The sequence below is a fragment of the Prosopis cineraria genome, unplaced genomic scaffold (assembly GCF_029017545.1).
Source record: "Prosopis cineraria cultivar Desert tree isolate PC_DT_omini unplaced genomic scaffold, ASM2901754v1 PC6, whole genome shotgun sequence".
Lineage (NCBI taxonomy): Eukaryota > Viridiplantae > Streptophyta > Magnoliopsida > Fabales > Fabaceae > Prosopis > Prosopis cineraria.
The window spans coordinates 4,787,946-4,859,014 of record NW_026555337.1 but is presented as its reverse complement, the minus strand read 5'-3'; the positions used below and the strand labels follow the sequence as shown (position 1 = coordinate 4,859,014).

At 34.6% G+C, this 71,069-nt stretch overlaps 7 protein-coding genes and 1 long non-coding RNA gene across 17 annotated transcripts; 6 read left to right on the top strand and 2 right to left on the bottom strand.

Moving 5' to 3' along the window:
* The first annotated feature begins 535 nt into the window (after nt 1–535).
* LOC129314272 (arogenate dehydratase/prephenate dehydratase 1, chloroplastic-like) lies at nt 536–6,704 on the top strand. 9 transcript variants are annotated; one of them, XR_008594064.1, is made up of 12 exons: nt 536–1,124; nt 2,284–2,303; nt 2,380–2,472; nt 2,648–2,851; nt 3,236–3,316; nt 3,417–3,512; nt 4,135–4,212; nt 4,295–4,384; nt 4,489–4,556; nt 5,049–5,135; nt 5,904–6,032; nt 6,231–6,704. XR_008594064.1 is itself a non-coding variant. In XM_054957659.1 (11 exons), the coding sequence occupies exons 1-11, from the start codon at nt 914–916 to the stop codon at nt 6,271–6,273; spliced, it is 1,119 nt and encodes a 372-aa protein (XP_054813634.1). In that variant the 5' UTR covers nt 536–913; the 3' UTR covers nt 6,274–6,704. The 9 variants fall into 9 exon arrangements, 4 of the variants coding, with proteins under 4 accessions (XP_054813634.1, XP_054813635.1, XP_054813632.1 ...); XR_008594061.1 differs by having other exon boundaries at nt 2,236–2,303; XR_008594062.1 differs by having other exon boundaries at nt 2,236–2,303; nt 5,904–6,038.
* A 27,046-nt stretch (nt 6,705–33,750) lies between these two features.
* On the top strand, nt 33,751–36,328 carry LOC129313666 (uncharacterized). Its single transcript, XR_008594024.1, has 3 exons — nt 33,751–33,940; nt 34,433–34,488; nt 35,407–36,328. It is a non-coding gene; the product is annotated as an uncharacterized LOC129313666 (long non-coding RNA).
* A 782-nt stretch (nt 36,329–37,110) lies between these two features.
* LOC129313809 (aquaporin SIP1-1-like) lies at nt 37,111–38,323 on the bottom strand. The gene has a single exon (XM_054957217.1). The coding sequence runs from the start codon at nt 38,150–38,152 to the stop codon at nt 37,433–37,435; it is 720 nt and encodes a 239-aa protein (XP_054813192.1). The 5' UTR covers nt 38,153–38,323; the 3' UTR covers nt 37,111–37,432.
* A 6,583-nt stretch (nt 38,324–44,906) lies between these two features.
* LOC129313066 (L-ascorbate oxidase homolog) lies at nt 44,907–48,233 on the top strand. Its single transcript, XM_054955903.1, has 8 exons — nt 44,907–45,446; nt 45,535–45,644; nt 45,901–46,171; nt 46,303–46,405; nt 46,513–46,858; nt 46,952–47,317; nt 47,404–47,482; nt 47,593–48,233. Exons 1-8 carry the CDS (start codon nt 45,309–45,311, stop codon nt 47,794–47,796), a joined length of 1,617 nt encoding a protein of 538 aa, XP_054811878.1. The 5' UTR covers nt 44,907–45,308; the 3' UTR covers nt 47,797–48,233.
* A 1,511-nt stretch (nt 48,234–49,744) lies between these two features.
* On the top strand, nt 49,745–56,593 carry LOC129313065 (ATP-dependent helicase rhp16-like). Of its 2 annotated transcripts, none has more exons than XM_054955901.1 (16): nt 49,745–50,080; nt 50,697–50,804; nt 51,037–52,139; nt 52,488–52,610; nt 52,696–52,769; nt 53,176–53,236; nt 53,346–53,492; nt 53,579–53,664; nt 53,898–53,967; nt 54,481–54,606; nt 54,742–54,972; nt 55,564–55,668; nt 55,747–55,899; nt 56,043–56,131; nt 56,255–56,335; nt 56,421–56,593. In XM_054955901.1, the coding sequence occupies exons 1-16, from the start codon at nt 50,035–50,037 to the stop codon at nt 56,491–56,493; spliced, it is 2,676 nt and encodes an 891-aa protein (XP_054811876.1). In that variant the 5' UTR covers nt 49,745–50,034; the 3' UTR covers nt 56,494–56,593. The 2 variants fall into 2 exon arrangements, with proteins under 2 accessions (XP_054811876.1, XP_054811875.1); XM_054955900.1 differs by having other exon boundaries at nt 50,694–50,804.
* Nucleotides 56,594–59,680: 3,087 nt separating this feature from the next.
* Nucleotides 59,681–61,720, top strand: LOC129313556 (uncharacterized). The gene is made up of 2 exons (XM_054956782.1): nt 59,681–60,109; nt 61,094–61,720. The coding sequence occupies exons 1-2, from the start codon at nt 59,827–59,829 to the stop codon at nt 61,474–61,476; spliced, it is 666 nt and encodes a 221-aa protein (XP_054812757.1). The 5' UTR covers nt 59,681–59,826; the 3' UTR covers nt 61,477–61,720.
* Nucleotides 61,721–64,772: 3,052 nt separating this feature from the next.
* LOC129312337 (S-type anion channel SLAH1-like) lies at nt 64,773–66,267 on the top strand. Its single transcript, XM_054954892.1, has 2 exons — nt 64,773–65,689; nt 65,769–66,267. Exons 1-2 carry the CDS (start codon nt 64,826–64,828, stop codon nt 65,994–65,996), a joined length of 1,092 nt encoding a protein of 363 aa, XP_054810867.1. The 5' UTR covers nt 64,773–64,825; the 3' UTR covers nt 65,997–66,267.
* Nucleotides 66,268–69,511: 3,244 nt separating this feature from the next.
* LOC129314331 (mitogen-activated protein kinase kinase kinase 17-like) lies at nt 69,512–70,833 on the bottom strand. The gene has a single exon (XM_054957745.1). It carries the CDS (start codon nt 70,730–70,732, stop codon nt 69,641–69,643), a length of 1,092 nt encoding a protein of 363 aa, XP_054813720.1. The 5' UTR covers nt 70,733–70,833; the 3' UTR covers nt 69,512–69,640.
* Between the last annotated feature and the right edge of the window lie 236 nt (nt 70,834–71,069).

Here is a 71,069-nt window from a genome sequence, read left to right as displayed (position 1 = left end):
TGGCACAATGAGGCCAAATTGAATTTTAGACTTCACTTGATATCCTGTCCACACAAACTTCTATCCAACCTTCTTTTAAGACTGTCTAATAATTCAATAACTTCATTAGTGGTATGAAAATATTATTAATTTATTAATCACTCACTTTTATCAATTTACCTTTTTTAAACACTAATAATTTAAAGTTTGAAATTAAAGATGTTATACCCATTTGAACTCTAGTAGCCACTAGTGTGGTCCAATCATCAGAGCTTTAGGGCAACAGTAGATTTTTTTTTTGGGAAAATTATTCTAAGAACATTTTGATTTTTTCTCTACAAAATATAATTTTAAATAAATTTCTTGATCTTGTAGTGTGATATTAATTTTTTTTTTAGACTAACTTGTAATTATGTGACATCCCAATCCACGAATGAAATTCTCCCTTAAAAATATGACCAGCTCACCCTAAATTGATGAGTGATTTTCTATGATTATTTTATTAACCTCCACCTTTCATTCCATTACAAACAGGAAAACACAAAGCAAGCGAGCTTCAAACAATAAGCAGCCACGTCGACTGGTTCAAAGCAGTGGCCGAGGTAGTAACGATAAACAACGAAATATTGTCGTGAATGTATCATCTTTAGTCATCGGTCATAATATCGATACTCCGCGAACATGACTTTCAGGCAAGTCGTCATTTTTCAGTGTGATTGTGCACCCCTGCTTTGAGCAATTACTTCGCTCCCAGAAATTATTGCCCCTTGGATGGGCGTCAACGATTAACCTGCACAAGTCCCTTTCAATCCAGCAGCAGCCGGAGGAATAGCAAAAGATTTTGTCGGCTAGTTTTTCGGGTTATCGAAATTTCTTGGGGAAAAAACAGTGTTCTGCTTATACTGTCAGTCTCGGCTAAATCCCTTTGCTCTCCATGGCTGTGAAATCTTATCTGGTACCTGGGTCAACGACTTCCCAAGTTGGCTGGCGTGATTTATTGACTAAACATCCTGGAATTGCATTGAATTGGGGGAGTAGACAGAAAAGGGCCCGCAATTGGAGAAATAAGGTTACTGTGCGGATGGCTGATCAGACGAGCCATGATATGTCCAAGGGATTGCAGAAAGATTTAAGCTCGCTTCCAAGTGGGTTATCTTGTCTTTTATTATTTTCTTTTGATGTGTTACATTTTAGTTTATAGTTCCTCTAAAAATGAAGTTAATGGGCATAAATGCCACGACGCATTTGACTTATATAGTGCTGTTACTAGTCCATGGTTCTATGTATCTGAACTAATGATTGAATTGCCATTGTCCGTATATGTAATGGTCTTGAAGTGGACTGGCTACTTTATGTGTGAAGGGTTATTGGAGGGGGACTGAGATTGCTGGATGCTGCAATGATGAAAAAGGGGGAAAAAGAGGTAGTGTTGGGGCCTTTTTTTTTTGGGGGGGGGGGGTTGTTGGCCGGTGCGGTACCAACTGCCAAGATATGTAGTATTAACATTTTCCGTGTTCTTTTTTTAGTCATCAGATATGTACTGATTTTGAGCCTGAATGATTGTTTATGGATACTCTTCATCGTGGAAAGGAACTCTTGACCCTCTCTCGTGGAGTACTGTGAAAAAGAAATCGCTTAAGCATGTGAAAGCATGATATGAAAGTAGGCACTTAATTAAAAACTACTCAGCGAAAGAGTTTATAATTCTTTTCCCTTCCTATTCTATGCACTGTTTTTTCGAAGTGCAAAGCAGGCTGATGAGTTGCAGGAAGAAGGCTTGGCAACCAGGGAACAGACCACTGACCACTATTATTGATGTTAGATTTAGAGAGTTTGTTCTTCCTTACAGAATTAGCAATAAATGAGCACGGAATTTTGCCATTTTGCTGAGATAATTATGGAACTTATTGGTCGAATATTACTTCTAAATATTGTCAAATATAGATTAAGAATAACATCTCCGAAATTGAGTGGGTGCCTCGCATACCTGTACTCTTGCTATACTCATTCCCCATGAAATGATTTTCTTGTTTCTCGTTATGATCACTTCCTTGAATTCTGAGAAACATTGTTCTAAATTTTTTTGGGCGTCTTGAAAAGAAGTCCATCAACTCATGTTTTTTTAGCAGTCTCGTACTGTTTTGTTGTCCTCATATCGAATTATCAATTTTTGGTATGTGCTTCATTATGTATTCTGTCACGAGTTTTAATTTCAGATTTCGTGCTTTGCTCATATTTTTTTGACACTTGCTGCAGAACCATTGTCCGTATCTAATATTTTGTCTGCTTCTGATAATGGTGCAGAAATTCGAATATCATTCAAGGTATGATATTTGTGACGATAGCTACTGTATTTAATGGGCTGCTTGTAATTCCTTATTGCTTGGATTACTGAACTAGGGGGTACCAGGTTCCTACAGCGAGGACGCAGCAATAAAAGCATACCCTAATTGTGAGACAGTTCCATGCGGTGATTTTGAAGCTGCTTTTAAGGTTTTGATTTAAGTTCAATCTTTAACTCTCTCGAACTCCAGTAAAAGAAACTGGATAAATTTAAATATTCTTTGTCAGCCAACACACTCTCTTTTCGTTAAAGCAAATAACTTTAAACTTGTGTTATCATCCTGACCCTTTACACCCAACCATTTTAAATAGAAAAATTGTTTAGCAGGCTGTTGAGTTATGGTTGGCCGACAAAGTTATCATTCCCATTGAAAATACTTCAGGAGGAAGCCTTCATCGAAACTATGATTTACTTCTTCGCCATAGGCTTCACATTGTTGGTGAGGTGCAGCTGGCAATTAATTTCTGCCTTCTAGCTCTACCTGGTGTCAGAGCAGAGTTCTTAGAACGTGTTCTAAGCCATCCCCAGGTGCTTATTGTTGTTCTTTTTCTGCTTTTTCTGATATGTGGTTGTGTCAAATTGTTTTTTCACCTGCGGGAAAAAATCTTCATTAACTCTCACTGCATCTAAATCTGTGCAAAAGAGCAAATATTGGTATTATAATTTGGAAAATATGAAGTTGAATTTATTTTTTAAAAGAAATTTAAAGTTCCAAAATGGTCAAAGTTTTTTCCTGAAAGCTTAGAAATTGCTGTAAGTTGTATAACAGAAGGTATGATGTGTGCTTCTCTCAAATTTGACCATTCAACTTAGTCAATAGTGGGGCAGAAGATGTGGACTATTTATTTGTAAGACGCACGAATCTGTACTGGTTGGAAGATAGCTTTGAACAACTGTGATTCTTGTTTGTAGGCACTTGATCTTTGTGATGCCTTCCTTACTAAATTAAATGTTGCTAGAGAAGGTGTTGATGATGCTGCTACTGCTGCTGAGGTAGTTCCTCTATTTATCTCATTTGATTCATGAGTTTCTGAACATCTCAGTGACAAATGCTTATTTTTTTTCCCTCTTCTCAATGCTCTTTTGACATCAGTATGTAGCTTCAAATGGCCTGTACAAAGCTGGCGCGATTGCAAGTCGTCGAGCTGCAGAAATTTATGGGCTTAATGTACTTGCAGAAAGAATCCAAGTAAAATCCCTTACCAGAAGCAAAATATCTTTAATTGACATATTTTCATTATCGTTTGCTTGATTGCCAGAAATTATCCATTTGTTTTTTAGTCAATGCATCTATTATTTTGATGCTTGATGCTGATAATAAACTCTCAAATTAGAGGACCAATATGAATGCTCGACTTTGTTAATGTGCACTGGTTGGAATGATGATATATCTTGTATAGACCTGTCCCATGCTCATATGCTGTTAATATTGAAGAAGCAAGAGAAATATATCTTGTATATCCATGATTATGGTTTTTAAATGAGATTACTCACCTTTTGTACAGACTTATAAGCATTTTTGGTTAGGCAATTCTTAAGATATCTCTTTAAATTGGTTAAAACCTGTCAACTTTTGTGCGCAATCAAGCAGCTGTAATGCATTTGCTGTGTGTTAACCTCTCAACGACACCAGTTAAAGAATTGTTCTACAAGATAAATAGTTAACCAGTACCAAGAAACCGTATTCTGTTAGAATGGAAATAGCGTATGAGGAATATCCTTATTATCCATTGACACATATTTTTATACTACACAAAGAAAATTAAGGCAAATAAGAAATGCTCATCTGTCTATTTCTGCATCTTGAACAGGATGATCCTGAAATTATCAGTCGTTATCTAATTCTTGCCAGGGATCCAATAATTTCAAGAGCTGATAAGCCATTCAAGGTAAATATTCCTTTAACCTGTAGCCGTGATTTTTATTTTCTTACAAAATTTTGTGGAATCAAACATCATCTATTAATTTCAGACAAGTATAGTGTTTAGTTTGGACGAGGGTCCTGGGGTATTGTTTAAGGCATTGGCAGTGTTTGCATTGAGGGACATCAATTTGAGTAAGGTAATCTTTCAAAAAAAAAAAAAAAAAACATTCCTTCTCAGAGCCTACCTCATTACATTACATGCTTTTACAAGGTTTAATGAATATATGACTTATGAACTCAGATTGAAAGTCGACCACAAAGAAATCGACCATTAAGAGTGGTTGATGACTCCAACACTGGAACTGCTAAGTGAGTAATATTTGAGTTACTGTATCTCTCTCTTGTGCGCCCGCCCGCACACATGTATTTTGCATATTAATTACCTGGTTTGAGATTTTTTCCATGTAAAGTGACATTAATCTGCAATGTGTGTGGATCTTTAAATGGACTTCGTATGCCAAATATCTTTTTTTGTTTTGTGGTGCCCAATGCAAATAGTGCAAGGTTTTTATTTCTATCTGTCCCCCATGCTATTTTTGAGGACGAGCCCTTGAAAGCTGATAAAGACTTGGTAATATGAAATACTGAGTTTTACATTGAGTAGGATGGGATATTCAATGAGATATTTAACTAGGTTGGTTTTCCCATTTCAAATAGCTAATTTTTGGGATAGGATTTCTCATCCTACTTGACTACCCATCAACTCTTGCGTTTATTACTATGACTACTACTACTATTAAAAAGTTATTTTGATGTTGCTAATTCAAACATTTTGATAACATATGATGCTTTCTGATTCAGGTATTTCGACTATCTTTTCTATATTGATTTTGAAGCTTCTATGGCTGAGCCCCGGGCACAAACTGCTCTAGGTCATCTGCAGGTTTGGTAGTTAATATTCTCTTTTTCTGACCAAAATTGACTTTAAGCTATGCATTTTGCTTTTAATCTCTAATTATATTTGACTTTCCTTATAGAAAAGCTGAGTGAGAAATACTGATAAATTCCTGTTCAAATGTTTTGAGCATAAAATTTATACAACAACAACAACAAGTCTTATTTCATTAGGTGGAGTCGGCTACATGAATTATATGACACTATTGTGCTCTATGACTTATTAAGGTTTTAGAAATATTGTTACTTGAAGCTTAAATTATGAATTCTTCTGTTCTATGAGGTGAATCAAAACAAAGATTATATCTACAAATTTGGACCATTTTCATGCATAAAGATTTCAATGAATTGAAAAAAAATTCTTGAGGTGAAGTTATAATTGATGATTGAAAGTTTTGTTTCTTTAAATTTGGTAAAATTATTGAATCAAACATTCAAGCTGTCTTTGGCAAATCTTTTGTTCCATTTGTTTTCCATCCGAGGCATCCTTGTTTTCCATTCAAGCTGCTGCGTAAATCTATGAGTGAACTTCTTCAAAACTTCACTCTTCTTTGAACATAACACAATCACTTGTAATATTTGCCATTCATATTCTTCATTTCTTCTCTGTTCTTTTGAAGCAGCAGATCTAGAGTAACCCTCTCAGTCCGTAAATTGGAGCATGCTAAAACTAACTAAAGGAAATGGACAGCCTTCTTGATACATGTCAGAATTAATGTTTGAGCCTAAATCTCCTTGCTAACTACTTATATTCCTCCTCAGTAAATCACGCCTAGTGGCTGAGAGTTTTGGATGCTTTTCTATATTAAACATTTGAGTTCGACCTGGCCATCATTGCTCCACCGTTACTTTGTTTGGCAACCTTCAAATTCTGTTTTCATCTGTCTACGAGTAAGGGTACAATCTCTGTCTATAGTGATGTTTTACTTTCTTAGGCAGCTTGTATTGTCTGATACCGTGTATTATTCATACAAATAATAGGGTCCACAAAAAAGCCCCCCGAAAAAAAAAAAGTCATATAAATAATTGCCGATCCTTCTATTTGCTTGTCATGACCACTTTGTCATATTTTCAAAATCATTCTTGCAGGAATTCGCCACATTTATTCGAGTTTTGGGCTGCTATCCTATGAGTGCAACCATATAGATACATCTTGTTGAAGAACTTCATGTTGATGCCTTCATGCTTAAGCCTGAGTGAAAGAGGATCTTGGGAGGAAACTTGGCGGCCAGATTGTAAGATGGCAACGGTTGATCGTTCTTAAACATATCATGAGATGCCACTGAGTCTAGATAAATTTGAAGATGATCTTCTGGAGGATGATCAGAGGTGCAAAAATTAAGCCAAATTACAGTGCCTCCTTGATATGCATCGTTTTCTTCTTGTTTTGTATATAGTGCAGCAACTAAATAGGGGTTTGAATCTCATGCTAGTTCATGCTAAACCAAACCACAAATAAAAAACATAAAATTGGGGGAAAACACATAATACATTGTTTCGTGTGTCCTGTTACTTTACTGAATAAATACATGCTTAGTCAGCGATTTTGATTGATTCCAAAAAGAGACACTTTGTTATGCAAAATATTGTATTTAGAAAAAGAGAGTGAAGTAATAGGGAATGGTTAATTAGTTTTGGTTTCTGGTTGTTATTAAAAAAGAAAAAGAAAAAGTGAGTGAATATATGAATGAAATCATGTTTTTGTCTTTATCAAAAAATAACTAGGTGGCCCGTGTCTATTGTAGAGTTGAGGTTTTTTGTCTTATATTGATAATAACAAGGATATCATAAACATCATATTTTATTATTTGAGTATTAAAAATTATTTTTTACAGTAAATAATGAAAGTAAATTATTTTAAAACTATGCGGACAAAAGATTGGACATAGATACAACTTATAAAAGTCATTATTTAATGTATATGTGTATTATTTTATTATTTATTGACATAACCATTCATTTATATTTTTGAATTTATGTGTATATACACATGAATTGAGGCTGGTTATCCAATATGTTGTTTGTTCTTAAATGAAAGTACTTTTAATCAAAATAAAGGAAAAAGAAATGGAAATTAAAAAGAAGAAAATGAAAGCTAACTATTTGGAGTAACATGAACCAGTGGTTTCTTTTAATCGAACTACATTATTATTTTTAAATAATTATTGATAAACAGAGGAAATCCAATAAACATGGAGGAGAAGTATAAGACGCAGTATTGTCTAAATCTAAACAAATGTCTTACTTTTATAATTTTCATGTCGTGATTATATCTTTCTGTGAACTATATTTATTCCGGTGTGATACACGATAATATTTCAATATTTAAAAGGCAAAAATAAAATAATTTTTTTAAATATATTTTATTTTAGCCACCGTTAGATTTGTTATTTGTTTAAAATGAATTTAAATAATAATTTATTTTATTTCAAACTAAATCTTGCCTATGCAAATTAAATAATAAATAATAGCTTATTTTATTTTAAATGTTCTTGTGGATGAAATTGCTAGCTTTCCATACTCGTGCTCTTTTTTTTTAAAAAAAATAATAATACGTGATAAACTTTGAAATTACATTAAAAAAGAATTACTATTAAATTTTTCCTTGTATAATTAATTGAAGAAAAAAATTTGCTTCCCAATAAATATTCTTATATTGTTGCTCACGGAAATTAATTATATTCCCTTCAATGGCCTTCCAATGAAGAAAAGGGTGACCGTGTGAGGACATTTTTATCACTTTTCAGCATTTTTATTTTGATTGTTTCAAAAAATCAACTAAACTTTTCTTTTATTACCATGTTCTAAATAGGACTAAGAGTCATTTTAACCTCTTAATTATATGTGAAAGGCTACTGAGAATTTTAAACTTAATTATGGGTCAATTATATCCATCAACATAAAAAATTCCCTCTCTCATTATCTTAATGTTAAAAACACCTAACACCATTCATCATAAATGAGTCCCACCATTTCTTAAATACTACTTCCGTTTTAAATTATATGGCACTTTTAAAAGAGTTTTTTTGCCTCAAAATATAAGATACTTTGAATAAATTAAGATTTCACTAAACGTAATAATTTTAATATTACCCTTTCTCTCTTTATAATTAAATTTCATCTTTCTCTTTTCAATATAGTAAATTATAGCTCTTTTTGGAAGTTTATATTTTTGTTTTAAAAAATAAGATTGTTAAGTGTAATTAATGAGGTTTATTGGTATATAAGATTTTATCTAAAAGTGTCTTATAACTTGAGATGGATGGAATATTTTTTATTATAAAATATGTAACATCCTGAAAATTAACTCCTTGTTTAATTAAGAAAAATGAGGGTAATTAAATAAATTAATATGATATGTGGTTAGTGAATGATTAAAGAGGGTTAAAGGGCCTTTTAGGTTGTGGTTGTAGTCTTAGGATTAGGTCTAAAGCAAAGTTGGGCCTTGAAGAGAAAGAAAACATGGAAGAGGCAGTATTGTACCACACATCATGGCTTATAAAAGGTCACCGTGATGCATGGATCATATTTCAAAGTGGAGTCTCTTTGTACCACATGTCGCAACATATACTGCATATGGCACTACACGTGGTTGATTTTTCAAAATATTAACACAAGTCTAACTTATGAAACAGAAGGGAAAGATAGAGCTTAAAAGAGAAAATGAGGAGCTTGAGTATTGCTTTATTAGGGCACACATTGGTGGGATTTTTAAGAGGATTTAGGATTTCCAATTGTTGAGGAAAGTCTTCCTCAACCTTCCTCTTCCTGTCTACAATTATAAGTTAGGGTTTGTTTTAGGGAAGTAATTTTCAAACTCTCCAAGCTATAGGTCCAAACCTATTAATTTAAATAAAACTAATGAGAGTTGTTTGAGTTATCTAAACCTAGGGTTCATGGTTCTACTCATTTTTAGTAATTAAAGGGTATTAATGGCCGAATAACAATAAATTAGGCGATTGAAGGTTGTTTAGTTTCGTTAATGGTCAGTAGAGAGTTTATTGATGTTAGTTAGAGAAAATGGTAATTAATAAACTTAATGAGTATGATGAAATACAAGAAATTAGGATTTTTGTATTTAAAATGTTGAAAAAGAGTGTTGAGATTGTGTTGATAAGGTTATTAATAATTAATAGTATGATTAATTATAGATTCATTATTGATTGGCATCATTTGAGCTTTGAAAGTATTTTTGTATTGAGAGATAAATATTTGATCTCTCAAAAGTTTGATACAGCCAAAAGAAATTTAGTTGGAGCATTTTCATGTTTGATTAATTTTAGATGTTTATAAACTTGTTTGAAAACATGTAAGTTCATGAAATTATTTTCGATGCAAGTATGGTAATTTGATAACAATTTTGATGTGATATGTATGAGAATGAAACAGTGAATATTAAAGAAAAGCTAAGTATGTATGGTGAACATGATGATAATGATGTGTGATAATGATGTGATATATTCTTATGGAAGTTAGTTTTGTGAAGAGTATGAGAAATATGAAATTATGAAATTGTGTGTACCAAGTAGATTTATGTTGTAAAGAAGCATGATGTGTACAAGCATTGCATGTAACATCCTGGTTTTTAATCTCCTGATTTACTAAGCTTAATTAGGAAAATTGAGTTATAAGGTGTAATAACCCAACAAAAGATGATTAAAAAATAATAATAAATAAAATTACAGAAAAGTATTTTGACTTGGTTTATTTTTATCTTAGAGAAAGTATTAAAAAAATGAAAAAAATGAAAAAAATGATGGTCTAGTAGGATGAGTGCTATACATTAAATTGTCAGGGCCTAAGTTCGAAACTTTTGGAGGCTTAGAGATGAATTGTGTTTTGCTTCAGTTTTGGTAAATATCATACTGCCCCTTAGATTTTTTAAAAGAAACAAGAAAAACTCATGCGCATAGAGGAGATATCATGTTTTCCCCTTCTCATACTTTTTTCGACAAATTCTCTAGAACTAAGTGTGAAGGAGAGGGTGAGCTCGGTCCTTCATTGTTCATTCTCTGCCCTCCCTTCTCCGCCTTCTTTCTCATTCACTGCTGACGACTATGAGAGCACCAAAGCTATCTTCTTCCATCTTTGTCCAAGTAGCTAAAGGGGGTACATTGATATGCTCTAGTTCACTCTTCCCTGCTCTGCATATTCTCCTTCATTCTGGCTTCTTTTGTTTTCTCCTCCTGTCATTAGCGAGTGTGTGTGTGAAGGCGGAGAAGCCCAGCTTGTTGACGCTGCAGACTTCTAATTTTTCCCCTTGTTTTGCGACGCTACCTTGAGGTACGTGAGGATTTCCACATCTTTCTTTTTTTTTCTGATGCTGTATGTATGGGTATGTTTTGGGTGTTTAGAGTTTCCTTCTTTCATTCATCATTTAATTTCTTAAGATGTTAAACCTCACCTCCCTTGCGCTGAATCTGCTTGTGCATGAATAAATGTGGCTATCTTAAAACAATAATAAAACAGAGTGCCTCCCATATTCTTTCTTGGTGTGTGAATGGAGAGACAATTAGGATCCAAGGAAGTTGAAAATAAAATTTCAAAAGCATGACTTTATTTATAATTTTACTATAATTGGTTAGTTGATCCTTAAGGAGGATGAGAGTGGATTTTGAATTTTAGGTGAACTTAAGTTATTTCTTGACGATAAATGGGTTGAAAACTATTCTACATTTAAGTATTAATGTTGGTGATTATTGGGTATGAAATTAGAAACTTAAAAGGCTTTGGTGAATGGGTTGGAAAATGATGCACTCAATATCTTTGGCATAACACCTAGAAGGAAATCATATCCTAATGAAGTAATTAGCCATGGCTGAAATTATATGGAGAAACCTTAGAACTGGGAAAATTTAAACTATTTTGGTTGATTTTGATTATATGAACATTGGAAGGGAATTTATTTAAATTATAGATAGTTTATTAAAAATTTATTTATGAAAAGTTAATGTTGAGATATTCTATTTTAATTTTCTAAATTTGTTTGGGATTGAAGATTTTGGCTTTATAAAGTGTATAATAGAAATAAAAAAAATGTTCCCTTATGCATCAGGGAATTGAGGTGACAATGTTATAAAAGTGGCTAATTAGGAGTAAGTTATATTTGGAAATATCTCAGGTAAGTGAATAGCGTCCCAACTAATATTTCATTAAAATCTGCTTTATTCAAATATTAAATTTTTATGCAAATTCTTTTTACAACAAAAATGTGATTGTTAGATACTTTGTTAATTAAATTTCTTCATTTTTAAGTTTTAAGATGGTGTTGAAAAATAATTCATCATACATATGAATGTTTTACCCCTTATGAGATATCCTTTCAGAATTGATAAAATTTCTTTTTATTAGCATTGAAATTTTTTTATTATTCAACAGATACAAACATGAGCATTAGATATGAAATTTTATTCTAACAATTTTTAATGCTTAAAAGTATTCATGCGAGTTTAATTTTAAAAATGAGAACTGTATTTTGAAAGTGACGATTTTCTCGCATGTTTGAAAATAGTTTTTTTTTAAAAAAGGGACTTTATACAGAACACTGGTTGCTAATAGCAGTTCTGTTAACCCTTGGCATGTCATGGTACACCTAGCTAGCAGGGTGTTTATAGGAGGTGCTAGTTCTGTGCGATGGCCAACGAACGTGGAACGGAGGGATGGTTATTCGTGAGCATCGTACTTATGTTTATTTTGTGGCTTCAAGCCGCGTTTGGTTAGCATTACCCTCGTAGACTGTGTGTCTATGTTTGTTTCGTAGCTCAGGTTACGTTTGATTACTTACCCTCGTGGACTGTGTGTCCAAATTTATTTTTGTGGCATAAGCCACGTTTGGTTATTTACTCTCATGGACTGTGTGTCTACGTTTATTAATTGTTCTGATAAGTCCCTATAATTATAATCTGATTATTTGATGATTTTATATTCCATTAATTTTTACTTAATAACTTATTTATAAGTATTTCTTTCATTTATATGCTTTCTTGAAATCAAGTAATAATAACATTTGCTACGATATCTCAATGGTTTAAGATTTCATTTAAAATTTTATAGAGCCAATTTTTTTCAAAGTTTATTAAATTTTTAGGGAAATTATTATCTCTTTAACTCATATAATTATTTCAAATTTCCTTTTGTTTTATGTTTAATTATTTATTGTTGGGACATTATTCAGTAGAAAATTATTTTTTGCCTCAGATACTTTAATTGATGTTGATCCTCCTGTCGACCCTTGAGGACTTTTAGATGTGGCAGGTGAAAAATTTATTGAGATCCCTCCTTTTGATGTAAATACAACCACTTATGTATTTTATTTTAAAAAGTATGATTAGATGCTCCACATAATCTATAGTTAGATTTTTATGTTAATATATGTTGTTTGTTGGTTGGAAGGAGTTGAACTCCTGATTGACATCATATTTTGTGTGAAATATTGTGTTATAGAATTTTTGAAAAATTTTATTTACAAGAGAGGTTCAGTTGAGATTTCTAAATAAATAAATATATATATATATATATATATTTTGCAGCTTTTATGATAATGATTTTTATTAGGTATGTTATAATTTTTATTAGGTAGGGCTTAAGGGATGTGTGATATGGTTTATATCGCCTTTTATGTAATAGTACGGAGCCACCCCTTGGGCCTCGACTCGGTACTGGACTCTGGCCCATCACTGGACCAAAGCCGACTTTCCCACAGGTGGTACTGTGGTTATTCCTCACCACTGCCTCTCCAGGGTCTTTTGGAACCTCCCCAGACTCGAACCTCCAACCTCTACCACCTTAATGAAGTTGAGGCGAAGTCTGGTACCATTGAGTCAAGTTGACCCAATGGTACCAGACTTCGCCTCAACTTCATTAAGGTGGTAGAGGTTGGAGGTTCGAGTCTGGGGAGGTTCCAAAAGACCCCCGTGAGGGTGGGGTGAGGAATAACCACTGTACCACCAGTGGGAAAGTCGGCAATCATGTGGTGACATGTGTGTTGTCCAGTGCCTGGGAAAAGACCCTGGAGAGGCAGTGGTGACCCAGGAGGGCTGTTACATAAAACGTGGTTCACTGGTACCAGGTTCAGCTTCAACTTTGTTATGTAGGAGAGGTTGGAGGATCGAACCTGGGGAGGCTCTCCGCAAGGGGAATAATCCTGCACACTACTGCGGGGAAGCCTTTGTCTCCTGATGCTCACCGTAAGGGGTGGGGTCGCCCTGTTGTGGGGCCTGGGGGGAGAGTGTCCAGCGCCGCAAAAGACCTCGGGTGGGCGGGGTGAGCGGAGGGCTGTTACATTAAAAGGCGCCTTTTATGTAACAGTACGGAGCCACCCCTTGGGCCTCGACTCGGTACTGGACTCTGGCCCATCACTGGACCAAAGCCGACTTTCCCACAGGTGGTACTGTGGTTATTCCTCACCACTGCCTCTCCAGGGTCTTTTGGAACCTCCCCAGACTCGAACCTCCAACCTCTACCACCTTAATGAAGTTGAGGCGAAGTCTGGTACCATTGAGTCAGAGTTGACTCAATGGTACCAGACTTCGCCTCAACTTCATTAAGGTGGTAGAGGTTGGAGGTTCGAGTCTGGGGAGGTTCCAAAAGACCCTGGAGAGGCAGTGGTGAGGAATAACCACAGTACCACCTGTGGGAAAGTCGGCTTTGGTCCAGTGATGGGCCAGAGTCCAGTACCGAGTCGAGGCCCAAGGGGTGGCTCCGTACTGTTACATGTAACACCCTCAAATTTACAGACCGATTTTTCACAAGTTATTAATTCAACAAATCCTTTTTTTTTTCATTGAACCCTTATCATGGTAGAAAAATTTCTACCACAATACATCCAAGACAATATACCACAGGTCTTAAAATATCTCAAAAAAAAACAATTAGAACCATGAGGGACATACATGATCCTCATAGCATGTTATTCAAATCAGATCATAAATCAAGAGCGACAGACATAATCCTCTTGGTCATATAAATACTTTTAATAAAAAGGATTAGAGTTTACATGCTTCACAAAGAAGATATGTCCTAAGTTGGCACAAGATACATTGTATAATCTAAAATAAGAGGCAACGTAAAAGATGGTGTCTCATACACCACAGTTACACCTCTGGTGCTTTCTCGGCCGGACTCGCTCCTGTAAAAATATTAACCACGGGGAATGAGACTTAAAAGTCTCAGTAACCAGAAATTAATATGTAATGATGCATGCGGATGTAACTAATCATGCGATTGCTAAGTGGGCACACAAAACATTTAACTGAACAATACTTTCAAACAAACCGAACAAGTATTTAATTTGCATGACTGCACCTTATATCCTCCTTTTGCCATGCTCGGACGCCAAATCACCCGGCCAAAGGTGAGTTGGACCAAGCGACACGCCACTCATTGGGTCCAATGAGGGCTTACCACGTGGTAATAATTAACCGAACAGAAATTCCCATTAACACCATACATTAAAATACCCTGACAAGTCATGCATCATTCAAATATCCAAACAGGAATATATCCGAACAATAATATCTCATCATGATAAACAAAAATAAATTTTTAACCCACTTGGCAATAATTTCAAACAAGTATATACAGTATTTATTTTCAATAATTCATAATTTTTCCAAACAACAAAACAACACATAACCATTCACAAACACACTCATCACAACACATTAATAATGGTTACCTTGTGTCTTGAATAACAAGTTCCCCTTCACAACTCCTCTTTCACTACTATCTTTGTCAATATAATCTACATAATTATTTCACAATACTATATATTAATTTTACATTAAAATAAATAACTCTAATTTAAATAGTTAGAAAGTCTTAGATCTATAATCCATATTAACACTAATTTAAGATTTATGCCTTATTTAACTTCCCAATTTTTTTTTTAAAATTCTCGTACCCTAATAAACTATTTTTTTATCCTCAAATCACTTCTAGTATCACAATTTCATCCTTCTACATTCTAAAAATTCATCCAAAAATAAATTAAAAATTTTAAAATTATCCTGAAGCCTCAAATCACATTTCTATAACCTCAAAAATACCTATTCATACTTAAATAAATATTTAATAATCATAGGTTTATCCCTACGTCTCAGATTCCACATAAATTCAACCATATAGATCTAGATTTTAACTCAAAAATTCTTAAACATGAGTTTCAACCTTAAAAAATATTCTATAATATTTATTATATCCCTAAGAATTTTAACCTATATTTTTAATCCATCATATCATCAGATTAACTATCCTATAGAAAAATCCTAATCAAAATATTTACTCTATCCTACAAAATAATCATATCACTAGAAAGCTAATATTATTTAGAAAATAACAATAAAATTAATTTTGTAATTAAATAAATTTTTAAATGCTAATCTAAACAGGAAAGTTAGAACATACCTGAAGAAAAAGAAAATAATCCCCCCTTGTGAGAAAACGCCGAGCAACGTGAGAGGAAGAGAGAAAAATAATATAAAAATGGAATTGTGAGTCCCAAAATTATATTAAAAAAAACTATAGGTTTGAATTTAATTATTCAAACCTTTGGGCTAAAAGTTGCAATTTTCTCTAAATTGCATCTTAACCTCTCATGCTTCCTAATGCACACACCCCCTCCTTTTTACACATGAAGGCACCTCTTCTCTTCCCTCATCTAACCAATGTGGGACTTAGAAACAACAACCTTCCACCCCTTTTTTTTTGTTCCTTCTACCTTCTCTCTCTTTTTTTTCAACACATACGTAAAAAAAATTATTTATGTATTATATCTTAACTAAATATTGCTTATGTGGTTTTAAATTTAAATTTTTAAATTCATAATTAAATACCTAACCATAATATTATTTCTAAATAACCTCAAATAATATAAATTCCTATTTTTATCTTTTTTTTTCTCAAAACCTAAATTCCACAATTTCTTTATTATATAAAAAATCAGGATGTTACAATTCTCCCCTCCTTTTAGAAATTTTGTCCTCAAAATTTAATAGATAAGCATAGAAACTATGTACCTAAGCAAATAAATGTGGATAATCTCGCCTCATACTCTCCTCGGTTTCCCAAGTAGCATCACCTAGGGCTCCACCCTTCCAAATCACCTTCACGAGTCGGATGGTCTTATTGCGTAGTTGTTTGTCCTTAAAGTCCTCAATTCGCTCCGGTTCGGATCTAAAGGTCAAATTCTCCCTCAATTCTACTTCTTCAGGTTCAATAACATGGGAGGGATTCGGGTTGTACTTCTTCAACTGTGATACGTGGAACACATTATGGATACCTGCAATCTGTGGAGGTAATGCAACTCTATATGCAGTAGATCCAATTCGCTCCAAGATCTCATACGGGCCATAAATCTAGGTGTCAATTTCTTTGCCTTAATGGATCTACCAATGCCTGTCACTGGAGAAACCTTCAAAAATACATGATCTCCTACTTCAAACTCTAACGGCCGTCTCCTCTTATCAGCATAGCTCTTCTGTCGGCTCTGAGCGGTTAGCAATTTTTGCTTAATCATTGCAATCTTCTGGGTGGTCTGCTCTACAATTTCTGGACCAATGATACTCCTCTCACTTAATTCTGTCCAACATAAAGGCGATCTACACTTCCTTCCATACAAGGCCTCATAAGGCGCCATCCCAATACTAGAATGATAGCTGTTATTATAAGCAAATTCAGCTAATGGCAAATGATTATCCCAACTACCTGGTAGTTCAATGGCACAAGCTCTCAACATGTCCTCCAAAGTCTGGATCGTCCTCTCTGTTTGTCCATCTGTTTGGGGGTGGTATGCGGTGCTAAAACTCAGTCTGGTACCCATAGCCTTCTGTAGCGCACCCCAAAAGTTTGAAGTGAACCTTGGGTCACGATCTGACACAATTCTAGAGGGTATACCATGAAGTCTAACTATCTCCTTAATGTATATCTCAGCAAATTCTCTAATGTAGAGGTAAACTTGATCGCCAAAAAGTGAGCTGATTTGGTGAGTCGGTCTACTATCACCCAAATAGCATCCTTACTCGAGGGTGTTCTTGGCAGTCCAGTGATGAAATCCATGGAAATATCATCCCATTTCTACTTTGGAATATCTAACGGTTGCAGTGTTCCAGCTGGCTTCTGATGTTCTATCTTTATCTTCTGACACGTTAAACATCTAGAAACAAATTCAGTTACATCTTTCTTCATTCCTGGCCACCACCAACCTCGCTTCAAATCATGGTACATTTTAGTTATACCGGGATGAATTGTATATTTGCTCCTATGAGCTTCTTCTAAAAGGATATTCCTCAATCTTGGATCATTAGGTACACAAACTCTACCTTTATACTTCATCACTGTGTCCTCAGAGATGGTAAAATTTGGGGCCTTACCTACCACTATCTCCTTCCTTATATTCCTTAAGTAGTCATCACTCTGCTGTGAGACTCTGAGATCTTCCCAGAATTTGCTCTCAAAGTCTGCTACCTGGAGTGCGGCCATTTGATGTTCAATCACATCTACTGGAACATCATGAAAACTGTTCCATAAATGATATTCATGAACCATCAAATGTGCAGCATGAATAGTCTTTCTACTTAAGGCATCAGCTACCACGTTAGCCTTACCCGGATGGTAATGTAATTCAAAGTCATAATCCTTTAGAAATTCCATCCATCGTCGCTGCCTCATATTAAGCTCTTTTTGATCAAATAAATACTTCAGGCTCTTATGGTCACTGAAGATTTGAAACTTAGATCCATACAAGTAGTGTCTCCATATCTTCAGAGCAAACACAACTGCAGCTAACTCCAAATCATGAGTAGGGTAATTTTCCTCGTGTAGTCTCAACTGTCTGGAGGAATAGGCAACCACTCGGTCATTTTGCATCAAAACACATCCTAAACCCTTTAAAGAAGCATCAGTGTACAGAGTGTACGGCACCACAGGGTCAGGAATAGTCAATACTGGAGTAGTGGTTAACCTCTTTTTCAATTCTTGAAAGCAGCTTCACATTTGTCAGTCCAAATAAATGGGGCATCCTTCTTAGTCAGCTTAGTTAAGGGCATCGCAATTTGCAAAAATCCCTTAATAAAGCGACGATAATAACCTGCTAAACCTAAAAAGCTTCGTATCTCTGTAACAGATTTTGGCTGTTCCCACTTCATCACTGCATCAATCTTGCTAGGATCCACCGCAACTCCGTCTCTGGACACAACATGGCCCAAAAACTTTACTTCTTGGAGCCAAAATTCACACTTGTTTAATTTGGCATAAAGCTTATGTTCCCTCAAAACTTGCAAGACGATTCTTAAATGTTCACCATGAGCCTCCTCATCCTTTGAATAAATAAGAATGTCATCAATAAACACTACTACAAACTTATCTAAATAGGTCGAAAGATCCTATTCATGTAATCCATGAATACCGCAGGAGCATTCGTAAGTCCAAACGGCATCACCATGAATTCATAATGCCCATATCTCGTCCGAAATGCTGTCTTAGGTATATCCTCTGCTCTCACTCTCAATTGGTGGTACCCTGACCTTAAGTCAATCTTTGAGAAAACTGCGGATCCCACAAGCTGATCCAGCAAATCATCGATTCTCGGAAGTGGATATTTGTTCTTGATGGTTACTTTGTTCAATTGTCTATAATCAATGCACAATCGGAGGCTTCCGTCCTTCTTCTTTACAAAAAGGACTGGAGATCCCCAAGGTGAAACACTCGATCTGATGAATCCCTTCTCAAGTAGCTCTTCAATTTGCTTTTTCAGTTTCGCTAACTCTGAAGGGGACATCCGATAAGGAGCCTTAGAAATTGGCCCTGTACCGGGTACCAATTCAATTGAGAACTCTACCTCGCGCTTTGGGGGTAAACCGGAGACTTCGTCTGGAAATACATCCGCAAATTCTTTGACAATTGGGATATTCTTCACGCCTTCATCAATCTCAGCTTGGATAGAGAAGAAAACCATGTAGGCCTGGCAACCCTTCTTCATACATCTATCAACTTGCGCCGCCGACAAGAAAACATGATCTTGAGTCTCGACTGGGGTCACCGATAAAGAAGATAAAGACACACTCCTCTCTCTACAATCTAGGATAGCACCATTTGCAGCCATCCAATTCATTCCCACAATTACATCCATACCTCTCAGTGGTAGGATAATTAAGTCCATAGTTGTTTTCCTATTTTTAAACTCGACTACTAGGTTAAGGCATGCCTTAGCAGTCCTTACAGATTCTCCCGCAGGAGTAGACACATTCATATCAAAAGGTAAAATACACACAGGCAAATCAAGGTCCTTTACACAAGTTTCAGAAATAAAAGAGTGTGTAGCACCCGAATCAAATAGTGCAATAATATCATGATGAAGGATTTTGATGTTACCTCTAATGGCATCTGGGGAGTTCATGGTGTCCTGAGTAAGAGCAAACACACGGCCAGAGACAGTAGGATGTTGGGAAGGGTTCTTCATATTTGAGCCCTGGTTGTCCCCACAAAACTTTGCAATGTGACCGGGTTTCCCACAAATGTAACAGACCCAACACTGTCCGAAATGACGACGCCCGCATTTAGTGCACTGTGGACAGCTCGCTGTACTCGGGGCAGGTGTAGATACTGTTGGGCTCCTCTGTGACCCGTGATAACTACTATGATAGCTCCTCTGTCCTTGGCCCCTTTGAAATGGACCCTTCTGCCTTCCTTGGTTCCATGAGCTACTCGAACCCTGATGGTTTTTCTTCATAATGCCTCCGGTGGGTCGAGGGTAGGTTGGGGGTCTACTATATGAATAACCCCTCTTCTCTCTCTCGACCTCCTTCTTACTGCGAGCTACTACTTGTAGTTTTATGCACATTTCATCATAATCTCGGATATCTAGATGAGCTAATTGTTCCCTCAATTCTGGTCTAGCCTTCTCCAATAAGCGCTTAGCCTTCCATTCGGAATCATCCCTATACTGCAGGTACGTGGAGTATCTAGATAACTCCTGAAACTTAGCAATGAATGTGTCCTCATCGAGGTTTCCTTGCTTAAAGGCATGGAATTCCGCTTCCTTCTCAGACCTTAACTCTGATGGAAAGTAATGCCTGAATAATTTTTCCTTGAATTCCTCCCAGGTGAGTGTAGAATCATCCCTGGGCCCTGCTGTCTCCCACCAATCTCTTGCTCCTTTCACTAGGAGCACTAATGCTACTTGTACTTTTTGATTGCTGGTGCATGTGACTACTCGAAAGATGGATTCGAGTCTCTTCACCCATTCCTCTACCACGGATGGTTTAAGGTTACCATCAAACGTAGGAGGGTTAAACTTCCTAACAGTTTCCCACACATCAGCAATGGTCGGTGGGGCTCTCTGTTCCTCCTGCCTAATTTCCTTCCTTCTAGACTCATGATCTCTCAGAGTGGCAGGATGTGAGGAACTGCCTTCCCCCACATGACTCTCAACATGAGCCCTATCTCCATTTTCAGTTACCTTTTGCCTCTTTAGCTCCGTCAACTCTTGTTCGTATCCTTGAACCTTGTCTGTTAATGTTTTTACAAGCATTCTCAATTCCGCCAAGTCAGGCTCCTCATTTGACAGTGGCGGTGGTATCTTGTGAGGCCCATGGTTCTAATTGTTTTTTTTTTGAGATATTTTAAGACCTGTGGTATATTGTCTTGGATGTATCGTGGTAGAAATTTTTCTACCATGATAAGGGTTCAATGAAAAAAAAATAAAAAAAATGATTGTTGAATTAATGATTTGTGAAAAATCGGTCTGTAAATTTGAGGGTGTTACACATGCCAGTCACCCTCTATTTTTGGGACGTGACATAAGGTCTCCCTTACTAATCTGTAAAACCCCACAAAATTAAGGTAATCATGGAAATAACTCAAATAAATTATCAAGTTTGTAAAATTTTTATAAATGGGATCTCAAGTTTTCAAAACTTAAAATGCTATAAAATCATTTTAAAAAAATAAAATTAGAGCAAAACATGCATACAGAAGCATGGACATTATAGAAGGTAAGATAAAACCAAATTAGGGTCAAAATAGAAAAAACTAATTATGACACAATTATGCTCCAACATAAAATTTTATGTTGCGGCATAAATAGTAGAATTTGTGATAGCAACAAGCTGTCATGACATATTTTCTAGTTAAACTTCTAACGCGTATTAAATCTCTGTTTGACATTTGATTGAGGTAATCTAGGTATTTACAAAAAGCTTTCTCTGAGCTCTAATTAATGGTACTATTTTCACATTCAAATCATTTTTTAATCAAAAGTTAGATACCAAAATGCAAACGCACTCATTTATGCTTTCAAAACACAACTAGAGTGTCCAAAACTCAATCCAAGTTCCAAAAGTCTACATCAATCCTTAGACCATACTTAATAAACTTAGGACAATTTATGTAACATACCACAACAACTAGATATCACATATTTCACAATTTCAACCGTTAACCCCTTGATTTAAGAAATAACAAGGAGAAGACATTTTGATTTCAAAACTTAGCATAATTTAATACAACTATGTATATAGTCAAATCTATACTACACTAGTATTTTGACCTTGCTGATTTGCTCATATATCTCAACTAAAAAGATACCATATGCACTAAGCCCAAAATACATCTTTTAATACTCAATATTTAATAATGCAAGTAATAACAAAATATGATCATCCTAGTTGAAATTATTAATTAATTACACATACGTAACTAAAATTACGAAAGGCCTACAGTAGAAAATTGAGTTTCCAACCCTCTGATGCTTTTCCTTTATCCTGGTCAAAACTAATACTTATAAAATGTTAAATAGAGGGGTGAGTATAACTACTTAATGACCAAGTTTTACATAATCTATACAATTGCATATTAATTGAAAATTGATGCAATTGGCAATAAACACACATATAAAGCATGTATGACAATGTATAGTCTCGGCTACAGCAATAACAACCATCTGCGGGCTTCAAGCATATAATCACATGATGCACAACCTGAGGTTACAATAATACTAACCATGCACCCTTAAACTGCACTGGACCACAATACTAACAACTATGTGGTCGGGCCTAAATGCATAATCACATGCCAAATTTATACCCTCATGGTTACCTCTGATATGAAACCAATGGCTATTCGGTAGCTATGTCCTTTACGAACTAACCCAACTCTTCACTTGTGAGGGGCTATTAGGCTAGGGTCAACTCACTTACTTGTGTAATCAAGTTTTTTTCAATACTAACAATTATGAGGTGTCATATCCCTAATCTAACCTTCTCATGAATCGATAGAGACTAGTTAGGTTTGAGTTCTTCATTAAACAAGTAGGACAATTCTGAATAAACTATGAGACAAGAGCTACCTTTCGATTCTAACGGTCACTGTCAATACCATGTGAATTTATCAATCTATTCTTCTCTCTAGGCGAGCGCCTGCCAATTATCATGTTATGCACAGGTGATACATATTATGAAAATGTGACCAAAATTACAATCCCATGTCATGTCCATATCAATTTTTTACTCCCAATGAACTCCACAACTAATATATATATATATATATATATTTTGCAATACCACAGTTAAATGGTATCATTGCTTTACACATGTACATCATGAATAAAACTCTTCATTTTTCAAAAGCTATTTCATGTATAATACCACACATTGCCAAAATTACAAAATGGAATCATTACTTCACACATATGTATTATGCACAAAACTCTTCGTTTTTCAAAAGCCATTTCATGTATAATATCACACATTGCCAAAATTGCATTAATAGCTTTCTATACATTAAACAAGTTTCAAATCAACAACTAATGAATTAACATGCAACTATATAAATAAAGGTTTCTCCGATTATCTCAAACTTTTGAAAGGTCAAAGATTATCCTTCAATCATAACTTTCTTTTTGAGTTAAATTCAAGCTCGCTGGTGCATGATGAGATTAGTCTACAATTACATTAAAACCCATCACTAATAATTATTAAAATCACCACTTCTAACATCTAATTTCATACTTTAGTAACTAAATTTTTCAACTACAAGATCAACCTCACATCTAATGAATTTTTTAATTTCTGTTAACTTCATTTAGCTCTCAAAAACTTAAATAATCACTAATATATCATCCAATAATCTAAAATTATCATTAATGTCATAATTTACTAACTTCCAACTCTCAAATTTCAATACTTTAATAATCCAAAGCTCTTAACTATTGAATTTAATCACCACGTTAGGTTCATTAGCTCTAACTAATATTAACACAATCCTTAATCAACATCAATGACAGCCACCTACCTCAAGCATCACCATTTATGGCATTTAAATGCACAAATTCATATATAATTGAGAGCGCACTTTCGTGAATGCATAAAACCTCTATCTCTAGGCTTAAATAACTCAAACAATTTTTATTAACTTTATTTAAGTTAATAGTTTTTACCTAAAGCTCACAAGGTCCAAAAATCATCTTCCAACTATAAACATTAACCAAAAAATGGCATAAAGAGAAAGAGGAATGGTAGGGGAGGCTTACCTTAGTTATTAGAAGCTCTAAATCTTCCCAAAACACCAATAAAATCATGCCCTTATAGAAACGATCATGAGCTCCTTCATTCTCCTTTTTTTCTCTCTCTATTTTTTACACACACAAATGCCCTTTTTAAGTTAGATTTGCGACATTTATGCTGTAACATAATGCATAATTAGCCAAATTTGATTCTCTCTCTTTAATTTGAGCTCAAGTGGCCCAATTCATTTATAAATGTAATATAATGACTAAAACCAAACCTAATAGGCCTATTAGTCACTTCTAACCATCCGCAGAGTCATTTACACTTAAATTTATACCCTTTTTTAGCTTAGTTAATCAAGGGGATAATATTTGATATGTTACAACCTAAAATAATATTTGACAAACTATAGTGGTGTGTGGTTAAGGAGGTCTAATAATCATATTTAATTACGTTTCAACCATAATAGTGGGTTCGGTATCAAGTTAGGCCACTCGGGCATCAAAAGGAGAAAAAAATGAAGGGTTAGTATTGTTGTGCCACACACAAGAACAGGGACTTTTCTGTGCCATACGTTGTGGTGTATAGTTATTTTTTGCAATTTATCAATCACAAATTGAGATAGAAATGTAAAGGAAAAAAAGGAGAAAATGAAGAGACGTGCTAAAATCTTCTAGGGTTCACTCTTGGATGACATTGGGAGTGTTTTGGAAGTTACAAACACCTAAAGTAAGTCTCATGCCTCTTAATCTCTCATTTTCCTCAACATTCTTAATCTCTCATTTTCTTCAACATTATGAAGTTTATGGTTAGGGTTTGATAGTAAAAAATAATTTTTAGTTCATATAGGTTATGGATTTAAATTTATTAACTCAAATAGAGTTAATGAGATTAGATTAGAGTATCTGAGCCTAGGTATAATGAATTTTGGTGTATTGAATGGATAGGCTTCATAAATATTCAAAAATTTATATTAATGTGGGTTATTAGAAGAATATGATGTCATTAATGAGAGTTTAATAACTCATTAATACTAATGGGGACTAAATATATTCAACAAATCTAATGAATAGACTCAAACTCATATAAAGTGGGCATTGGAAAATTTAGAAGTGGAGAAATGAGAGTTGCATGCTTGAGTTTAACAATTTTAATGGAGATTAACTTGATAAATTGTAAATTGAGCCCTTAGATACCTATGTGGCTTGGAAATTCAAGCTTGGAAGAAATAATATTGGGGAGTAAACTTTTAACCTTTCAAATGTTTGAAGTAACCAAAAAACTCTACTTTAGGTAGTTATGTGTTAATTATAATGTGGTGTTAATTATGTGTTTAATATGCAAATTATGACTTGTGAATGAGTGCATTATGTAATGAAACCTTATGTTTATCTAATCACTTTGAGATGTATTAAATATGCTAAAGTGATTGCAAAATGATTTTAAGTTGTAAAAGTGACATTCGAGATGAATTGCATACTTATAATGTGTTTTAGATGAGTAATTGAGATTGAAAGTGATGTGCTTATGTGTTATAAGTGAAAATGAGAAATTATGCTCACCTTAGGTAGCGCTCGGTTATGAACCCAATATGTTAACCCAAATATTGAGTAAATGAAAATGTAAAAATGAGTAAGCATCTTATATGGCATGATCAGTAGGTGAGAGTTTGCCTAAGGATTGGGAGTAGAAAAAAATTTATATGGTATTTAGGCTGCCTTCTGATGTATGGGGGTATAGCCTTGTCCTATAATTTATCAAAAGACTAGAACCTAATTTTCTCTACTAGTTCAATAAGAAAAATAACGTAGGGTATGAGACACCCCAGAGATTTGAGAGTAGGAAAAACCATGTTCTGAGAGTGAGTCATGTGATTTTTAGCTTGGTCACACCTCATAATTGGTGAGTTTAGGTAATCCAGTCACACGGACGGAGCCCTATTTAATGTTATAGCCTATGGTTTTGGTCTAAAAAAAATAAAGAGGGTATAAGGTTGGTTGATTATTACCTATATAAATATATGACGTGTCATATGTTTCTGAGTTGTGGCAAGTCGCGTGTTGTGGCAAGTTATGATTACATGTCTGAGTATTTTGTGATTATGTATTTAATATGTGTGAAATGAAAACATGTTAATTGGATTAATAAGTTATGATATATGATAAAGCATGTTTTAAGTAATTCATTTCATATGCCTGGGTTTTGATTTACAATTGATATATAACTGCATATGAGATGTTTTACTTTAGTTGCTGAGTAACTAGACTCGCCCTTTTTCTTTAACACTTTTTAGGCTTTAGCTCTAGTACCAAAAGGGATAAAGTTACAGAGGCCTAGGAATCTATGTATTCCTTAGTATGCCTCTCGTGTCTATTTATTTTGTGTAATAGTATATCATTGCCAATTCTAGGTTGCATATGGTGCAATTTGCACTATTTTTGTTATTATAAATGTTTGAATTGTATTTTAGGCCCTGAGTATTTGTGTATGGAAAGATATATGTGTTGACAAGACCAAAATATTAGTGCAAGTATACAAATAATGTTTTAAATATGTTATAATGATTTTTTATGCAATGTAATAGAAATTGCCTACCCTTTTGTTTTTGGTGAAAAGGGATTGAGGAGTGATTTTATACTATACTGGTATTTAAGTATATGTGACGTGTTATACTGATGGTCCTAGGTCTAATAGACATAGTTCATGTATTAGGAAAGGCTTTTGGCACTTGTTGTGAGTTTTGGATACCCTTTTTGTGTGAAAGTTGTAAAAAGTGCTAAAAATGTATTTGTGTGTCCAACTTCCTAGTGTGACTTGTTTTGGAAGTGAAATCAATGTCATTAGCTAGTGTATGGAAAGATTTTTTTTCATAGACACCTAGATCACATCATTCATATGTCAGATGAAGAATTGAGATGTATTGGAAGTTTCCCAATTCTATTATCAAATATGTATGGCACATCATGCACGAGCCGGAGTGCATTGCCCTATCGCACAACAAACATGTTATTTTTTAACTAATTTTGATTTCTTTCACTCCTCCAAGATATCCCATACTTTTGTAACTTATTTTTACTATGATATAAATAATTATGATTGATTTAAACTCAATTTGATTAAGAAAACTTAAGATCCCTTAATTTTGAGCTAAAACTTGGTAATCACCTTTATGGGTTAATTTTTTTAATTACCATACATTTCATTAGTTGATTATGATTAGTAAAGTGAGATTTTACATTGCATGTTATGAATTCAATGCCCAAAATCTGCATATTGAGAATATGATGATTGAGTACATATGCTATAGGATAAGTATGGGTTGCATTGCATGATTATATAAGGTGAAAGTTCGCCTAGGGATAAGAGTAGAGATTTTAAATTCATGTGGTATGGCTGCCATTTGGAGATTCATGGCTTGCCCTTTATTTATTGTCCTATTTGTTCTATGAGGGATTATCCTATGATTTATCGAGGGATTCAAACCTAATTGGACTCTACTTGTTATGTGAGGAGGTTAGTTCAAGTGTATGACACTATATAGTATGTGATTTGGGAGAAAATATGATCTAGAAGTAAGTGTAGTAACCTTAGCCAAGTAGCTCATCACAGTTGGAGGGTTTGGGTAGTATATTCACACAAACGAATAGCCTATGATTTTAACTAGAGGTATCAGGAGAGTATAAAAATGGAGATGATCATGCATATTATTAATATGGCTGCATGGGTGTTATTATTGTGGTTCGACATGTTATGATATTTTAACATCACATAGTTGTTATTATTATGACATGTTGTGAATTAGTGTTTTCAGTTACATAATTGTTAGTATTATAATTGTAGACAATTTATGCTTAATGTATTTACATGACATTAAAGTTTTTAAGCTTTTTGCATAGCTATGATTGATTAACATTAACATACATTTGTATAGAGTAGATTGACCTTAGTTATTGAGTAATTATATTCACCTTTCTCTCTTCAATAGTGACAGGACTAGCTTAAGTTAAGACCAAGGAAAAGCACCGAAGGCTTAAGAATATTAGTTCTTAACTATATGCCTTTTAAATTTGGGTAAATGTAAAGTTGATAATTGTCAATTAGGAGTTCATATTTTAAGTATTACTTACACTATGCTTGTTGATATTAATTTGTAAATTTTAGGTCTTTGTGGTTGTGACTCGTAATGTTAGATGTATAGGCAAGGCCAAAATTGTAACATCTTGAAAAATCTAATGCCCTTGATAGTCAAATATTTTTCCATTATTTACTTTTTTATAATCATAATTCAAGTAGCTAATCCATTGACTTTTAGAAGGATGAACTGGGTTGTGCTTTACTGTAGAATCTAGTTTTTATTAATTTTAATATTATTCAACAATAGTGTCAGAAGGCTTAGGAATATAACATCCTTACTATAAAGCCTCCTAACTTTATTTATTTTGTGTAATAGTTAGGATATTACTAACTAAATATTGTATTTTTTTTATTACACTTGCACTATATTTTTATGCATCATTAAATCGTTGTATCTTAGCTCTAATGTTATTGTAAAAGTTGTTAATGGATTCTGATAGGGCTAAAAACTGTTGTAAGTATAGGGAACATTGTTATGATGTGTCAGTGACCTCTTAGAGGTTATAGTGTATCCATAGTCAGTAGACAACTCGGTCCAGTAGGTTTCACAAACATTTCTCGTCATGCTAATAGTCATCACGAAGAAATTTCAAGTGCATTTCAATTCAACATAACAATCTTTACTAGCTTGTATGTTTTAAAAAGTTTTCTCTAATATATAACCATCTCACAGGTAACATAAACATGCTAGAAAAGTTTCATTCATATAACACAATAATTTAGATAAAAGATGTGAGAATCCATCAACCTTATCCAATAATTCAAGTATATACTATTCAAAGAACATCAATGATATTAGACCAAATATTACAGTTACAAAGTATAAACCAATTGAAGGACAATATTAATAGATTAAAATTCCATTTTATTTAATATTAAATTCCTCATTATCTCCTTCTTATTTCCTCAAGCTGAAGCCTCAGGCAAAAGGAGCTTGTGATCAGCCAAATGTTCCATTGCTCCATATCCCCTAAAAAATTATTGAGCTTATCCTAACTTTGGTCAAAGTAATTGAGTAACTCAGGCACATAATAAAGGCACTTCCTACATACACATGGGGACAAATGTGTAGTTACGACCCTACCTTATTTCCTTTGTTTTATCCCACAACATGTAGCCACCTTATGATCAAAACAATTCCAATATATTATAAAGTTAATCACATTTTTGTTTATCACAAAATTATTCAATAATGTTTAATGACCATGAGCTATCATCTAGAGTAGTTATATTGAAGTCTTTACATCAAAATCAAAATTTACACCATGCATTGTATTTACACTATCATCACAATTAAATTATACAGTTAATCAAGGTCAATTAGCATTTATTCAATTTTAAATTTTTCATGGAAGCAATGTAGCATTCCTAAATGTTTCAATATGCAACATAAATTCTCCATTTCTTTTTACTCTTCACTAAACTAAATTTTCTCAAAATGTTATAATAGACACACTTTATTAGATTCAATTCAATATAACTATTATAAAATTTAAAGTTACCTATCAACACATATATACAAAATAACTTAAAAGAAATTACCTAAACTCGAGTTCACTCAAAGAATCTAAGATCTTTCAATATGAAATATTCTAGCTAACTCAAACTTGAAAGCAAAATGAAGGAATCCCTTAGGAATTCCTGACTAATCTACAACAATAATTTAAAAAAATTAGAGTTGTATAAAATTTATATTCAACTATCTACTGCTTTCAAGTTACCTCAAAATATTTCTGGAAGTTATATTTAATTTTAAAACTACTCTTATTAATCTCTAATCAATTTATTTTATTCGTTTCTGTCTTTAGAGCTACTTAAAGATTTCCCAAGATAACTCCAAATCATATTAATCATTACTTTTTAACTTTAAAGTACTTGTGAGCGTGCTTTGTAAGTCATAAACATCCAATAAGTAAAATTTTCATTCTAAAATAATTAAAATAAATTTCAATTAGTCATGATTTATTTCCTAAATTCACCTGTAATTTTATTATGGAGAGGTTTAAAAATAATCTCTAAAACTTTTAGAATTACTTAAAGTAATCTAGAGTTTTCTAAAGTTATGTTCCACCATCCCAAAATAATTCTAAAGTCACCACTCAACATTTCTACCCAGTCTTCAAATCTCTCTCCAATTTTAAATACACTTAAATCTAGTAATTTTAGTTCAAACAGGAATTTTAAAATATTTACGTAGCCTTAAAAAATCTCAACCCACTCTGAAAATATCCCAATACAGCTTCTTAAGAAATTTTCCATACGCGAACCTCTCCCTTTCGCTCTCATTCTGTCGCGGCGGCCGAAAACAGGGAAACGTTTTGTGAAAACTGGGTACATATTTTTCAAATTTTTTAGCACTGTTATATTGTTTTTTTTTAATTTTTTTTAATATACTATTATTATTTTTTATCTTATATTTTTTTTGTATGCATCTTTTTTTCCTTTAATTTTCACATTACATGTACGCGTGTGTACCAGAATTATTATTTTCTCCCCATATTTTTTTTGACACTTTAAACCCTCTAGTATAATTTATTTACTATTAACTAGGGTTCTTCAAAAATCAAAAATTGAATCTTAACTGTATTTGGTGTCAATATAATTTAAATAATATTTAAACAAGTATAATTTTTTTAAATAAAATAGTTAAGATCCTATTTATTTAATCTTACTTAACATTATAAATTTCTCTTTTCTAAAAAAATATGTTAAAATTAAATCCTAAATTTTTTTTATTGAGAAAATTCTCCTTACTCAAAGAATTACATGGTAGACTCAAATTATTATGAAATAATTTCTTCCTAATTTTAATTGGAGATAAATTAATATTTTGGTCCTTCAATTATAATTTGTTGTGACTCAATCTTTCAACTATAATTTATTGTGATTCAATCCTTCAATTTTTAACTTGCTTATAACTTGATCCTTTTTTTATTTTTTTAAAAATTATCTTCATCAAATAAGAGAGATAAAAGAAATTTTCATATATTACTCTAAAATACCCTCATTTTGTTCTTTGATGTGGGATCTAAACTAAAAAAAAAAAGAGAATTAATAAAAGTTAAGAGATTAAATTATAAATAAGTCAAAAGTTGAGAAATTGAGTTGTAGGCAAGTTATAGTCAAGAGATTAAGTAATAGCGAATTATAATTGAGGTATTGAGTTATAAGTAAGTTAAAAATTAAAAAATTAAAAAATTAATTTTTTAATTAAGTTTTGAAATTTAAGATGCTACAATTTTTTCCTAAATCAAACTATCTTAAAGATGACCTTGTCTTCTTTTTAAGTTCAGGAAAAAAAAAAAAAAAAAGTAGTAGGAGACTTCTTGAGGATGAAAGATGCTATAAGTGAGGTTGACGGCAGGTGCCGACTATGAGGAGAAGCAGATGTTGCCGTAGTGTTGGGGATTGAGGCGCGTGAGGAAGGGCATAAAGAGAGGGGGGACGAGATGACAGAGAGGGGGTGAGATGGTAAAAATGAATACAGAGTGGGACCCATAGTTATATTTTATTATTAAAAAATATTAACAAAGCTCGGCCAGGCAAAAAGTGAAGCCTGCTAGCAATAATAGAAGGCAAGTTAAGGATGAAGTGATTAAAAAAAAAAGGGTTTTTAAAATTAAAGATATTATTAATTATAGTTAATTTTAAGGTTTTTAATAACCTTTCACATATAATTAAGGGTAAAATTTATAAATAAGATCATACTTATAACCTTATTTTAAGTTGGTTCAAAAAATTTTTTATTATAAATGAATTTGAATTGATATAAAAAATTTTAAATCAAACAAAAATTGGGCTTTCAATATTTTAAATTAAAATGTGGTGACATTTCTTTCTTCTAGTTTAAAATATAAGCATTTTTTTAACAAATTTAATTTTAAAATATAAGCAGTCTAATACATATAAAAAAATTATTTTACCTATTGTATTTATTAACTTAAATATTTGTGTAAATGTATTTCTTACTCATTATAGAGTGCATTGGTAATTGAGATTGGGAGTAAAAAGAAAAAGTAATATATATCTTTGTGAAATGAGGATTTTATTAGTATGTAATTTTCTTTTTCAAAATTACTTATATTTTACTCCTTCTGTTCAAAAATATAAAAAAATTTTAACCGAATCTCACGTTACAATAAAGTAGTTATCTATTTTTAAATTAATCCTATATTTTTATATTTATCTCTATTAAACATTCTATAATAAGTATAAATTCATTCATCAATAGAGTATTTTTTAAAAAAAAATAATGATTATACTTCAAAGAGTTAAAAATGCTATTTTTTTAAAAAAATATCTTATATTTTTAAATGTAAGGAATAGATCGAATGGATATTCATTATTGTACATTCATTTATTGCTTTGCTCACTATTCCGTCTAATTTTCATTTTGTACACAATCTAATACCCTAACATCATTGATAAAAATGAAACAAATTTAATTGATTTTTAGTTTAAGAAACCCATAAATTAGGTCTATTCATAAAAATTTAGTCCGGAGTTAATTTCCAAGTCGTGATTGGTATTAAACATAATTTATTTATTAATTTTTTTAATAATGAGATGTTCCAATTAGCATATTATTTTCTTTTGTCAAAATTTATTTTTACAACTTTTTATTAAAAAAAAACTCAGCGAAACACAATCCTTGCAAATATGCCAGACTCTGAGCCTACAAAATAAGCTGACAATACAATTGGAGAGATGAAGAGCTCGATTTGAGATTCATCCCTCCAATTCCTCAATCCTAATTGAACCCCTAGAAACTACAAGAGTCACCGAACAAACTAGAAAATGGGATGTCGACACGGCAACCCTCACAATAATCAAATCAAATGAGAGTGGCTCTTCGCATAGCAAAAGGAAACATTGCCAAAGATAACGTGAAAAGTGATGGTCCACTTCTCTTTGGCTTTTCCTCTGAAAAGGTTTCAGCCTTGCTATCCAATACCAAACCTTTTACCCCTGAGAAGCTCCACAAACCATGTTCAGGCATGCTTGACCATGGCTTTTAAAAATAAAAAGGTTTTTTGAAAATTTTTTAAAAGCCACAAGCTTTTTTTGAGTTTTTTTTTAGATTAAAAAGCAAAAGTACCCTCAAAATGTTTTTGCCAGAAAGGTGTGGCATACTAAAGGTTTTTTAGGGCTATATCGTCCCGAGACTTTTTAAAAGAGTGCAAGATATCCTGTCGTTAACCCGAACAAACGGTTGGCTGTTAACTCTCTTAGTTTAACCCAAAATTTACACGTCATACTCTCCCTCCCCTACCTATTCTTCTTCTCTCCCTCTCTTTGACTTATTCTCTCCTGTCTTCTTTATTAATTACCTTTTATTAAAATAAAATAACTTACTTTATAAATTATTAAATTAATAGTGATATTTTTATTTTAAATAAAATATTTAAATTATTTTTAAAAAATAAAAAAAAAAAAATAATATTATATAATTTATTTACTTTTCAAAAATTATATTTATAATTTTATTAAATTTTATTTTTTATATTTTTATTATATTAATATTGATGGTGTTAGTAGAATTAATTTATATATAGGATGGAAGGAAGTATTTTGTTCTTCTCTCCCGACCCGTCTCGCCAAGCCGCCACGTGCAATGGTTACTTTTCAAGCTGTCATCGTCTCCGTCTCCGGAATCTAAAGGGCTGGGTTGGGGTTGCGGCTGAAAACCGAAAACCAAATCCCATTCTTACCTGACTGACCAAAGAAGCCAAGATACAAGTACTTGTCTTGAAAGTTTTTAGCTGTAATTAAAAGTTATTTTTTTAATTATAAATATTACTCAATTATAAATATTATTTATAATTATAAATGTATAAAATTTGAGATTTAAAAATATTTTATAAATTTTATAAAAAAGTTTTTAGCGTTTAGTTATAATTTTTCTTTTTACTATACTAACTTATGAGGTGGAGCGGAAGACTAAGCACACACTTAGCTTTAACTTATGCTATGTCCAAATTCAATGAATGTGGTGACCGTTCGGCTTTTCCTAATTGCCCAAGCATATGATAAATTATGCCCTAAGCTTCCCTGTGACAGCAGAGGGATAGAGTAGCAAGAGATTGACCCCTTCATGACCCAATGTAAGCTTGGCTTCCCTTGCTGCCCTTTCACCCACTTCATCTTCAACCTCTGTGATCAATGGTGCGTATCCCCTCTGCTTATCTCTGATCTGTGGATAATATGCTTCATTCATGTATGCATCTGGGGTTTTTTCTTTAACCCGGTACAAATGCTTCAGTTTCCACCATCTTTCCGATCTGGTACAAAGCAAAGATTTTTTATACTCACATTCCCGGTTTTATGTTTGTTTTTTGTTCATGATCGTGCTCTGATAAAATTCTCCAGGGGGTGAGAGATTTAGGTTCTTCCATCCCAAATTCTCAGAAACTGTGATTCCAAAGTAATGATTATCGTGTTTGTTTTGGATTGGTCTATCTGCGTCGGTCAATAAGGACTTTATGCAGACAAATTTGGCTTAAGTTCTTTACGAGCTCTTTATGGTTCATTTAGTCAATCGCTAGCCCAGCCGCTGAAGATTAGAGATTATGACGGCAACATTAGTATTTTTTATCAATCGGATGCAATAACCTATATAAACGAGAGAGTCAATATGATCATTTTTCTTTCTTTCAGGGGCTTTTATGTCAATATTCTTCATCATATGCCAAATCCAAACAATTGGATTAAAGGTTTGTTAAACTCGTCCATGAAAGCTCTATTCGATTCTGTCTTTTCTTTCCATGCCCTTTCTTACACCTTACCACTTGTTAAGTGGGAAAAATGATAAACTAGACTTTTCTTCCATCCCGATTTGGTTATTAAAAAGGAGATATCTTAATTAAAATGCTCCAATATCCATGTCGGAAGTAGCCAAGATATGGTCTCAAATTCTTGGAAGACCCGTTGCCGGATTTTGTGTACGGACAGAACAATGACTGAACGTTATTTTCACACACAAAGTCATAAATTCTTTAAAAGTTGATTAATTATCATTAATTTAGCCTGTGGGATAGCATTCTCCAGACTGGGCTGTATATAAATAATACAAGATGTTAAATTTTAGAAACATGAAACAATTTTGCTTATAGAAGAGGCGTTTCCAATTATTTTATGTCACTTGGGTAATATATTATTCACAAATTGCCTCTTTGACTGCGACGGAGCCTCTATGAATTGTTGCCATATTAGTCTTTTGTATATGATATTGATTATTAATAGCTTAAGCTGTACTTAACCAGCGAGTATCACATGACTAGAAAATATTTTAGAACTCCTCATGCATGGCCACTATGATTGGAATATTTTAGTCTACACATTGCAAATGAGGATTGGTTCTTAATGAAAATCAGTATATATTGCCTTGGCAGGGCTTATTAGTGCTTTTTCTGTGGTTATTTATCAGTCCTTTTAAACAAAACTGCTGAGGGGGGAAAAATTTTAACTGCTTATTAAATTCTTCTGTAGAGCAATGATACATAGAGGATTTTTTTTTTTTTTTTAAGCAGTCAATTGCCACCAATTCAAAAACAATTTGTACAATATCTGAATCAGATATTTACTCAATATGAAAGTGCAACCACTGCTGCTGATATTGTCCCTTAATTCAGTATAGGAATTTGCAAATGGGTTTGTTGCGTTGAAGATGAAGAAGCAACTCTGATCAGAAAATGGAGCCATGGAGGGCTTTAAGTTCCCATGGTGGCTCTTTCTGCAAGCAATAAATGAGAGTTTCTGCAGTTTGCTCACTCTTGCCCGTGCACACCGGAGAGGTCCTTCTTTGGATTATTGAGATGGAGTTCAAGTGCTTGTGCAGGGATCTCAAAGATGATGAACACATTAAAGAATCTCATAGGCAAAGTCAAGAAATAATTCCTATTGTTCAAGTGTATCTTGACATGTACTCAATCGGATACTTCTTGCTTCTTAGTGCATCTCGGTGCTGCTTTTATCTGTGGAAGTATTTTGTGCCTAACAATCAGAAAAGTTCCTGTTGAGCAATACAAGAGTTGATGCAAATAACAAGGAACTGTCAGTTCAGAGGATGCGAGATTCCTCTTGCACAAAAACTTTTGTTTCCCATATATGATACGAAGCCACTCAATATTACTGTGAGAAATGAGATTTCCCTAACGGCATTTACAGAAGCTCGTCAATGATAATGGAGATGGTGAAAGCACTGCAACCTCTTCTGCAGAACTAGGGTCACAAGCCAACAGCAGAATCTGAAGTAACGCAGTAGTTAACACCTGTGAGGGTGCTTCATAGAGATCCTACGTTCTCTTATCACTACTGAAAGAGAGTTCCCCTTGGCAACTTCAAAATCTGTCTCTTAGAATTTCTTGTAAGGAGATAGTGAAACTATATTTTATTTTAGCATTAAGTCAGAGAATATTTCTTTCTGTTAAAGTAGTAGTGCTGATGAGTTTTTCCTCGTTTCACTTTAAAGAAGAATGTAATAGACTCAAGTTTATGTGATTGAACTATATGCGTTTAATTTGATCCGTCCATATGACGAGAAAATTTGCTTAATTTTATAGTCCTTCATTCCTTTCCACTCTCCGTGATCCAACCTGCATAATTTCCAGATAGCGACTTCCTTGCCTTAGCTCGTTTGATTTAAAGATCTTAATTGCAAATCTAGAACAAACCACGGTACAACAACATTATCAGAACAATAACAAGTCTTGTTTTACTAAAAGTAATCGATTATATAAATTATACTATATCGTTATGCTCTATTATTAATTTAACTCTTAAAAATCTTATTAACTAAGAAATTTATGGAAACAATTTTTATAAGTTTTTTTTTTAACCTTCATCTAATTCCTTTTTATAATGTTCAAAATTATCTGTTTTATCCTCTTGATTAATACCTTCCACAATTTTTTGACACATGTCTAAATTATGTCAAATAATTTTATATCATTTTGCTCTCAACAGATGCTATACCTACTTTTTTTTATATATATTCATTTTAAATTTTATCTTTACATGTATATTAGCAAAATCATTCTAACATCTCATTTTTACTATTTTAATTTTATGCTCTCATTGCTCCTTTAAAGACTAATATTCACTTCTATATAATATAGCAAATTTTATAATGATTTGATAATTTTTTTTAAGTTTATTAAATATCTCTTAATCATAAATAATTTCTTTAATCTTTTTTTAATTAAATTACTCAACATGTATTTTACATGTAATATTTCCATCTTATTGGATAATAGCTCTCTGAAGAGGAAATGTATAATTTTAAATCCTCTCCAAGAAGATAGAAAAAAAAAATTAAAAGAAAACACTCATGAAAGGAAGATAAAGATGAAAGAATATTAAGTTGCAGAGCAAACCATTGCTCATGGGAAAAATATTAAGTTCTACAAGCCTTTCAGAGGGGCTGCATCACTGCAGACTTTTCCAAGAGTGAATTTCTAGACAACATCATTACACTCTTCTCCATCTGACAAAGGAAGCTGAAATCCAGTATTGGAATTCCCCCGAAGAGCGATGAAACACGAGTACGGAAAAAAATCCCAAACTACCTCAGTAACGAGGGATGAGAAAACAAAAAGGACGGTGAGAATTTATGAGCATAAATACTTAAAAACTACAATCTTTTATAAATTGTGCCTTTCAGGCTTTCTTCTGCTTGACCGGTGACATGAAGAGAAATCGATAGACGGAAGCAGCAAGAGTAGCCCCAATGAAAGGACATATCCAATAAACATAGAACTGCTCCCAAGTGTTGTGCCTGTTGTTAATGTAAGCCCATCCAAATGCATTAGCAGGGTTCATAGAAGGTCCTGTATACGCAGAACCAGCAATAACCAGAGATACTGTTGCCACAGAAATCAAATAAACCTTCAACAGAGGGTTCTTAGGACCTTTAAGCATAACAAGAAGAATAGTCAAGTTGAGAGCGAAAGTCAACGCTCCCTCTGCTATGGCCCCGGTATGCAAATCCACTTTCAAGGAAGGGCCTTTAAGCGTGGATTTGTACTGGGTGGGGATGAGGTGCAGAATAGCACGAGCTCCGGCGACCCCGCCTGCCGCCTGAGCAGGGAATCGGATGGCCATGGAGTTCAGAGAAGAGTCGGGTCGGAGCCCGGCGGCATAAAAGGAGACAGTGGTGGAGGGGTTGAAGCTAGCGCCGCCAAGGATTCTGCCGATGAGACTGATAGTGAAGACCAGAATAGTGGAGATGACGGTGGTGATGAAGAGGCCGGCGAGCGAAGAAGGGTGGAGGTCTAGGAAGGAGGCAACTTGAGAACTGAGGATTCGGAGAGTTGAGACGCTGAAAACCCATATTGACGTTAGAATGGCGTCTCCCATGGCAGCCTTTACCAGCCCCATTCTTCTTCTTCAGCCTCGAAGACCCTCGCCTTCTCTTCTCTCTCCTATGTTCTGATGATGGCTAAGAAGTGGGAAACTGGAGAAGGAGAGGTGAAGGTCCGAAGGTGAGGAAGCAGAGCTCCAGACCTCCAGTGAGCTCGCACTGCACTTACTGCCGTTCTGCGGCTAGTAATGAAGGTCCTAAGATAAATAATGTTTGGATTTTAAGAATACGAAAATAAAATGATTGGATCTGATTATCTGTCAAAATTTCATTTGGACGGCACAGGATACCCGGAATTTGCTTTGAGAGAATCTCAACAAAGGACAAGAAAATAAAAATATTTATCAGTGGACTTCTAAAAAAATTTAAAAATCTCGTGAGTTTTTTTGAACTGGACAGAAATAAAATTGTTTGCTGAAAATTTCAAAATATCTGTATGTAAAAAAAAAATTGAAAAATTTATTAATCATATAATTTTATTTATTAATCACATAACACCTGCTAATTATTTAACTTTATTTGTTGATTTATAACTCCTTAAATTTAACTACATCACGTGTTAATTTTTTAATTTTATTTATTAATTCTGTAATATCAATTGTTAATTTCTTAACTTACTAACTTAACTTGTTTAATTCATTAATTCAGAATGCAACTAAATTATTTATTAATTATATAATTTTATTTGTTAATTTTTCAACAATACTAATTAATTGCCATCATTATTTGTTAAATGACAATTAATATTTTATTCATTATTAAACTTATAATAAATTCATTACTTTTAAAATTATTATCTTGAATTGTAAACTACATAATATTACTTATTAATTAAATAACGTTACTTAATAATATTTGTTAAGGATTGACAAGTAAAATTAAGTAATTAATAAATTTGGTTGTGTAAAAAAATTACAATCTTTTTAATCAATAACTTTATTTTAATTCAATCCAAAAAATTTATAAATATTTTTTATATTTTTTTAAAACTCACTAATAAACATGTCTCTTTATTGATCTCTAGTCGAAAGTCTCCTACATACTTTCCTGCTATGTGCACAGCACAAAACGTCGAGGGTTGACTTTGATCTTCTATATAGAGGGGGGGAGAAAGAATCACTATAAATCTAAATTTTTAGATTAAAATTGATTGTTTAGATTTAATATTTTTGAAAATATAAATTTAATCACAGGTCAAAAAAAGAAAATATAAATTTAATTTTAACGAAAAGGAACAATGAAATATAAATAGTAAGGAAGAGAAACCCAACTTGAAATGCCAACCCACCCTTAAGGAGAGAACAGAGAAGCTAGAGACCCTCAGGTCTCGTAATTTTACTATGATCATCTTAAATTAATATAATTTATACTTTTAAATTTATGAAAAGTATTAACGTTTATTTCTATTTAACGTCAATGTAAAATATAAATAAAGATCACTCTTTATCCCAAAAAAAAAAAAAGTAAACATCATTCTTTTCTTAATAAAAATAAACACCTCCAACTCCGACCATGTCTAGTCTCCGGTCAAAAAAAAAAAAAAGACTGTGTCTCGTCAATAAGAAATTAACTATAAAATTAACTGCACAAAAAAGTTTATCAGAAAAATAAGATTGAATACGGAATGAATGAGTAAAATATAAGATTTTTTTTCTTAAAAGATATGATATATCTGTAAATAATTAAAAAAATTATTATTATTACATACATTTGTATCGCACCATTTGATTTACAAAGTGTTCTCTTAATTTCATCTGGAAAAAAAAAAAAAAGTTTCTCCAGTGGAAAGAAAGAAAGAAATCAGGCCAGGAAAAGGATCGAAATAAATAATTCGAGAATTGGAGTATGCCACGTCGACGTCCCTAAAAAGTAAAAAACTCATCTATTTTGTTTTGGGCCAAGAAAGTACTGGTAGCTGAGACTTTCAGCCTTTTCATCTAACTCCTCCGGCCACCAGTCTTCGCCCTCGTGCCTATTTTCCTTTCAATTTCCTTCACATGTCAAATTAATTTTGAAAAAACATAATTTTAACTTGTACACTTTATTTTTAATCTCCATATTTTTTTATACTTTAAATTCTTACACTTATATTTTTTATTATTTTAAATTTTTCTAAAATTCTCGCACTTTATTTATAAAATAATTTAAAATAATAAAAAATAAAACTGTAAGGTCTCTAACACCCAAAAAAAATGTAAGGAGAGCAAAGTAAATGAATTAAAAATTATATTTTTTTCTTAATTTTTTAATTTATAAATCTCATTAGTAATTCTCGTGCTTTTTCCCTCAATTATCCTGCTTTTGTTAAATCTGACGTCAAGTTTAACTAATTACTCTCTTTGTTTTTATTTGTAAGATAAACTATTATTTGTTTACTTGTTATTTTATAAAAGTAAAATTATATATTTTAATAAGCATTCATTACACATTTTTTTAATCGTCCTTCATAATTTATATTAATGAAAAATAATTAATATATGTTTATGTTGATTAATATATGATTTTTTAGTCAATTTTTTTTATTTTTATACATAATTATTATAATTAATCAACTTTCTTAAACTATATGATACAATATTTTTCTTTTATTATAGAAACAAAGGAAATATGCTCTAAACACAAATTTCTGGCACTTTTACTTATTTTATTTACTATCTACATCCCAATTATAATATAATTTTAAATAAAATTATGAGCATTAATAAAATTTATTATGTATATTTTATTTTATTTTTTAAAAAATAAAAATATAAACTTTCAAAGATATTCTTTATTTAATATTCAATTTATAAAATAATATTAAAAAGAGATTATATAAAAAAATAATATTAAAAAAATATCATTACTTGTCTTCTTACTTTTTAGCTCATTTTTGCGGCTCTTTTGATGACGTTTTGTATGTTTGTCAAAAAAAAAAAGTGTTTTGTATATCTTTGATAAAAATTACGGTTCCTTAATAGAGGTAGTTGATGAAAGATTAGTACCATGACTTTGTACTCCTTTTGAATTAGTTATATACTATCATTTTTCATTTAAAAAAAATCTATTTTATTAAAGTATATTATATTGTGAATTATCCAATCTTCCCAAAAAAATATGTCATAAATTGGTACAGATGGAGTATTTAATGGATAGTCTGACTCTTCACAAAATTTCATCCAGGCTCCTCTGTTTTCAAGCAACAGTCACCTTAGATTTTGATTTTGGCTTTAACGCTTCCATAAAGAATTAATTATTTATTAGTTAAGCACTTTATTCTTCAGTAATGAAAGAGAATAAGAGAAAGCTGGCCAACAAAAATAAGGAAAGTGAGAAAAGTAGAGACGTTGAGATCTAAAATACTGGTTAAACAATACAGGAAAAAAAGAAAGAAAGAAAGAAAACTAGAAGAACGTGATGGGATGGATAGGGGTGTTTTTGTAAAGTGCTATTACATGTTGTTAGAGTTTGCTCAATTTGGACATTTTGAGGTCTTTGCAGATGTAATTAATAAAATTTTTTTTAAAAATATCTTTAATTATAAATGTAATTAATAAATTTTGTAATTAAAATATTTTGAGAATAAATATAAAAAAGTGTATAATTTTAAATATAATTAATTAATTTATTGAATTATATGATCTAGCTAAAAATATTTTATAATATTAAATGAAGGGAGTGTTAGAGATATCTTAGGGATTGCCACGTGCAGTTATGGTAGGAAACGCTGGTGGTTGGGATAAAAAGGAGGGTTAAAACAAAAAAAAAAAAAAAACAAAAAACAGAAACCAATGGGTTATCAAAAAACGTGGAATTGTTAGTGACCTTGTATGCTTAAGTCATGTTCTACCACCAAAAAAAAAAAAACCATTTTGACATGATGTTCTGCCCAACAAAAGCATACGTGATGCCTCTGCTCCTCTTTTTCCCCCATTCTCCCCTGTTTTTTTAATTCAAGAGAAACATTTATTATATTTTTTAAATTACCTCTCATAAAATTAATATTATTTTAGTACGTAAATTTTTGTTTCATTAATTAGAGAAATAAATTTAGTCCAAATGTTTTAATTTTAGACAAGATTATTATATTTAAATAATAAATATTCTTAAACTATATGAATTAGTTAACTTTTTTATATTTGAAAATAGCAAGGATATATTTTAATTACTTTTTTCACCTTTATATATAAAGTTATTTTGTCTTTGTATATAAGGATTGAATGATGTTTGATATTTTTAAATAATTAGATAAGTTTGTCATTTTCTTGAAAAATGAAAAATATAGTAATTGTGTTATACACACTACCATCACAATGTTACTAATCGTGACATTATTATGAGTAAAATTAAAAAATTATTATACTTTTATATTATTTTAATTAAAATTATTATACTTTTATATTATTTTAATTAAATAATAAATTTTTATTAATGTGTGGTATTCAGTTAAAAATATTTTATATGTAGAGAAAGAGGAGTAATGTGCACAACACAGTTGAATTGAAATGAATTAAAATATTCAAAAGCCATACTTTCAAAAAAAAAAATCCTAAAACCAAACTCTAATTTAATTATATTCTATTCTTGATACAAAAGAGGGCAAGGCCCAGCAATTGAAATTAGGATAGAGGGGATTGAGATCCGAAATTCTCTCTATCCACCAGGTTCCTCGAGTGAGGTGGAAGCGGAATCACATCCCGTCAGGGAGAAAATGGAGTCCTTCTTTTGCTAATATATCTGCCACATTGTTTTGCTCCCTTGGGATGTACGTGTCACATCCCACCCCAGACAAAACATAGAAGGTATCTGTACGTGAAGCAAACTGCCATTGCTATTCCTTGCATCATGAGTTAGACTATCAATAGCAAATTTAGCATCAGGCTTGAGCATCATTTTCCCGAGCCCCATATCCCGTGCGAGGCTTAACCATTTTAATATAGCTCACTCTCATCCGATTACCCCCACCTACATTAACTTTACACTAACTGCCAATCGAACTGTCGGCTTGATGGTGAGAGCAATTCAGCTCTTCTAGTCAAATCGCGAGCTCGAAACGGCGACGCAGAACTTCAAACCGGCCATGAGGGGGTTTTATCCGTACATCAAAGGTTTAGTCCATAAATTCGGTATTAGGATTACACCACTCGCACAAAGCGGACTCCCCAGACCACTTGCTTCGCCCTTGATTAGTAGGCAGCTTGTTCTGACAAGCCAGCCACGTGGAAGCTTTTAATCCTCTCAGCACCTCTCCATCTCCACATGGATTTGAAAATTGGATTATGAAGGTGATCCGGGCATTCCTCAATAAGGAAACAAGCGAATTGGGAATTCACTTGTGCTGGAGCGCTTCTAAGAATTCAAAGGTTAAACCCATAACACAACAACAAAAAAGGTTTAGCCCATAAATGGTAGCAGGGGACTCGTTCACACTGGTCAAACTCGATAGCATTATTAAACTCATAATGCATCACATGGAATTTAGAAATGAACAAAAACAATTTATTAATTAAATTTTATATTTGTATATAGATATGCTCCCAGATGTGCGCGTGTGCTGGTAATACCAAACCCAGTGACTTGAGTTTGCTTCATGCGCTACAGGAACACGTGCCGGCGGCCCGCCACAAACCACGCGGAAGCTCGCCTCGTCCACAGATGCATTACTGGATTATGGAAGTCTACTGCATTAAAAAAAAAAAAACGGAGAAGCATGTGACCATAATTTATTACATGTCATGATTTTTCAATTAATACTGGTGACTTGCGAGCAAGTCGAAATTGATTTGTTATCTACCTCATATTAATGTTTGGGAAAAAAAAAAAATCTGCTGCGGTCAAGGAGGCTCTGAGTTCTGGCACTCGCCATGAATGCGCACGAGACCTTGGTTATCCTTGCACCAGTTTAGCAGAGAAGCATTGATTATTTACCAACGTAAAGACTCTGAATGCAGTTTTCTCAAAACTACCCAGGCAGCCACTAGAACTCTTCATCGTTCCACAGTCGCAAGCATGTTTGTTGAGATAATATTTCTCGTCCCTATACAAGTAGTCTGGAGTAGACCATGCGAACTGAAGTAGACCATGCGACTACTCAACATTCTCTCACACAAAATCAGAGCAGAGATTCTATGGAAGAGGACATGCAGACACATGTTTAATTGTCTTGTTTATTTCTTTTTTTTTCCCCCTCCTTTTTTCATTTTTCTTCAATAAATCACGAGTGCCTGATTCGAGTCCGGCCCTCTTTATCCATTCAAACATAGCTGTTCCTAGCAATAAAAAATGAAGAGAACAAGAAAGTTAATTCTTCAATCTGACTAGAAGCTACGAATGATTAATTTAGAGTGTCAGTACACTGTGGCAATCTCTATTCATCAACTGCTTTATTATTTTTTATATTAATTTCTCTGAATCAGCGCCCACCTTCCAGACAAAGCAAGGGCACAACTTTTATTGACAATCTGCTTGCTCTAAGATTTTGGGTACAAAATTAAATTACCGGTGAAGATCAATAAAGCTCCCTCCTATTTTATTTATAATATACATTTTTAAAATTTATTTAATTTTATTTATAATTTATAACATGGCTTTTAGATGATAATTAATTTTTTTTAAATTAGCTTTTATAAAAGATAAAAAGTACTATAATACTATTTTTAAAATTTTGTATATAAAAATGTATTTAAAATTTTTATATATATTTTATATTAATATTAATAAAATTGTTAAAAATAATTTATAAACAGAACGGAGTATAAATGTGATAGAAAAGGGACGCGGTTTGAAGAAGCAGGATGCCGAGTGACTGAGGGACGCGGTTTGAAGGAGGGGTGGTGGTGGTGACTGACTGAGCGAGTGAGGACGCTCTTTTCAAGACCCTGGAGCAGTACAGCTCAGAGATCCCCACCCAGAAAGAAAGAAGGAGGCTGCTTCATTACCACCACACTGTTTAAGAATCCTCTGTTTCTTCTCTCTCCTCCACCGACATTATCTTATTTTGGGGGGGACGCCTCTCCAAAGCTAAAGAGGGAGCAACAAAAGCAGGTCAACAAGAGGAGAACTGAAGAGGCAAAGTTGAGGAACTATCTATCCCCTTTGCGGAAAGAAGCAAGAGAGGGTTTTGTATAATTGAAAAGATTTGAACTTAGTCACGCCTGGCTGAGGGAGGGAGGAAGAAACAGAAGAAAGAGGAGAATGGGTGTGTCTACGAGATTGGGTTGTCTCTTTCTATTAGTTTTGCTGGTTACATGCGCAAATGGGGATGACCCTTACAGGTTCTACTCTTGGAACGTCACTTACGGAGACATTTATCCTCTTGGAGTTAAGCAACAGGTGCATTTTTTGTTGTTCTGATGATTTTTTCCTTTCCTGGCAGTCTTCATCATCATGCTTTGTCAATCTTTGGTACGTGAAATGGCAGGGCATACTGATTAACGGCCAATTCCCAGGTCCACAGATCGAATCAGTGACCAATGATAACTTGATTGTCAATGTTTACAACAGCTTGGATGAACCTTTTCTCATCTCTTGGTTAGTCCTTGTCTCCTCTATCACTTTTTTCCCCCTAGCCTTTTCTCTTTTCTACTATATTCTTTTTCCTTCCGCATTCTTTACAACGACGAATAGATTATTTTCCAAAGTTCAATACAAACGATGTCCCTTTCACGGGTAATAACACGTGTTATTGTAGTTATTTCTTTAGATCTAGCAGCCATATCTGCTCGAACAGCCAAGGTATCTTTCATTTACTGTAACTCTGATATGAAGATGATGCTATTGTTGATAGGAATGGAGTGCAGCAGAGGAGGAACTCATGGCAAGATGGAGTTTATGGGACCAACTGTCCAATCCCACCAGGGAAGAACTTCACCTACGTCCTTCAAGTGAAAGATCAGATTGGTAGCTACTTCTACTTCCCTTCTCTTGCATTCCACAAGGCTGCTGGAGGCTACGGTGGCTTCAAAATTGCTAGCCGTTCTGTCATTCCTGTACCTTTTCCTCCTCCGGCAGGAGATTTCACCATCTTAGCAGGAGACTGGTACAAGAGAAATCACACAGTAAGTTGCTTGCTTTTTTCATAACCCTGACTTAGATTACGAACACTTGAACTTTGCATTGTAACTGTAGAACAGTCTTTATGTTCAAGAATCCAATCTTAACATGAAAAATTTGGTGTTTCTTGTTGCAGGATTTGAAGGCCATTTTAGATGGTGGAAGTGATCTTCCATTCCCTGAAGGGCTCATCATCAATGGCCGTGGTTCTAACGGCTACACATTCACAGTTGATCAAGGTACAGAAAAAAGAATTTCATTTTTTGTTTTGTTTTGCCTGCCTGTATCCACGTGCAAATGAAGCTATAATTGGACACTGACTGTTATGTGTTTTGTGGTTGGTCAGGCAAGACTTACAGATTCAGGATATCGAATGTGGGGCTGACGAGTTCCATCAATTTCAGAATCCAAGGGCATAAGATGCTGCTGGTTGAGGTTGAAGGAACCCACACTCTCCAAAACACTTATAGCTCTCTTGACATTCATCTTGGTCAGACTTACTCTGTATTGGTCACTGCAGATCAACCACCACAAGACTACTACATTGTTGTCTCCACAAGATTCACCTCCCAGGTGCTTTCCACGACCTCCATTCTCCATTACAGTAACTCAGCTTCCTCTGTTTCTGGCCCTCCCCCAGGTGGCCCAACCGCCCAAATTGATTGGTCTCTAGAACAAGCTCGATCTCTCAGGTATATTGCCCTAATTCTTTCGTGACCCAGTGGTAAATTTCTTGATTAATCCTCAAAGTTTAAGAAATTTGTGCATGCTGTATGTTAAACCAGGCGTAATCTGACAGCAAGTGGACCAAGGCCTAATCCTCAAGGATCATACCATTATGGTTTGATTAACACAACACGTACAATTAGGCTTCAAAATTCTGCTCCAGTCATCAACGGGAAGCAGAGATATGCTGTGAATAGTGTGTCCTTCATTCCTGCTGATACACCTCTCAAGCTTGCTGACTACTTCAAGATCTCCGGGGTTTTCTCCCTTGGAAGCATGCCAGACAGCCCCACCGGCTCCGGTGGTTACCTTCAAACTTCTGTTATGGCTGCCAATTTCCGAGGCTTCGCTGAGATTGTTTTTGAGAATCCCGAAGACACCCTGCAATCTTGGCATATTGATGGCCACAACTTCTTCGTAGTAGGGTGGGTTCACCTATCCTTAAACCTGTAAATAGGTGTTTTTGGTTACTGGAGTGTCTCGAGACTATCTTTGAATTGGAATTTCACAGGATGGATGGAGGACAATGGTCAGCTGCAAGTAGGTCGAGTTACAATCTAAGAGACACGATTTCTCGCAGCACTGTTCAGGTACATGAGCTCATAAATTATCATAAACGCTGTTCTTCATTCATCTGGGAATTATCCCACCTGAAAATAATGTATTTTGCTGATTGGCATGTGTGATTGTGACGGAGCAGGTGTATCCAAAGTCATGGACTGCAATATACATGCCTCTGGACAACGTGGGAATGTGGAACGTGAGGTCAGAGAACTGGCCTCGTCAATACTTGGGGCAACAATTCTATCTCCGCGTGTATTCGCCTGCAAATTCATGGAGAGATGAATACCCTATCCCGAGTAATGCTCTGTTATGTGGTCGTGCTATAGGCCATAGCGCTTGAGCTTCTCTATACGATGTGAGCCACTTCATTAAAATACTTTCAGCATCAGCAGCAGCTGAATTCAAGTCTCAGCTCGAGCCACTTTCCTCCTCTGTTCCTTTCAACAAGTTTCCTTCTATATCATTGTTTCATTGCGTTGTAGACCTTCACGGTATTCATTTAATGTTATAGAGATTTTGTTTGTCCTAAGATATGGAACAGACAATCGAGCCTCATTTACCATGGTGGTGGTATCCAGTGTCCATGTCATTAGACCTGATTTTCTACGACCCGTTATAGGTTCTTTATGTTTACTATTGTCCAATTCGGATATTGCATGTGTAATTTTGTATCTGACTAGCAGGCTTCAAGTTAAGGATCCAGGAGATAATTGATACATAAGTAAGACATTTGCACTTTTTGATCCTTACTTAGCCATAGGTTTCAGAGTTGACTTCCTTCCTTAATTGTCACGACATTTTTTAAGGTTGTGTTTCAATTCACAAGAAAGTATAAAAATAATTAATATGTTCGCTGTAAAAATGCCTTCAATGTATAAAAAAGTCCATTTAGTTCCTTAGAATCTTTGTTGTATACAATTAATAAATTGAGTTAGATTTGGTGTTGCTAGGTATAATTGGGTATAGTTTTTTTAAAGACTGTTGAATTCATATAAATTTAAACTTAAATATTGTGCATAAGTGGTTGTACTGATTCCGTTAATTTTGCTTGTTCTGTAGAAGATTTGTTATCAGAACTACTAATAGGTTGTTGAGTTAAAAAAATACTAATGCTTTTTTAGCTTAAAATTAAAATTCTCACCAACACAATTGAAGTCATTTTCAAAAAGAAAGTCTGTATCTTATGACTACCCAAAATAACTCCGATTGATTCCATTTAGTAATATATCATGGGAAAATAATTTGGTAGAATAAGAAGTTATGAGCTTATCACAATACTACCTCTGTTGGCGGGGAAAAAAAAACAACAATACTACCCTCCACCTCCGGTCAACCATTAATTGAAATCAAATATAAAAAATATATTTTTCCAGAAATTTAGTTAGCCTAACTAATTTTAAATATTAGTGTCTCATAGAATCCAAAGGTAATAAATATTTTCCTAAAATTAGTAAAGTTATTATTGTTCATATAGAATTTATCAATTTTTTCTCCCTACTTCTATTGCGTTCATCCAAATATAATTGGGGAAGAACACTCCCCTTATTTCTCCTCCCTTTATTTTTGTCTCCCTAATTTTCTACCTTAGCACATAAAGATTCATTTCGTTTTGAAATTCATTCAAAAAACAATAAAATTAAATTAACCTAGCCCAATGGGTTTTCCGTGGGTGTCGGCTCGCTGTCCCGAGGACACGAGCGGCATCATAAATTGATTTGACACGACGATAAAAGAGCTGCTTGCTTTACAAGAAGACCACGCGTTGTAAGGAACGATCTGAACCGTCCGTGCAAAAATTATAACTCCTCTTTTGTCCATCTTCGACCGATTGGCAAGGACAGTCTCGGAACCGAAGGTCGTTTTGCTAATGAGCATCTCCTTCGTCAGATCAATCCCACGATGTAGATTGTGCACAAGAGCTCAACAGTCAACTCCTCATTTGTACTGTATGCCTACATTGAAAAAAATGGAGGAGATGGGAGATCTTGATGAAATCAATATATTAAAAATTGAGGAGTGGGCTTATTATATAAGCTCCAAAGATTAATATACAAATTTGAGATTAATATTAATATTAATATTTTCGTCTATTGTACGAATATAAAATCTAGTTTGTTTGTATGCTGTGATGAACCTTGCAAGAGAAGCAAATGTATTTAAACATTTCTATTCACAAGGCGCCTTTTCGGCAGGACCCTCGTACGGACGAATCACGACGCGCTTGCCCACCGCATTATTGCGGGACTGTTCCCTCGATGCGTTACTTGTTATTTATAGAGTTTTTTTTTTTGCATGGAGATCAAACCGCTGACAGATGTAACGCAATCACGTGGTCCTTTGTAAGTCGGTGTAGAATCCTCCACGCAGTACGTCTGTCGTGGTCGCCACCACAGAGAATCAAACCGATGGCATTGGACTGCGTTACAGGCGCCTTCTCCCGCTGGGTACAAGTGAGGGCCTCTTCCCGCCGTTTCGTTTCAAGAGTCACCACCGCCCCCTACCATTTCTGTTTCCTGAACCGCTTTTCTAATCTAACCTCTCCATTGTCACAAACCCTAAATCTCCGTTAGCTGCTTCGATGGAGCTGCGTCCTCGTAATCGACTTTCTACTCCTAATATTGATGGTAAACATTCCGTCGAGCGATTGTATTAACTTCTGTTTCTTTTTTCTTTTTTGTAATTTCATGCCTCTGCTGTCGTTTTTTTTTTTTTAACGAGAACATGATAGGCACCAGAGGATTGAATTTGGATTTTTTGCTCTTTTTTCTTGTAAACATTTCCCTCGTGCTTCTATTTCTGTGTGTTCCGTTCCTTTTCTCTGCTTGTGAGTGATTACTTTGGGGATAGAATTTGTAAGAAGATGACAGGAGCGCAAGGATTTCTTAGTTATTACTGCCTTGGTGTCGTTTGGCCAAAAAATATATATATATCTATATATTATTGCCTTGGTGCCAAACTTTGTTGCGGTCAACTAGTTTATGTCGCGTCTTTTTTCCGCGATTACTGTTCGGAAATTTATAGTGTTAAGCCAGTTCTGATACTGGGTTTAATGTTACTCAGTGGGGTTAATTTCTAAAGAGCTGGCATTTTGAAGTTTTTGTGTTCTTGCCCCTCACCCACGCGCTAGAAGCCACACCTATTTCTTATAGAACACTGAAGATTTGGGTCCTTTGCGTGGCTGTACTGAATTCACATTCTTTTCGTCCTTGTTTATTTTAATGGTTATGTATAAAATAGCAGCAATGAATGAACAACAGCCCAATGATGCCTCTGGAGAAGCTAAAACTGCTAGCCATTGTAGCAATAATGCAAATGAAGTCTCTTCAGGTTCACATTCCAGTTTCGAAGGTACATTGCCTTTCTTGCCTGGTCATTAACTTATTTATTTTTTCCTTGCGAATCATGGGTGGCTATTGACAGCGTAATTCCATTTTTAAATTTTAAACCGCTTAAATCTAAACCTTCAAATAAAACCTCTATCTTTTCTTCTGCGGTTTAGTGGAGAAATCTATGTACTGCATATTTAGTAGTGTATTTCATCCTTATAGCATGGCTGTTGACGAGAAATAGTTTCATACAGATGATGAAGCTTTGAACTCCTCTCTTGACTTAAATAAAGAACCTACTTCAAGCTTTTGCGCTTCTGATGGGGTAGACGACACCTCTGATTCATCCAATAGCTGGGATAGTCCGTATAGAAAGATAAGAGGAAAGAAAAGAAGAAAACGTAGCTCAAAAAATGGAGAGTCCAATCAGGACAAGGGAGTGTTGCAGTATGGAGACAATGATGGCTCCACAAGAGTTCAGCAGCAATCAACTGACGATCATTTGGGTAGCCTTGGAAAGAAGAAGAAAAGAAAAAGAGCAAGAAAAGATCCGCAGCCAGTGTTGTTATGGAAGGTATGGGAAGAGCAGCATGAGAGATGGATCGATGAGAATTTATCTGTAGATGTTGACTTGGATCATCATAATGAACTAATGAAAGAAACTGCCGAGCCTTCCTCTGACCTTACTATGCCTTTACTAAGATACCAAAAGGAATGGCTAGCATGGGCTCTTAAACAAGAGAATTCTAAAATTAGGGGGGGTATTCTTGCAGATGAAATGGGGATGGGAAAGACTATTCAAGCAATTTCTCTTGTCCTTGCCAAACGTGAAATCCGGCAAATGGTTTGTGAATCAGATGAAACATCCTCTTTGCCAAGTTCATCTACAGTCTTGCCTGGGATCAAAGGAACGCTTGTAGTTTGTCCTTTGGTTGCTGTCACTCAGTGGGTTAGTGAGATTGATAGGTTTACTCTGAAAGGAAGCACCAAGGTGCTAATTTATCATGGGGCCAATAGAGGGAAGTGTAGGGAAGAGTTCTCGGAGTATGATTTTGTAATAACTACATACTCTATTGTTGAATCAGAATACAGGAAGCATATGATGCCTCCTAAGGAGAAGTGCCCATATTGTGGCAAATCTTATAGCCACTCAAAGTTATCTTTTCACCAGAGATATTATTGTGGGCCTGATGCTGAGAGAACAGAAAAACAATCGAAGCAATTGAAGAAAAAGCAAAGAAAAGTTGATACAAAAAAAAATGTTCAGATGAAAATGGGCCCAGATAATTCAGATACCACAGGCAAGGGGAAGTCACTTTTACATGCTGTAAAGTGGCAGCGGATCATTTTGGATGAGGTCAGTTGTGATCATCATTATGGCATTTAATTGGTTCTGTATCACAAAATAAAATTAGCTGTTTACACGTTTAAATATCTCTCTACCACTCTTATTTCTCTAAAGTAATTGGAGTGTGGTTTCTTTTCTTATTTGACTATGCCAAGTCTTTTGCTTTTATCTTAACAAGAAAGGAAAATGGATTATGACTTAAACTGAGGGTTTTCATCATTAACCTATTTCTATTTTTCATACTCTGATTTTTATTTTAATGTCAATATTCTGTTATGACATTGCAATGTGTGATTCAGTTTGATATACGCTTGAAAGTTTGTCATTGAACTTTATACTTTTAATTTTTTGTAATAGGCACACTATATAAAATCTAGACAATGTAACACTGCAAAAGCAATTCTTGCTCTTGAGTCTTCCTATAGATGGGCATTAAGTGGAACTCCCCTTCAGAATCGTGTGGGAGAGCTGTATTCTCTGGTCAGTTCACCGTCTTATATTTTTTTGCTGTAGTCTGGAAAGTTTATGTTTTAAAAGATAATTTATTTCTATGGTGTTAATACAGATACGTTTCCTGCAAGTAGTTCCTTATTCCTATTACTTGTGTAAGGACTGTGATTGCAGGATTCTTGATCATAGGTACGTGTGAACTTACTACTGGGAACCTGATTTGTTCATTCATTTTGGTTTTGTTTGTTTCCGTTCTTGTTTTATTTCATCTCTATGAGTGACTCATGTTTTGTCTCTTCTGTAATCCCATACGTTCTGGATTAAAGCAAGCTGCTTTTGCCTTGCCAAAAAAACAAAACAAATCAAAAGCGAAAGCAAGCTGCTTTTTTCTCTGAGGTTGTCATAAAATTAACTTTCTTCTCTTGTACCAGAGAAAAAACTTCTCTTTAAATGCTCTACCATGCTCAGTTGTGCTGAGCATGCAAAGGCGAGCATTCCTCTAATTGCACATGTGCTTTTATGTATCTTACAACTATAGTACTAGGATGCTGTTAACTTCATGCTTCCAAGTTGTGATCATGATACTTTTATGCAGTTCTAAGGAATGTTCAAACTGCCAGCACAGTTCTGTTAGACATTTCTGTTGGTGGAATAAAGTAAGAGATTTGTAGCTTATTTGCCCATTTTTAAAATTTGTTAAAGGCAAGAAAAGCAAATTCTTGCTGTTTCATACAAATTTCTACTGACATATTGAATATTGATAAGTATGTAGCCACACCAATTCAATTATATGGAAACAGTGATGCTGGAAGGAGAGCAATGATATTGCTTACGCACAAGGTTTTAAAAAATATAATATTAAGACGTACTAAAATAGGCCGGGCTGCTGATCTCGCACTTCCACCAAGAATTGTAAGTGACTATTTACAATGTAGCTAAATTTGAAATTTTGAATATTGAAGAATTATATATTGATCTCTTCCATTTATTGCTTGCAGGTGTCGTTGAGAAAGGACAGCCTGGATATAAAAGAGCAAGACTATTATGAATCATTATACAATGAAAGTCAGGCACAGTTTAATACGTATGTCTCATATTTTGCTTACTACTATAGAAAACATTGAAGATTTGTGAAGCAGATTCTTTTATTGTAATGACTAATTTTTTTATTCATTTTTTTACAAGTTGTTAATTTCTAAGATAAGCTTAAAATTTGTTTTTAATCTGGAGGAAGAACCGTATATTTTTGTTGATTCTTTGACGCACTGTCTTTTTTCTGCTTCCTATCTAAGCCATCAATGTGATTCTCCTTCGCAGGTATGTGGAATCAAATACCTTGACGAATAACTATGCTCATATATTTGACCTCCTCACCAGGCTTCGACAGGTGTGTGTTTATTTCAATGGAGGAAAGAACTTTGACACTTACTCCTCTCATGATGCAGCCCCCTTGCCTCTCACTGTCTCTTTTGCCCCTCCCCCAATTTTTAATTTGTTAAATGAAGAATGATATACATTATTATTAGAGGCCTATGCATTTTGTTGAAACTCTTGGATGTCCTTGACCTTGAATTTCCCATTTCTTGATCGTATCCCTAAATTGTATTGTTATTTGATGCTGTAATTTTTTTTTTTTAACTTAACAATAATATGGAACTTCACTTTGCTTTAAAGTTTTAGTGCGAATAACCAGTTAGTGCCTACAAAGTTTTAGCACGTGAGATTTTTCTGCTTGTGCCTACAAAGAAGTTCCACAAATTATGAAACAACCTTTGAGCTCATTTTGGTCATGGGTTGAGAATAGGAATTGAAGTCTATGAGATCTAATTTCCTGTTACTCCTCAGTAGCTTGCTGGTAGGGCTGCAGTTAACTGACACATATTTCTTGCTTCGATTACAGGCTGTTGATCATCCATACCTTGTGGTATATTCTCAAGCTGCATCATTGAAAGCTGGGGTTGAGGTTAGCAATGACAATGTTGAACAAGTATGTGGCCTTTGTCATGAGCCGGTAGAAGATCCTGTGGTTAGTTCATAGTCCCCTTTCCTTTTATATTCTGCCTGCTGGTTCTTTACAGAAAAATATTAGCAAATAAGAAGATGCTCGTGAGAGACTAGGGCAGTGTGCCACTCCTCAACTACCCTTTTCCTATTGTTTCAGGTTACCTCATGTGAACACATCTTTTGTAAGGCATGCTTGATAGACTTCTCTGCTTCCTTGGGGCAAGTGTCATGCCCTTCATGCTCCAAATTACTTACTGTTGATTTAACTTCCAATATTGATGTTGGGGATCAGTCTAGAAAAACAACAATAAAGGGTTTCAGATCCTCAAGCATTTTAAATAGAATTCGGCTTGAGAACTTTCAGACAAGTACTAAAATAGAGGCATTGGTACGTATCGTAAATGACTTTGCATGATATATTTATTAATTTTTTTTGGGCCTTCCTAATGTCTAGAAAGTATGACTAATTTGGCTGAGCATATTTTTATGTTTTTCTTCTTATTGTTTTATGAAGTATGGCATTTATAGGCAGTAAAAAGATTGGTTACACAACCATGTTTTGTTGTTTCTTGGAAGTTCATGTCTGCATAAGCCATAAAAGATGAATACAGTATGTTATGCTGTAGTAACATTGATTAGTTTCTGGGAAAAGAGTATGAGCTCACATGACAACGAGCCAACTAGATCTGTTTAAGTTTTCATGTTCTGGCCTTGATGACATTGAGCCAACAAGATCTCTGCAGTACTGTTTTCAATGTGTTGGATTTTATGCAGTTCTTGCTTCTCGAAATGATAGTTGTTTCTTTTCTCACATTGGTCAATTTAGAGAGGAGAGAATTGTATACAGTTTGGTTGAATAACTGCTTATAGTGTTGCCCGAGATTGAAATGCTTGCGCTAGATAACCTATATTTTCTTTCCTGTGCATACCTCATACAATCCCTATACACTTGTGCCTTAACAAGTTGAAATTGCTGTAGAGAGAAGAAATTAGATTTATGGTAGAAAGGGATGGCTCTGCAAAAGGGATTGTTTTTAGCCAGTTCACTTCATTCTTGGATCTCATAAACTACTCCCTTCTTAAGGTAATTTCACTTGTGCTTTTCTTTAGTATAAATGCATGTAAAATTCATTGCAATGATCATATTATGACTGAATTGCAGTCTGGCGTGTCTTGCGTTCAATTGAATGGAAGCATGTCATTAACTGCCCGGGATGCTGCGATTAAGAGATTTACTGATGATCCAGAATGCAAAATTTTTCTCATGAGCTTGAAAGCTGGTGGCGTTGCCCTCAATTTGACCGTAGCATCACATGTGAATAAATCTTCTTTATACTTTGTGTTTTGTGTATAATACATCGGTTTACTGATTCAATTGTGAAATTAATCAAATGTAGATACTTGTTGCTTAAATCATCTCTCGTATCTTTTCACATATGGACTTATTTATTTGCATAGGTTTTCATTATGGACCCTTGGTGGAACCCAGCCGTGGAGCGTCAGGCTCAAGATAGAATTCACCGAATAGGGCAATATAAACCAATCAGGTGCTTCTTCTTGCACCCTAGCACTCCTCAAGTCTAGAAGTAGGCAACGGAAAAATTACTGGAAGCAGGGGTATGTTGTCGATGGAGATCTGACATTGTTTCCCCCCCCCCCCCTTTGGTCAGAATTGTCAGGTTTGTAATTGAAAACACTATTGAGGAGAGGATTTTGAAGCTGCAAGAGAAGAAGGAGCTAATTTTTGAAGGGTAAGTGGATGTTTAAGTTGGCTTAGAAGGTGCTGGGTGTTTAACCATGTCAATATATTACTTATTTCGCCCCTTTCTCCAATAGGACTGTTGGCGGCTCCGCCGAAGCTCTGGGCAAACTCACGGAGGCGGACATGAGATTTCTGTTTATTACCTGATCAGTGTAAAATCCTGCTTTTGAACAGTTTTTGGCACACTGGATTGGACTTGTGAAACACTGTGCGAAATGGATGAAAACTTGTCATGCTATACCATTCACCCTTTCCCCTGTCCAACTGTGCGTTAAATTGTCCAATTTGGCCACGGAACCTTGACAGATGGACACGAAAATGAAGCAGGTACCTAGGGCACTATTTATTATTTAATATTGCACGTTGAAGATAGCAAAAAATTTGAAATTTGGCCGTAAATAATTGTCGAAGCTCTTTCTTTCTTAAGGATGAATATACCTCGTCAGTGGACGAGACACTGGTTTAGTTACACCAGTTCAATTACACTAGTTTAGTTTGATTGTAATTGAACCCAGGTTGGATTGATAATGGCTTAGTTACGCAAGTTTGACCGTAAAATAACTCACCCAAACAAAATGGACTCTTCGTAAACTCAAACCATTTAGCTTACCCCATTTAACTTCTAGTTAATTGGGGAAAAAGGTAGAAATATTTATAAAATGAATAGTTAGGGATATTCAATAGTTTAAAGTGAGGAAGATAATGTAAATATTTATGACGATACATGAATTGGTATAAAAATAAGCAAAACGTTAATTTTGTCTTGGTGTTATTAGATTTTGGTGTTAAATGTTAATTGTGCATATTGTCAGTTTTTGTTGATGTAGATTAAAAAAAGGAGATAAAAATACTTATAAAGTTGTCAATCAGGAGTATCAAGCAACTCAAAAATGAGAAAAAAAAGGGGTAAAAATATTCATAATATTATTAAAGATAGCGTAAAAGTGATCAATTTATTAAATTTATTAAATATTGATCGTTTAATCGACATTTAAGTAGAAGTTAACTATTTTTTTGCTTACGTGGACAAAAAGTATTTTTAGAGGAATTTCTATGAAAGTTAATCGATCATCTTATGAATATTTATAATGTTATTTTAGTAGGAGTAATAATGATCAATCTATTAACATTCATGCCACATGGTCTCTTTTAATTTCCACGTATCCTATGCCCTTCTTTCCTTCCTTCCCACTCATTTTTCTCGTCTACAAAATTTGAGATTCAATATAGTGAGGTGTTAAGAGTTTTAGGGGGAAGAGGGGAGGAATAGGGGCGCTCGAAAATTTTTCTTTTTTTTTTTCCAGCTTTCGCTGGAAAAACTCCATAGTTAAAATTTTCCCCCCCATAAGACCCCTGAGCTAGCCCTTGCCTTACTTGTTCTTTAAAGATGGGCTGGCTCAAGGGAGGACAGCACTGCTTGTTTGTTCTTTTCAAGTAGGCTGTACATAATTCAAAATTGAGATTAAACATACCTTCTATTCTGTCTTACCCTGAGAATATTGTCACAATTTTAAACAATTTTATTTATAATATGTTCAAATTTTTAAATAATTTTTGTCATTGCTATAAAAAAGTGAGCGATTTCATTTGATATTCGATCAAAATAATATTTTTTTCATATGGTATTCATATAATAACTAATTAACCTTTATAGAATTTCACTTGTGAATATTTTTTGTCCACGTGGGCAAAAAAATGGTCAACTTTTACTTTAGTGTCAGTTAAATAGTCAACATTTAAGGAATTTGATAAATTTATTATTTTTGCACCAATTTTGAAAACATTATGAGCATTTTTGCCTTTTTTTGAGTTTAGGATACTGGATGCTTCTGATTGATAGTTTTGTAGGTATTTTATTCTCTTTTTTAGTCAACGTTAGTAAAGATTAACATGTGGCATGCACAGTCAGTATTAAACATCAAAAACTAACAACATTAGAGTAAAGTTAACAGTTTGGTTACTATTGCACTTATTTATATTATGTCATAAGTATTTATACCCATTTCTTTACTTTAGATTATTGGGTGCTTTTGATTGATCATTTTATAGGCATTTTCATCCTTTTACCCATTCTTAAAGGCAAATAAAGGCTCATCACACTTACCAATAAACTAAGATTTAGATATTGTTATTGATACCCATTTCTTTACTTTAGATTATTGGGTGTTTCTGATTGATCATTTTGTAAGTATTTTCACCCTTTTATCCATTCTTAAAGACAAACAAAGGCTTATCACACTTACCAATAAACTAAGATTTAGATATTGTTATTGATAATGATTGATGAATAATAGATTCATGTGAGTGTTATTGTAAAATGTGGAGGAATGATTTATGTCTCTTAAATGTGGCGGATGATATGATTATAATTTCTTAAATGTGATGCAGACGAAGAAGCAAGTTAAAATATGTTATACTTTGTTCGTTTTTATATGTACGGGAGAAATTATCACTTCTTCTTTTGTTTTTATTTATAAACAAAATTATATATCTTAAAAAGCATTTGTTAAAATTTTTTAATTTACCCTTTATAATGTTATAATATTTATTTAGGAGAAACAATTAATACAACTTTATTTTAATTAAATATAAGAGTATTATTTTCAGACACAATTGTTATTGTTAATCTATTTTCTTAAATTGTATGATAGTTATTTTCTGTTATAAAAAAATGAAAATAATAATGTAATAGAAAAAGTTAAAATTCCATGATCAGGATTTTGTGATACATGGATTTAAAGTGAGTGATGTGTTTGTATTAGATTTATGTTTTAGAAATTATTAAAACTTGTACAAAAATATATAATGTTGGCCGGGCTTAACTCGCTTAAATCTTTTTGTTAATAAAAAAATGTTGCCCATAGGCCAATACTATATTGGATGGATCAAAATTTTCCCAAGCCACATAAAAAACAAAATTCAAACTCATTTTAGAAAACTTTAGACCATTGGTTACTAAAAAAATATATGCCATACCTATAATGAAATGTACAAGGTTGGTATCACTAATGTTAAAATGATCCCTGTTTTTTGGTGATCAATATATTGCCTTGTACATTTTGATGGTGGAATTAAACCGTGTAGGCTCATTGCGATAAAGAAATCTCAAAATCCACACATAATAATTAAAGAATAAATAAACTTCTATAACGCCGACTGGTGAGGCAGTCGGATGATGAAGGCTAGATGCGGCGCTTTCATATCTCTGTACGTTCATTTACCTTATGTCTACGTGTTCCCTTTTCATTGTGCCACGGCACGGGTCCCACACAAAACCCTCCCCCCAACCCCCCAAAACCCACGCTCGCACACGCTCTGACTGTCCAGCCACTGCCAGACACTGCGTTTTAAATCAACGATTTCTCCTTCTTAATACCAAAACCGAAAAAATCTACTTCTCTCTGCTTCCTCCGTCTTCCCCATTTTCTTCTTCTTCCTCCCTTGAAAAGCGATTTTCGGTTCTGCTCACAGCATCACAAGATGATTCAGCTACTTTACACTGTGATTTTTGGTGAAATGTTGCTAATTCTTACCCTTCTTTTCAAGACCCCGTTCAGGAAGCTTCTTATCATTACCTTAGATCGGGTCAAGCGAGGTCGGGGCCCCGTCGTGATCTCCACTGTCGGTGCTACGTTGCTTATCGTCCTTGCTTCCAGCCTCTACAGTATGGTCAAGATCCAGGAACGAACCCTTGAGGCTGGACTCGTCAACCCCACCGATGAAGTTCTTCGGTCCAAGCACATGCTTGAAGCATCTCTAATGGGTAATTTCCTATTGTTGCGTCTCATTTTGTTTCTCCTGAATGTTGATTTTATCTGGAACTGTTGATTTTTTTTTTTTTTTGAAGTTCTCTTGTTTCTCGATTGCGGTGATCAAAACCTACCTTGAGCTATCCCACTGCTCTCTGCTTAATGCGATCCTTTCCTTGGTTGGTAAGAAATCAGGATGGTTGGATTTGACATTAGTGATTGCTGGAAAATAGAACTAGAAACACGACAATCGAAATTACGATTGGTGGGTCTAGGATCCGTGGATTTTGCTGACTTGCAACCTCATTATGATATTGTCCTCCCAAAAGAGGGGGAAAACGGAGATGAATAAGTGCCAGGAAGACTTATTTTGTGCTATACAGGTCAAAAAATCTTAGTTAAGATACATGGGACTATTAGCTTTGAGGATTCTGCAAGCTTATATATAATACATTTGATGTTATTCACAAAGAAAGTGCTATATTGAAAGTTGAAACCTGTTACTGTCTAAGTCGGAGTTTCTCATTCACATAAGAATGTTTTGGCATGTTTGGCTTCTACCTGTTCTGAATTATATGCTTCCTAACGAGCTTCACTTCTTGAGTCTCATGTAGTTGACAACATTAATTGCCTTTATGTTGGACTGCATATTTCACGTGTATCTTTGGGCGTGGATGTTTGCATTTTGGACCTGCCGCCACTGAAATTTTTTTTTCAGCATCCTCGTATTTCATTTTTTTTAATTCTATAAATACTTTAAGTGAGAGAAATTGTAATCCTATTAGCTAATCCTTCTGTAATTCTTTTGATGTTATCTAATGCACTGAAGCTTCTGGATTGTGTGGATCATGTTGTGTGATCTGTGGTACACTCCAACTGGCTGCTTTCGACGGGATTGAATTCTTTGTCCTGTATACTGATTTGTTTGATGATTTTTTGTCACATTCTTTGATATATGTTATTTGTTGAATTTGATTTTTTACACGTCATGTGTGCAGGGTTTGTGCTTTTCCTGTCTTTGATGATTGATAGGTTGCATCATTACATAAGAGAGCTTAGATTGCTCAGGAAGACCATGGAGGCTGTTAAGAAACAGAATCGAAGTTTTGAGGATGGTAAAAACAGCAGCGCTGAAGAACATAAAGCATTGACGGTAGAAATTGCAACACTGAAGAACACGATAAAGAAACTGGAATCTGAATGTGAGGCGGAAGGAAGCAAGGCTAAGACTTTGGAAGCTGAAGTGGAGGCTCTGAAAAAGCAATCTGAAGGATTCCTCATGGAATATGATCGGCTTTTGGCAGACAATCAGAGTCTTAGAAGTCAGTTGGATGCGATTGACCACAGCTCTACACACCTCGATAACAAAAAAAGCATGTGAGGGTTCAAACTCCAAGAATGCTGTTTCAGTTTAGCTGCTTCTGTTAAATTGCCAAACGTTTGTGTTTGAAAACATAGAGAATGAGGTCGTAGATTGATATAAATGATCAGTGAAGAACGGAGAGATGCTTTTTGTATCTTTATCGAACTGGCGTGGTTAAAGCAGTTAATATAATTACTAGTGTACATGTAATTTGGCCAACTGAACTTAATCCATTTCGTATAATGTTGAGATATTTGCTAAATGAATACGTGCCCTTTCACTGACTGTAAAGTCGATACCAGTATGGAATCCTAACCATATTCATTCATACAGTGCCCCTTGCTTCTTCCTTTTGCTTGTATGCTGGAATGTTTTTAAATGGGCGACATATTTAAGCCTACTTGTGACAGATTTAAACTTTTCTTTATAATTAACTTACTCGATTTTAGTCCAAAAAAAGAAAAAAGAGAAAAAATGTGTCCTAAGAAAAAATATGTTTCCTAGCTCCTCATACTCCTCGCGCTGCAGTTCAAGTAATCTCAGGAAGTAGTTAGTCCATCTCAATACTCAAGTTTCAAAATCTAATGAAGCATTACTTTTAATCAAAAGCAGCTCGAGTTGCAAATGGAGGCTGGCTTGCGTCAGCAGAGCAAAAGGCGAAGCCATCTTTGACTGTTATCTTAACTCTTTATTTATTTATTTGTTTTATTTTTCCTTCTGCACATTGACCCGCATATTAGTGGCTATCCTATCAGACTCCTAAGTTTCTGTAACTGCTCCTTCATTTTCTACTACTGAATTTTGAAGGGGATACTCTGATATAATAGTGAATGACTTATGGGTAGTATAGAAAGAGGATTAAATGCTTGTGAATTGTTATTGAACCGAACATTTTCGCTTAACCATGGCCCCTGCCTCACTCACTGCCATTAAACGCGGGCATGGCAGACTGTCCATTATTGACCCGCTAATACAGCACATTATGTTCAGCGATAACCATTCACATAGTTCTCCTTTTCATTGCTTTCTACTTGGGTTCAAATCTTTGCGATATGGTTTTCCCTATCTTGTCTAATTTCATTTCACCTCCAACCATCAACAATTGAATCTTGGTGATCAACATGACACAATAACTAAAAGGGCACGGCACTTTAAGAATGTCGCTATAAAAATAAAAACACACACTTATATGTAATTTGAAATATACTAAATCCTGGGAGGTAAAAGTGGCCCAAAACAGCAAAGTGGACGGATCAAAATAGCAACAAAAAGAATTCCTTTTTGGGTTCGACGTTCCACGATACAACCCTTTTCTCGCCAACGAATCCAAGAGGTTAATTCTAATACGACTCTGCTCAACTAAGTTAGGCAATTTTGACTTTAACATTTGAAATGGGACCAGGGGCATAAATGTGCCTGCTCTTTATTTAAAAGAAGAAATCGCGCTAATCTCGGTTGCATTTTTACACTTCATGAGTTTCTTTGAAAACAAAATTGTTTACGTAATTGTATGGGGGATCCGAATAGTCCCGTACAAACGTGTTACGTGTAGTGGCATGCAGCAGCAAAGGGGGTCTCCTATCCACTAGCGCTTGGCGCATAATATTTTGACTAAGCTATCCACTCACTCCAACTTGGGATTAACACTTCACTCGTTCATTTCTGCTCCAGACGGGATGGCTTCCCCACTCGGTGTACTTCAATATTTTAGCAGAAAAATATCCACATGAGTTGGGTATTAATTTACTATAGTTATGACAGCTGTCAAGACTTTTCTTTTTTAATGTGTACCCGGTATCTGAAATCATTCGGACTCTGACTGATCGCATCGAGCTGGGTCGAATCATGAGGACACGAAGCTCTCATAACAAGTATACCATTTAATGTAACCTTATACTGTGGACTCAAACTCAAGATCCTGATTAATTAAGTTAATACAGTCTCTAGAAATGATGTAAGCATATGTGGCGTTCAATGTGTATCCAGCAAGGCTTCTAAGTCCAAGATGGCATCAAAAGTGATAGAGTCAAAAAGCCAGAGATAATATTTCGGCTATTAGAATTAATTTCGTTTAATTTAGTCAAGGTTTTCTATTTTTATTGAATTTTGTATTTAATTTTTAAGTATTTTATTTATTTAGTATTTTAAGCTTTGATAGCCAATTGTAGGCTTTTTGGCTTAAGCTATCCCTTAGGATTTTTAGATAGTCTTAATTGAGTTAGTAGTTTTTTTATTTCTTTAAATACTACTTATATGTAAACAGTATAAGGGAGAGCATATGGAATAAATAAGTTATTTTTTCTTAACAAGCTTCACTTGTTTATCTTAATTCAAAGTTGAAAGTTCCTAGTTCGAGAGATCTTAGACATGATTCTAACTTTTCATATGGATATTTCAATTAGTGTGTTCTGTGGGATTTTGAGTTACCGTTTGGGCTTTCGTATCATAGAGATTCCCTTTAGAAATGAAACCTACTAGCCCTTACGAAGTATGAAACTTATTTTTATCAAGGACTTAGGGTGCACTTATCTCTTTGCGCTTAAAGGATAGTGCATTCGTGCTGTACAGCTTGATCTATCTTCACATTTCAATTCTAACTTGCCGAACAAACCAATACAGACAGGCCTGTTTTCAAATCGCGAATGTGATTTGAAGAGTCATATGTATCATATGCTTCATCAACTTTTACCAACGAAAGCGATGTGCATGGAAGTGGATGCTATGTGGGGCTCAAAGCAACTTAACGTGCCCAATAAGTGGTGCGCATGCTTCTAAGAAACATCACAAACCAGGAGAGATTTTTCCAATATGTATTCATGCATCGTGCGCTCGAATGCAGCCCAGAAACTTCATTTAATATGGACATTAATTAATGGACGCCCCGATTAATTATGCGTGCTGCGTTGTTGGAGAAAATCTTTAAGCCTTTAAGTTATGAGCCTAGATATTTTGATCCACTCTGAACCCAATTCCCTCTATGTATCTTCTTCGTGAGGAAATAAAAGAAGGCAAGGACACTGGATCAAACATTTGATGCCCAAGACAAAACATGAGTTCTATCAGTAATTTTCATTGAAATCTTTCAGAAAACGATAAGAAGGAAGAAGCTTTATCCAATAAGGGTCCGAGGAAGATCAAGTATAGCTGTAAAGTACACTGACCAGACAGAGAAGAGCACTTGTTGGCTGACTCATGCTTGAAACAAAGTCCAAAAAGAGCAGCTGAGTCGGCCTCCTTCATTCCCTATTTTAAATAATTATTTTATTAATTAGCTACTGTTTCCCCTCAAAAAGAGCAAAAATTCTCTGCAATTTGCACGACCCTGTTTTTGGGTTTTGCCTATAAATCTCGGCAAGACTGCGCTAGAATGATCGCAGCAATTAGCAAAATGGCTGGGTCTCAGAAAGATTCACAACCTCATATAGTAATCTCGGTCGGCGTTGCGAGGAGCAAAACTCAATCTTCCTTAACCTTTATCCTCACTAATTTTCATGCAGGATACTTCAGAATCAGCCTGTCTCTCTCCAGCCAAGCCTTGTTATGGAAGATCCTCAAAGAACCAATCCAAGACGCTCATGCTCTCAGACGTGTATTCTCACTAATGCCCTCCGCGGCTTTCACTCTCCTGTGGTCACTCTCACTACTCACCCTCCTCGCCCTCTCTCTTCTCTACCTTCTCAGATGCTTCTTCCACTTCAACATGGTGAAGGACGAATTTCTGAACCGTGTCGGAGTAAATTACCTTTTCGCTCCCTGGATTTCCTTCCTTCTGTTGCTGGAATCAACTCCGTTTCTTTCCCGGACCGCAATTTGTCACCAGGTCCTCTGGTGCGTCCTGGTCATGCCAGTGCTGGCGCTGGATTTGAAGATATACGGCCAGTACTTGACCAAGGGGAAGAGGCATCTGGCCACTGTGGGGAACCCGACGAGCCAGCTGTCTGTGATCGGGAACCTGGTGGGCGCGCAGGTGGCGGCGGGTGTGGGGTGGAGGGAGAGCGCGGTGGCGATGTTTGGAGTGGGGATGGCACATTACCTGGTACTGTTTGTGACGTTGTATCAGAGGTTGTCGGGGGAACACTGCGGAGGTGTTCCGGTGACGCTGAGGCCGGTGCTGTTTTTGTTCTTTGCGGCTCCGAGCGTGGCTAGCTTGGCTTGGGGCGCCATTATCGGGCACTTCGATTCTGCATCCAAGATGCTCTTCTTCCTCTCCCTCTTCCTCTTCATGTCGTTGGTAATTCTTTGTTTCTCGTCCCCGTGAATCATCTTATGTTCACTGTTCTATTATTGAAATAGAATGAAGTTGTTGACAGATAACGAGGCCGATGATGTTCAAGAAGGCGATGAGGAAGTTCGACGTGGCGTGGTGGGCTTATTCGTTCCCGCTGACGGCGCTGGCATTGGCATCGGCACAGTACGCAGAGGAGGTTAAAGGAGCCATGTCCCATGCTCTCACGTTGCTTCTGTCTTCCCTCTCTGTGTTGGTGTCTTTGTTCTTGATGGTCGTTACCGTTCTTCATACCAACCTACCCTTCTATTAGCATTCAAGCTATCTGCTAGTTGTGCAGTAGCATGATCCCAGATTTTTCTATTCTTGTAATCTTTCTGCAAATATGAAAATTCTCACCTGTTATAATTTCCCCGTGAGAAATTTTGGGTTTTCTTATTCAATTAGTTCTATCGTATCTCCCTCTCAGTTTCTTCTTCCAACAATAATGTTCATCGTATAAAAGTAAAAATATTACGTACATATTTCCTTCTATTAAAGGACATCATTTGCGTCTTTAACTTTATATTTCATTGACCAATATATAAGATTTTATTTATATTTCTAAATTCTCATGCACTTGTACAGAATTTGAGACTTATTAAATAAAATAATGTCACGCCTTTCTATATTTTATTGATATTCTCATGTCCTGCAATATTGCCTATATGTAAAATGTATTTGTTAAAAAAAAAAACGAAAAGATAAAAAGAAAAGAAGGAAAGTATCTGGCAATGTTGGTCGTACATTGGCGACGTCTATGACTCTATGATATGCTGAATGCTGATGCTGTGGATGAGTATTCTGATATTTTGCTTGGAGTAGAATATAATGAGAAAAAAAACAAAAAAAAACATATCTTTAACCTCCTATACCTTTTTTAAGTTTTATTATAAATTATTGCACTTTGTTCTAATTTTGTCATAGGTTTCTAAATTTTTTTTAATATTCTATGTTTTTATACTTTTTTTAATATTTTAAGTCTTTTTATAAACAGTGTTATGAGGCTCAGAATAAAAAATATATAAAGATTTAAAATATTAAAAAAAAGTATAAAAATTTATAACGAAACTCAAATAAGTGTAAGTATTAGAAGTTATATTTTTATAAAAATTTATTTTTATTACCTATCTCCGGATGGAACATGGAATGCTATATTAAGGCTCAAGAATCACGCCGCCTGGGTTTGGTTGAAAAATATCATAGCCACAACTATCTTGTTCCTTTAAAAAAAAAAAAAAAACACAAACCGTTGAAATGTTTTTTTATTATAAGTTTTACAAGAGAGGGATGACCTTGATGAAACATTAATTAATTTTTTATAATATTACTTCTACTTAAAATTATTAATTATGAAAAACAATGTAATGTAAATTAAAAAAATCATTTAAATATGGGCAAAAAAAATGATTTCATCTTGGGACAAAGTTAATCACTTTTCTTTAATTTTGGTTGGTGAGGGTTAGAGATGACTTATAAGTAGAGGAGGGAGTATCATCTTATTTATCTTCAATCCAAAACTGATTTAGGAAATACACATTTTTTATATATTCTATCTTGCAATTCGTAGATATTACAAGTAGTGAAGTTTCAATTTTGGAAGGTTTTTCTCTAGCCTGATATCAAATTTGAAAGCCCACTCAATCAATAAAAAGAGTGCGTTTGAACTCCCTCCGTTTAAATCCTCCCTGTTTTTTTTTTTTTTTTTGGGCCAACTTTTAGATTCTCTTATATTTTTATATATAGAAAGGGAGGGGGTTATTTATTCAGGGCGCGATTAGTTTAAGTTTCAGTACGAATTTATTTCATTTCTTGATTTCAACAACCAATATAATGCCATGCATATTTTTAGATTTGATTTACCTGAATATATTTGGATTTGAGTTTGGTTAGTGGTCTGAATCTGCTCACTCAATGAATGTTTTGATTACAATTATTAGATTTTATCAATACTCAAAAATTACATAGATATTACTCTTCAAAAATTCAAAATAATCATCGTGATTAAAGCAGTGATCACACCCTAAATTTTTTTAAAAATAAATATAATTTTATTTATAAAAAATATAAAAATTATTGTTAGCTTCCCACATTTGAATAAAATTTTAGTTATGGCTCTTATGTGAAGAATTCTGAATTCATCCCTAAATTAAAACACTCTTCACATATATTATCCCCTTCAAAATAGCTGTTTAATTCAAGCAGTTGTTATTATATCATATGAGATACTCATTGAGGAGGTAAATTTAGGCCTCCAAATCGGCAAATCCAATATACTTTGGGAGGTAAACGTTTGCTTTATTAAAAATGTCCGCACGGAAGAATTATATCTTCCAGGACCAGGACATTTTTTATTAGGCCTAGAAGAGCCCAAAAGTGAAGACCACAAAAGAAGCCCAAACAAACAAGATATGACCTTTGCGACGCACAAAAATTTACTTCAGGCCTTGGATGACGTCATCAATTTCTCATCCCGCAGGGGAAAAAAAACTGGGCTATTTTAATTGTAAATCTTTCCGGCACCATCTTATCTTGACTGAGCTATACTTTTATATTGTAATTATTTTTTGTTCAAAAATAAATTAGAGTTGGTATCGCTCACTTTATCAAAAATATGAAACATTTGGTTAATGTGGATCAAAGTGAAAAAGAAAAGAGAAAAAAGGACAACTTTTGAACCAATTTCATGGCTCGAACGTATCAAACCACGTTGTAAAGCAGATTCTAACTATTCTGGCCCCTGCGATACGAAATCCTTCACTTTTCCTTCACTTTTTTATATTGCGTTAAGCTTCCTATGGCTAGTCACATCGGGAGCTCCTATTATGTTTGAATTAAGCAAAACCCAGTTTACATATAATCTCGAGATATTTTATGTGGACATGCTTAAAAGTGCAAACCCAAATTGCTCTACGTTTTGAGGCCCAAGCCATGGAGATTTTTTAAATTCATTAAAACGGTATCACCATTCACCATAATAATAATAATGCCAGCGCAAAATTTTTAAAAAAAAAATGCTTCTCAAGAAAATTTGGAGGACGGACTCTCGACACAGTGAAAGTGCGTCTTTTTAACAAGTCTACAAATTGGAGTTTGTTTAAGTGCCTTCATTGACCAAGTATCTTTATAACCTGCTCCATCCTTAGTAATACAAAGATTAAGATTTGACTAATATTTGCATTGACTTTACTTTGAACTTTCAATTACGGTAGCCCCATACCATCCACTGGAGCTTGACCGAATTCTTGCATCCAATATAAATATATGCAAGAAAAAATCAATCAAAATCAGTGCTTCAATAAATAGTTACCAAATCCATGCACAAATCTTACATACAAGGTCGCCTCATCTAATGTGATATTTTGCTGCATATGAGCATATTCTTGCGTTGCATTCAAATCTGGGACCTTAATTATTATTGCTGTGGTTATTCAAGTCGGTTTAGAGTTGTGAGGGTTTAAATTCTGTACCCACCAAAATAGACACATGAACTTGCGAAGCAGCGCCACCAAAGAGAAAAGTGTGAGACATTGCAGCCAAGGTGGGCGACCACCATGGTTCCCTTAAGTTCATAGAAATCGACCAATACAACTAAAGACAGGTTGGGAGGTTTTTAAGATTGAAATAACCTCTTGCGACATGTCCGCCTCCTTGTCTGGTTTTTGTTCTCGGAATTTACTGCTCTTTCTGCCAGTGAAAAGTGAAAAGCTCAAGGCAATTAAATGGAGTCTGGCCTGAACTGAATAATTTGTTCTGTAAAATTAATATCAGAGGAACAGAGAAAGAGAAAGAGAAGAAAAATTGAATCTTGAAGTAAATTAATCACAAGTAAACTGACACGGAAGGCTGTAGCATCCTATTAACAATGCCTCTCTCAAAATTGTAATTAGTACTAATCACATCACTGATTTGTCTAGATTAGTAATTTCGGCTGAAACACCCACTAATCCTACTTCTAACGTTGCTTGTCACCGACTCTTCCAAACCATCGTCACTGATTGAAGCTGACGCTTCATCGGTTCCTCTGATTGTGATCCAATTATCATCACGTGTCCATCTGGGTTCCCCTGAGAACTCAGCCAACCTTTTGATTCTATCAGCAGCTGTGTTTTCAAACTTCGTGCGAATCAAAATCCCGTGAGTTTCCGATTCCTCCATGGAATTCCAAAACCCTTGCTCAAGGACGCATGTGGGTGAACTCGAATTGAGTTTTTGAATTTCATTCACGGCGGATTTCGAATTGAATTCCGTGACGAATGGGTGGTTTAACAGTTGAGTAGCCGTCCATCTCTCTTTCGGATTCCTCTTCAAGCACTTGTCCAAGAAATCCTTTGCTTCCTCCGGTAGTAACCCTGGAATCTCCGGTCTCTCGCCAGAACAAGCAATCCGATGAAGAACAGAGTAAGGCTCCGCAGCGTTCGGCCACGGTGAAATCCCAGAAGCCATTTCCATCACTGTGCACCCAAGTGCCCAAATATCACCAGCACACCCCTGTTCTTCCCCACGCGCCACCTCCGGCGCCATAAACATGGGCGTCCCGCTGGTCGGCGCTGCCGTGTCATCAACACGCTTGGCACATCCGAAATCCGAGATCTTCGCTCCATCTTCACCAATCAATACGTTGGTGCTCTTAATGTCACAATGTACCAGCCCGTTGGAATGTAAATACTCCAGCCCCTGCAAAATCTGCCACGTGTAGCAGCCGACGAAACCCAAGTCGAGGTGGCCGCCGTGCCGTTGAACCGCCTGAAGAATATTACCAAAGGGCATGTATTCCATGAAGAGGTTGTAAAAGAGCTTGTTATTCTCTCGAGTAACATCACACCCTTTATAGGCGACAATATAAGGAGAGGATACAGTAGATAGGATGCTCTGTTCTCTCTGTAAGAACAGAGAGCGAGACAGCTCCGATGACTTGACGGCGAAGACGAGGTCGGAGCGGCAGGAGGAGGCAAGAGAGACGGTGGCGGAGGAGCCGTGGCCTAAGATACGGCCTCTGCTCCAATCCATAACGTGAAGAAAAGGCTTTGGGAATTTTTAGTGGCGATGAGTGAGAGGATTGATGGGTGGAGTCTATATAAACACACACGTTAAAGGGGAAACAAAGGGCACAGTGAAAGATGAGGAAGGGGGTTTATTTTTAAAAGGGGTTGGTTATAATGGCTGGCGCTCTCTCTTTCTCTCACTGGCTTTTTGGAGCCAATTTTCTCTCAGCGGGCTTGGGAATTGCTTCAAGGGGAGTCCTCCACGTGTCAAATTTCTGTAGGCGTTCCAGGCATCAGGTTGGCCCCGTCGGCATTGGCTTCCTAATTACCACGTGGAATTTGATTCCGGTTCCTTAATTACC

Coding starts and splice junctions, on each gene's coding strand:
- LOC129314272 (XM_054957657.1), top strand. CDS start 914: ATGGCTGTGAAATCTTATCTGGTACCTGGGTCAACGACTTCCCAAGTT. Junction 1,125..2,235: donor AGATTTAAGCTCGCTTCCAA/GTGGGTTATCTT, acceptor CACTTGCTGCAG/AACCATTGTCCGTATCTAAT. Junction 4,385..4,488: donor GGGACATCAATTTGAGTAAG/GTAATCTTTCAA, acceptor TTATGAACTCAG/ATTGAAAGTCGACCACAAAG.
- LOC129313809 (XM_054957217.1), bottom strand. CDS start 38,152: ATGGGGCTGGTAAAGGCTGCCATGGGAGACGCCATTCTAACGTCAATA.
- LOC129313066 (XM_054955903.1), top strand. CDS start 45,309: ATGGGTGTGTCTACGAGATTGGGTTGTCTCTTTCTATTAGTTTTGCTG. Junction 46,859..46,951: donor GAACAAGCTCGATCTCTCAG/GTATATTGCCCT, acceptor ATGTTAAACCAG/GCGTAATCTGACAGCAAGTG. Junction 47,483..47,592: donor TTTCTCGCAGCACTGTTCAG/GTACATGAGCTC, acceptor GTGACGGAGCAG/GTGTATCCAAAGTCATGGAC.
- LOC129313065 (XM_054955900.1), top strand. CDS start 50,035: ATGGAGCTGCGTCCTCGTAATCGACTTTCTACTCCTAATATTGATG. Junction 54,973..55,563: donor GTACTAAAATAGAGGCATTG/GTACGTATCGTA, acceptor AAATTGCTGTAG/AGAGAAGAAATTAGATTTAT. Junction 55,900..56,042: donor ATTTGACCGTAGCATCACAT/GTGAATAAATCT, acceptor TTATTTGCATAG/GTTTTCATTATGGACCCTTG.
- LOC129313556 (XM_054956782.1), top strand. CDS start 59,827: ATGATTCAGCTACTTTACACTGTGATTTTTGGTGAAATGTTGCTAATT. Junction 60,110..61,093: donor GCTTGAAGCATCTCTAATGG/GTAATTTCCTAT, acceptor TCATGTGTGCAG/GGTTTGTGCTTTTCCTGTCT.
- LOC129312337 (XM_054954892.1), top strand. CDS start 64,826: ATGATCGCAGCAATTAGCAAAATGGCTGGGTCTCAGAAAGATTCACAA. Junction 65,690..65,768: donor TCTTCCTCTTCATGTCGTTG/GTAATTCTTTGT, acceptor AGTTGTTGACAG/ATAACGAGGCCGATGATGTT.
- LOC129314331 (XM_054957745.1), bottom strand. CDS start 70,732: ATGGATTGGAGCAGAGGCCGTATCTTAGGCCACGGCTCCTCCGCCACC.